The sequence below is a fragment of the Haliotis cracherodii genome, unplaced genomic scaffold (genome assembly GCF_022045235.1).
Source record: "Haliotis cracherodii isolate W230 unplaced genomic scaffold, xgHalCrac1.p SCAF_3, whole genome shotgun sequence".
Taxonomy (NCBI): domain Eukaryota; kingdom Metazoa; phylum Mollusca; class Gastropoda; order Lepetellida; family Haliotidae; genus Haliotis; species Haliotis cracherodii.
In genome coordinates this window covers 75,479,306-75,551,394 of record NW_027266286.1, presented here as the reverse complement: position 1 = coordinate 75,551,394, position 72,089 = coordinate 75,479,306, and the positions used below count along the sequence as shown (strand labels likewise).

At 40.3% G+C, this 72,089-nt stretch overlaps 3 protein-coding genes across 3 annotated transcripts; 1 reads left to right on the top strand and 2 right to left on the bottom strand.

Moving 5' to 3' along the window:
* Positions 1-20,994: 20,994 nt before the first annotated feature.
* LOC139475014 (carbohydrate sulfotransferase 15-like) lies at positions 20,995-28,150 on the bottom strand. The gene is made up of 7 exons (XM_071258230.1): positions 27,909-28,150; positions 27,035-27,317; positions 26,721-26,813; positions 23,317-23,473; positions 22,758-22,929; positions 22,426-22,573; positions 20,995-21,476 (listed from the first exon to the last, which is right to left on the bottom strand). Exons 1-7 carry the CDS (start codon positions 28,122-28,124, stop codon positions 21,280-21,282), a joined length of 1,266 nt encoding a protein of 421 aa, XP_071114331.1. The 5' UTR covers positions 28,125-28,150; the 3' UTR covers positions 20,995-21,279.
* Positions 28,151-34,531: 6,381 nt separating this feature from the next.
* LOC139475000 (ganglioside GM2 activator-like) lies at positions 34,532-42,183 on the top strand. The gene is made up of 4 exons (XM_071258205.1): positions 34,532-34,646; positions 36,336-36,534; positions 41,257-41,434; positions 41,595-42,183. Exons 1-4 carry the CDS (start codon positions 34,556-34,558, stop codon positions 41,682-41,684), a joined length of 558 nt encoding a protein of 185 aa, XP_071114306.1. The 5' UTR covers positions 34,532-34,555; the 3' UTR covers positions 41,685-42,183.
* Positions 42,184-44,868: 2,685 nt separating this feature from the next.
* Positions 44,869-65,107, bottom strand: LOC139474949 (ganglioside GM2 activator-like). The gene is made up of 4 exons (XM_071258149.1): positions 64,964-65,107; positions 52,578-52,812; positions 45,317-45,485; positions 44,869-45,059 (listed from the first exon to the last, which is right to left on the bottom strand). The coding sequence occupies exons 1-4, from the start codon at positions 65,052-65,054 to the stop codon at positions 44,970-44,972; spliced, it is 585 nt and encodes a 194-aa protein (XP_071114250.1). The 5' UTR covers positions 65,055-65,107; the 3' UTR covers positions 44,869-44,969.
* Positions 65,108-72,089: the final 6,982 nt, after the last annotated feature.

The window sequence follows — 72,089 nt, the reverse complement described above, 5'->3', positions numbered from 1 at the left end:
TTAATTCCAAGCTTCCGTGTTTTCATTTTTCCAATCCGAGCAGAATTGTGATTCACAGGTATAACTGAATAAGTAGGTGGAGACGAACACATTTCCAAATCACTGGTTACGGGATGAGAACTTTCTATTCCACGTGTCTTACAACACACACTGAAACAATATAACATTCAATAAATACAGGGTCATACAACATACTTGGGGCTTCAAAACAGTCCATTACACAAATTAGATGAAATGTATATGACAAATAATATGACAATTAACACAAGGGACGATAACTCCTTGATTGACTATGCATTCAAATCAAATAGATGTGGTACAGACACAGACGCCTTAATGTGCAGGTCAAATCAGAGACCATCTATCATATGGTCTCTGGTCAAATGCAGTAGATGTGATACTCAGTAACCCATAAACATATACCAGAATACAGAGTCAGTCCTACCCGGTGTAACGCACTGGGGTGCAGGTGTTAGCGCCGCCAGGCCATATGTACCAAGCGTACCTACAATCTGTGTAAATACGATACAACAGTAATTCTACACTAACTACAAATCAATATATCTATTGTCATTACAAACGCGTTGGAACACATCAAAACTGCTTAGGCTAAAACCACATTTGTACTTAGATTCACATTCACTCACAGGGAAAATAGATATGATAAAGAATTTATTGAGTTATTTGATAGTTCTATAAATTCTATTCTTTGAAATTCACTAAAACCCGACTAAAGTATTATTTACACTTAGGTTAGATTTGCTATTGTTAAGGTTGAAGTTACTGATTATATTTATACACAAACAATACAACTATAACATGTAAAGGTTACACACTTATAAACCAGTTTTAAAGACTAAACTTACTGTGAAGTATTTACAGTTGTTGACTCTGATCTGGAACAGTCTTGCTGGTGCAAAGGGTGAATGTGAAATGCAGATTTTAATTAAGAACCAGGGCAAGCGTTTGAATGATCCAATCGGCGTTGATTAAACCAGGTCTTCAGCAACCCATGCTTGCCATGAAAGACGACTTTGCTTGTCGTGAGACAACAATGATTAAACCACGCCATGTAATAATGTGGTAGCCCTACCTATCTACCCTTGATAATATTTTATAGCAACAAAGATATTAAAGTTTACTGGTCTTTAACGCACCACGACATGAAGTATTTCCTTGCTGTCATAAATGTAAGCGGCAAAACGCTTCCCGTAATCAAACGAAATTCTCTTCCAAATGCAGATTTCTTTGTACGAGTCCGATCAATAGCATGTGTCGATTAATCACTATGAAATAGTGATGACACATGGTGTTCGCGAAAGGGTGAGCGTAACTATCCTCCACAACCGGTGTCAGAATTGCTGTTGGTTCTATTCTGAGATAGTAAAACAATCCTTTGATTTGATACGCTTCTAGTTAGTGATGGAATATGGAAGATGGAATATTTTATGGAGCTTCAACGTACTGGTCACATTGTTCCGTTTTGCTACACGGATGTGCAACCTGACATTAGGTCATATAACCCAACTCACGATGCAAGCTGTTTCCAACAACCCACGTGTAAGATAACAAGAGTAGTTTGCTAGTTCATACAGCAGGTAACAGTTAAACGATATGAGAAAATACACGGGCTCACATGGTGTTCACATCCAAGTGTGTGAGCAGAAGTTCCTATGTCATATCTACACATCACCTCTCTGGGATTGGTTTGGGCCCAGGATTTGCAAATCATTTTGTTAGACACTCAGAATGCGTACGTTCATCTCATAAGTCGATCATTTCTGAAACAGGGACATTCTTCCAAAATCCCCTCTGAACATACATCAAGTAGGCTACCCAAACAATAGCGGCCAAACAAAGAAGGACCACTTGTGTTCTCCATACTCTCACATTCGTCATCCTCATACTCTCACACTGGTGTTCTCAATGCACTCACACTGGTGTTCTCAATGCACTCACACTGGTGTTCTCCTTGCACTCACACTGGTGTTCTCAATGCAGTCACACTGGTGTTCTCCTTGCACTCACACTGGTGTTCTCCATACTCTCAAACTGGTGTTCTCAATACTCTCACACTGGTGTTCTCCTTGCAATCACACATGTGTTCTTCATACTCTCACACTTGTGTTCTCCATACTCTCACACTGGTGTTCTCAATGCACTCACACTGGTGTTCTCCTTGCACTCACACTGGTGTTCTCCTTACTCTCACACTGGTGTTCTCCATACTCTCACACTTGTGTTATCCATACTCTCACACTGGTGTTAACCATACTCTCACACTCGTGTTCTTCATACTCTCACAATCGTATTCTTCATACTCTCACACTTGTGTTCTCCATACTCTCACACTGGTGTTCTTCATACTCTCACACTGGTGTTCTTCATACTCTCACACTGTAGTTCTTCATACTCTCACACTCGTGTTCTTCATACTCTCACACTCGTGTTCTTCATACTCTCACACTGGTGTTCTTCATGCATTACACTGGTGTTCTCCATACTCTCACACTCATGTTCTCCATACTCACACTGGTGTTCTCCATACTCTTACACTCATGTTCTTCATACTCTCACACTCGTGTTCTTCATACTCTCACACGTGTGTTCTTCATACTCTCACACTGGTGTTCTTCATACTCTCACACTGGTGTTTTTCATACTCTCACACTTGTGTTCTTCATACTCTCACACAGGTGTTCTCCATGCACTCCCACTCCTCTTCTCCATACTCTCACACTTGTGTTCTCCATACGCTCACACTGGTGTTCTTCATACTCTGACACTCGTGTTCTTCATACTCTCACACTCGTGTTCTTCATACTCTCACACTCGTGTCCTTCATACTCTCACACTCGTGCTCTCCATACTCTCACACAGGTGTTCTCCATACTCTCACACTCGTGTTATTCATACTCTCACACTGGTGTTAACCATACTCTCATACTTGTGTTTTCCATACTCTCGCATTCGTGTTCCTCATACTCTCACACTGGTGTTCTCAATGCACTCACACTGGTGTTCTCAATGCACTCACACTGGTGTTCTCCTTGCACTCACACTGGTGTTCTCCATACTCTCACACTGGTGTTTTCCATACTCTCAGACTGGTGTTCTCCTTGCACTCACACTTGTGTTCTTCATACTCTCACACTTGTGTTCTTCATACTCTCACACTGGTGTTCTCAATGCACTCACACTGGTGTTCTCAATGCACTCACACTGGTGTTCTCCATACTCTCACACTGGTGTTAACCATACTCTCACACTGGTGTTCTCAATGCACTCACACTGGTGTTCTCCTTGCACTCACACTGGTGTTCTCCATACTCTCAAACTGGTGTTCTCCATACTCTCACACTGGTGTTAAGCATACTCTCACACTAGTGTTCACCATACTCTCAGACTTGTGTTCTCCATACTCTCACACTGGTGTTCTTCATACTCTCACACTCGTGTTTTCATACTCTCACACTCGTGATCTTCATACTCTCACACTGGTGTTCTTCATGCACTCACACTGGTGTTCTCCATACTCTCACACTCGTGTTCTTCATACTCTCACACTCGTGTTCTCCATACTTTCACCCTCGTGCTCTCCATACTCTCACACAGGTGTTCTTCATACTCTTACTCTTGTGTTTCCATGCACTCACGCTGGTGTTCTCCATACTCTCACACTCGTGTTCTTCATACTCTGACACTCGTGTTCTTCATACTCTGACACTCGTGTTCTTCATACTCTGACACTCGTGTTCTTCATACTCTCACACTCGTGTTCTTCATACTCTCACACTCATGTTCTTCATGCACTCACACTGGTGTTCTCCATGCCGTCACACTGGTGTTCTCCATGCACTCACACTGGTGTTCTCCTTGCACTCACACTGGTGTTCTCCATGCTCTCATACTGGTGTTAACCATGCACTCACGCTGGTGTTTTCCATACTCTCACACTCGTGTTGTTCTCCATGCACTCACACTGGTGTTCTCCATACTCTCTCACTGGTGTTCTCCATGCATACACAGTGGTGTTGTCCTTGCACTCACGCTTGAGTTCTTCATACTCTCACACTTGTGTTCTTCATACTCTTACACAGGTGTTCTCCATGCACTCACACTGGTGTTCTCCTTGCACTCACACTGGTGTTCTCCATACTCTCACACTGGTGTTCTCCATGCACTCACACTGGTGTTCTCCTTGCACTCACACTTGTGTTCTTCATACTCTCACACTGGTGTTCTACATGCACTCACACTGGTGTTCTCCTTGCACTCACACTTGTGTTCTTCATACTCTTACACTCGTGCTCTCCATACTCTCACACTCATGTTCTCTATACTCTCACACTGTTCTTCTCCATACTCTCACACTTGTGTTCTTCATACTCTCACACAGGTGTTCTCCATACTCTCACACTGGTGTTCTCCATACTCTCACACTGGTGTTCTCCATACTCTCACACTGATGTTCTCCATACTCTCACACTTGTGATCTTCATACTCTTACACTTGTCCTCGTTCCCGGGTATACAATGTGATGTACCCTCCGTGTGGCCGTGTACCCCGATTATACCATGTGATGTATCTTCTGTGTGGACGTGTACCCCGAGTATACGATGTGATATATCCTCTGTGTGACCGTGTACGCTGAGTATACGATGTGATGTACCCTCTGTGTGGCCGTGTACCCCGAGTATACAATGTGATGTATTCTCTGTGTGGCCGTGTACCCCGAGTATACGATGTGATGTATCTTCTGTGTGACCGTGTACCCCGAGTATACCATGTGATGTACCCTCTGTTTGGCCATGTAACACGAATGCACGACACTCCTTTTCTGGACTAATGATGACGAATTAGACAGAAAGAGATATTTTGAGTAAGCCAAAAGCACGCAAAATTGGAATTGTTCTGTGGGAATTCAAATAAATCTGATCTAGCAGGAACCTTACGATGCCAGTTCATCCTGACTGACCGAGTTCCGATTAAAACATTTTGCTGTTCCGCAAACAGAAGGGAAGTCTTACGTTGTATAACCGTGTCTTAGCGTCCGTGATTCAGAATAAACGTCAATCAATCGTAATTAGAATATCCTCTGATTTGATGTTGTGTGGCAACAACTGTTCAGCAAATGTCTAAACAAAACACTTGTCCTGGCTACAAATGCTGTTGCTTGTGACCATCATGAGAACACAAATGGATATCTTTATCAGTAGATCGGTCAATAAAGTTGCAGATGTCGTGGCGATGAGCCCATGACCTCATGCAAATGTGTGCTTTAAGCTTTTACTGTTTTCATGTACTTCTTGTGGAAACTACACATTAATGCTGAACAGGCCTACACTTTAATGTTAGCTCACTGGTAAAACAAAGTTATAAATTGTTATAACCCTGATCAAACAACCTTTGAGCAAGAGCCGCATGACGATATTAGTTATCTTCGTAGAAAGATCACGATCGTTTGTACCTCAAACCTTGTGACATGTCGACACCGTAGGCTGGAGCTGCTGGAATATTGCTCGACAGGAAGGACAACTTGAATTTTGGAAAGTTTAAGTTATCCCTCTTCTCATACTCTTCTGGGCACGTTATTGAGACTCTGAATGTGGCATGCACATATCTAAATATGAAACAGATGAGGCGGTGTCACTGGCTTCTTTAATTCAGGTTAAGTTTGTGAAAGATGATGGGCTGTTTCACAATTATTTACTATTGGATGGCTAAAGTCACCCATTCATAATCTTGATAATCAATAGATATACACACAGTTGACTGACTTCATTCCTCTTGTCATGCAGTGTTGCGGGTTTCGTCACCCCGAATCTTTATGTATTCAGTCGAAATATGAACTGACGTGCTGTCAGTCGTCCGTCCCATGCGTGGCTTATCAGCGCAAATGTATCAACTTGAAAAACAACAGATTTGACAGCTAGGATTAAGTCATACGTGACTGTCCTTAAGTTTTAGTACTTGAACGGAATCGCACTATATATCTTTGTTTTTGTCGCGATTATTTCATTTATTCGATTTTTTAGGCTGGGAAATAGATTGCATGGCGTCGAGTCAAAAGAAGATCACTCAAAGACAAACAAATAATACGAGGGGTCGTGAAGGCAGGTGTTGTAACCTGCGGTGAAAATTTGTATACCTTTCGACACGAGCTTGTCAGTCAACTGAAGCCACGGATGTGTGTGCCTGCCATTAGGATGCCCCGGGGTCTCTACCAAGTGAAAGTTATATCATCCTCTACAAGGAAACAAATATATCCACTATATACATCCAGTCTATAGTGAGCAAGTCTAGACTACTGCACTTTTTGAAAATGAAAAGAGTCTCTGGACTTGATGGCCAAAAGACTCCAGCCGTCAATAAACCGTGACCAAGGCATACCCCCGGCGTAACATCAACTCATCAAAGACCCCAATCCCGTTGTTTATATTACTGGCTTAATCCTTTGTTTATGTCACTGACGTCATCGATGATTGTCATCACTACCCTTGTGTGTACAAAACAGGCTTCTCCAGTGTAACAATATCTACTCTACTGTATAAACATTGTCTCCTACTTGTATATATACTTGCCAACCACACTCTGTATATCACTTGCTTGATAACGGTGTTAGAACCTACACCGAAACGTCGCTCTTTATTTCAAAAATAGTTGTTCATCCATAAATTCTTATCCTTACTTAATTGCTAATTGACGATTCGATGTCTTTTCGAAAACACCGAATTCATACCAGCTTCCAACACTATTCCAGATTAAAGAACGGAGACAGACCGGTTTTAAGACAGTGACAAAATTCTGAACGTTCGAAAATTTTGATTCCTCTTGCTGATTTTGAATTGCTGAAATTGAAGAACAATAAGAAGGTAATTGAACCGAAAGAGCTGAAAATGAAATTTCAAGACAAACAGAATTGGAAATCACATAGTAACACAAGTTTTTCAAGGGGTTGCCGTTATCGCGATGAAACCTTATCAGCAGCACACTGGTTAATTAATGTACTGTTTCAGCTGTTTGCGATTTATTCTGTTATATAGTTACATAGAGGTTACCGTTATTGAGATCACAAAACATAATCCAGAGAAACGAACCATGACCCAGAGGTAATAAACAATGAGATCCTAACTATTTATGTTGACCAAATGTTTTAATTGTTCTCACAACATCAATACAGGTTAATGTTTTCACCGTCCTTCGCTCATGGCCTGATACAGGTAATGGGTGAAAGTTACAGAGAACCCATACATGAGATCATCACGCGTGACTTCCGTGTCACTTACTGACTTGACCGCGACTTTATTGCATATGCTGAAAACTACGTTGAGACATAATTGATAAGCTATAATAAAAAAGCAATGCATCAATGTTTACCTACTGGCGATCTGTCTCATACTTCCAACAAAGGTCAAGTTCAGTAAAAAAACACGACAGTCATCCATTGCTGCTTTCTCTCAAGATATACTCGTATACGCCAAAGGTTAATCGTGTTTATCATTAAAATAAGTCATTGGAGCAAATCAGGTCATGACAATATATCATTTATCTAAATCTGTGTAAACATTCTTAACAATGATAGCAGCGACCACTGCCCAACCCTACCTTCCGAGTGATAGCGAAATATAAAGTGTTGAATTCAGATCAAAATGAAGTTTAAAACTGACTTCACTTTATTAATTTGGTATCTTTTATTTGTTACTTACATATACTGCTATATTGCTATATTGCATTGCTATTGCATTGCATTTATACATTGATATATATAAAATATAAAAAAACCTATACAAAATATACAAAACTATTTGCAACACACAGTGGATGACAAAACGTCTTTCTTTCTCAAACGAATTATATGTTAAACTAACCTAAAAGGTATACCCTTCAAACGGCAGTCTTGAACAGATCTTACGATTGTACCAAGCCAGTTCTTTATGTGGTCGCATTGCCGGCAGACGAACTGACAGCTATTCCGATAAAAAAAGATGCATTGACATTTTATGTCCTCCTCCCCAAACAATCGCGTCATTGTTCGTCATCATGTGTCAATGTTCGTCATGAACATGAACGACATGGCCTCCTTGGACGACGAAGGACCAGTCATGTATGGCGTTATGGGGGAGGTCCTATAAAAGACCACGTCAACCAAGAGATCGGAGCAAGGTTACACAGTTATACGGAGGAGCAACAATGTCTTTCCAACAGTTATTTGTAAGTAGGAACAATGTTTTTCCTACAGATGTTTGTAAGTGGCAACAATGTCTTTCCTACAGATGTTTGTAAGTAGGAACAATGTCTTTCCTACAGTTATTTGTAAGTAGGAAGAATGTCTTTCCTACAGATGTTTGTAAGTGGCAACAATGTCTTTCCTACAGATGTTTGTAAGTGGCAACAATGTCTTTCCTACAGATGTTTGTAAGTGGCAACAATGTCTTTCCTATTGTAGTTTGTAAGCAGCAATATTGTCTGTTCAGCAGTTTATTGCCAGTAGCAGCATTGTCTTTTCAACGGTAGCATGTAGAATACGTTTCACTTTGGTTGTTGAAAACAAAACTAAACGTCGATAGAGGTGAGGCTGATCATAACCAACAGCTGGTTTTAATGTTTAAGCATAATTTAGAGTCAGTAAATTCTTAAGTCAACTTTATAAATCATTTGAAAAGATTGTTTAGGTGCACCTTTAGCATGGAAGATGTGCAAATAACATCACGTTACCTTTCGTAGTGTAACGTTATTGTTTTATATTTACCGGTTATCTTTGGGCGACGTCGGGCGGTGTGACCTGCAATTTGATACTTCAATTCCACCTTTTTCGTTGGAGTTGATTAGCTGTAGCAGAAGTTGTGGCTATTGTCAAACACAGACATCAGTTGTTTTATGATATGTCTATATGTAAGAAGGATCGGTTGGGTGGTCTAGTGGTTCAAGCGTTCGGGATGTTTCTAGGTTTGTCAGCACCATACCCGTGCTCGTGGGTTTCACCGAAGTGGTAAACGTCTGAGACCTGCATCACTTTGGGCTTTCCTCCCACATTAAGCTTACACGCCGTGATAAAACTGGAATAATGTTAAAAGCGGCGTTAAACCCAACTCACTCACTCACTCACTCAAGCGTTCGGATATGTACAACGTTGTATTTCCATGTCCGGTGTTCCCCTATTTATAGCCAGAATAATACTTGAATACAACATTAGTACCATGAAAACTCAACTCCATTCCTGGGTGTATCGAGTCATCGTTATATTCCGTACAGTGGCTGTACCTCTATGTGAGTTTGACCTGAAGCTTGTTTACATTTAAGATAAAGGATGAACATGAACACTTCTCATGTAACACTTGAAGGGAGGCAGGACAGGAAACTACCCATGTTATTTCATCATCAATCCACAAATAGAAAACTGGTTTTCCTTGATGCCGTACACAATGTATATAAACCCCTTGATTCACTCGTTGTACAATGTTCCCCTGTCGTTTTTTTCTTAAAAACTATAATGTAATAGACAATGTGATAAATTCTATACTGTAATGGACAATGGCACTTATATTCACAGAATATGGGGGAATTTTCTAAATTCTAGAATGGCATGTAAATCTTGTCCTTTACACTTTAAAGAAATGATGGTGTTATACAATTATTGGATCATGTAAAGAAATACCGATCGACAGCATTTTGGTAGATTTTCTTGTCACCGACAAATCAAAAGTTAAGATAAGAGTTTCATATCCTACACCCAAACACCTGTTGACAGTGACATGGAAGGGTGTGATTGTTTCGTGAGGGTGGCAAGCAGTATTGTGATATACACTCAGGTCGACAATCGAAGTTCTGTAATAAAAATTAGTTTTTAAAGTTAAATTATTAGCATTGCATGCTTATGTAAATTAAGTTAATCTATTAATAGAAATAGTGCTATGATAAATATTCTGGAAAAAACTCATTAGATAACATTGTCATTCTCCTGACTTGCAGATACTTGCCTCTGTGTGGGCGACAAGTTATGGGATGCTTGTTAAGATGGTTCCCCACCACTGGTGGATGACCCACCCAGCTGACCACATGGTTACATACGGACAGCCGCTGTTTGTTGCACACACAGCGGCACACGTACATCCAGTCGCAGTTGCAGCAGCACCAGCATCGGCGTCACAACCAGCAGCGGCTGCAGTACCGTCAGCAGCACACACTCAGATACAGCCACTGCCACAAGATGCAGCACTAGGCACAGTTCACGGACAAGCACATCCGATACCACTAGATCAAACATCAGGAATAGGACAAGCACATCCACTACCACTAGATCAAACACCCGGAATAGGACAAGCACATCCGCTACCACTAGATCAAACACCAGGAATAGGACAAGGAAATGCACTACCAGTAGACCCAGCACTAGGAATAGGACAAGGAAGTGTTCTGTCAGTAGATCCAGCAGCAGGAATAGGACAAGGAAATGCACTACCAGTAGACCCAGCACTAGCATTAGGACAAGGAAGTGTTCTGTCAGTAGATCCAGCAGCAGGAATAGGACAAGGAAATGCACTACCAGTAGATCCAGCACTAGGAATAGGACAAGGAAGTGCACTATCAGTAGATCCAGCACTAGGAATAGGACAAGTAAGTGCACTATCAGTAGACCCAGCACCAGGAATTGGACAAGGAAATGCACTATCAGTAGACCCAGCACCAGGAATAGGACAAGGAAGTGCACTATCAGTAGACCCAGCACCAGGAATAGGACAAGGAAGTGGACTACCAGTAGACCCAGCTCCAGGAATAGGACAAAGATTAGCACATCCACTGCCTCCTGCTCCAACACAAGGTACAGGACAAAGGCCAGCACAGCCGGATCCCTGTGCGGTATGTGTTACATAAATACAAATTCAATCTTATAAGATATGAAAACATTGACTTATTTTTTCCTCTAGTTTTCAGTTGGTGTACCAAAGTGCCTCATTTCGTAAATGTAACACGTTGATATATTAATTCATTTGGAGTTTCGTCGGCTCGGTAACTTGTGTAACGATAGGCATTATAGTATTTATATTTATATGCCCCCCGGAAGACGCCGTGTTGTCATTTACATGTCATATCAGTATTTACGAAAGAAACAAGTAGGATTTTGACACAATTTCATTTCGCCATGTATCAACATATATGTATAAGCGAAGGCAACATCTATTCAATTCGACAGATGGCCTGGATGCATCTGATGACATTGTGTGTATGTTTTATTGTGTCATAGGCTATTTTAAATTTGAAGATTTGACATTAACAATACCTGATGTAAGTGGTTTTACGTGTCGCTTTTGTCATGGATGTCATCTTGGAATATGTTTTCAACCTCGTGGCAGTCGTTGAGTTCCCAGTATCTCCACTGAACATTTTCCTTGCAGGATGTGCGATGCCCACGCGGCCAACTGTGTCGTAGCATTAGATGCCCGACACCCCAGTACTGCACCCCCCAGGCCGAGTGTGTCCTCAAAGGTATTTCAACTGATTACAGAAGTATAATATTCTCCGCAAAATATACAAAGATATGTGTCTGTTGTTTCCAGTAAAATACTACCTGTTTTCTCCGTTATGCCAGCGATGATCGTTTCTCGGAATCGCCTAACATCAAATTAACGTATTATAAAATAGCCACGTGCATGTTACAGCTGGCAGCTTGAATGTTGTTTATAACCACCACAGCAGCCACTTTGGCAGACAACTCCTCTATTGGAGCAAACTATGTCATTCAATTTGTGAATTCAAAGGATTCACTCGATATAACGTTCTGTAGTCGTTGGATGGCATGTTGAATTTTAATCAACCGTTGGTAAACTTGACCGGAGAGCGGAAGGCCCGGGGTTTGTTCCCCGGGCGCGTCATACCAAAAGACGTTAAAAGATGGCACTTGTTGTTACCCTGTCTGGCGCTCGGCATTAAGGGGCTAAAACAAGGACTGGTCGGCTCGGAGTCAGTATACTGTGTCTGAGAATGGTATCGCAGTGAGTTAGCACTATACATCGGCATCACTCCGGACTAGTACACGTATTCAACAAGGCATAATAGACTTAACCGGTCAGCAATACGCTCCATTTCTGTTGTAGCAATGACACGACCTACTAATATGTAAACTGTTCACGTCACTGTCAGTACTCAGTGTCTGCAATTATATTCCATCTCTTTCAGTGAGACGAGGCTTCTGCCCAGCCGCTGTGTATCACTATCACAGGGGCCGTGTGTTGTGTGGCCAACCTCCGGAATGTACCTTCGACTATCAGTGCCCGGGAAATCGCAAATGTTGCGGTGCTTGCAAAGTCTGCGAACACCCAATTATCACTTACACGAAGTACGCGTTTGCGGGCTGACCATCTCATCCCGACATCCAGCAAGGATGGTTCAGCAGTCTCAGCACCTTGTCTGTATGGCGGACTCTTGGTGTAGCGATAGTTGGTAGGTAGTGATGTCAGACGGTCTGCAGTGATAAAGTTGTTCTCAAGACTTTCTCATGTATATAAACCGTTTCTATCATTTCACATTGTTAGAGATTGAGAATCTTGAAAGTCCATTGGTTAATCCGTACCACGGGACGAAACATTACATTTCAATGAAGACCCCCAAATCGTGTGACTGACGCTGGCCTCGAATATTGACTCGTAACATGATCGGTTTTGACCTGTCACGTGATGAACATGGACCCGTCAACGAGAAAACAAGATGGCGTCAGGTACACTAACATTTTCGGTTCGCAGCTAAGTAACTGGAATGACCTCATCCAGAGTAATTATTTGTATTTGTGTTAGTACACTAGCAGTTATTCATTGGAACACAAATTTATCAATAATTGGTATATTTTCATAAATACGAAAAACATATTAACACACAAGTAAGGGATGATTAAAGTCTTGATACAAGATCAGATGTATGTCCTATGTGGTGTCTAATTAGTGTAATATTCACAACCAAATAAAAGTGAATTTGTCAACAAACGAAGACTTCGTCTGTCCATTTGCACCTGACACCTACAGACACTCAGACAGTGACATAACCATCTGTACCTGACACCTACAGACACTCAGACAGTGACATAACCATCTGCACCTGACACCTACAGACACTCAGACAGTGACATAACCATCTGTACCTGACACCTACAGACACTCAGACAATGACATATCCATCTGTACCTGACGCCTACAGACACTCAGACAATGACATAACCATCTGTACCTGACACCTACAGACACTCAGACAGTGACATATTCATCTGTACCTGACACCTACAGACACTCAGACAATGACATAACCATCTGTACCTGACACCTACAGACACTCAGACAATGACATAACCATCTGTACCTGACACCTACAGACACTCAGACAATGACATATCCATCTGTACCTGACGCCTACAGACACTCAGACAGTGACATAACCATCTGTACCTGACACCTACAGACACTCAGACAATGACATATCCATCTGTACCTGAAACCTACAGACACTCAGACAGTGACATAACCATATGTACCTGACACCTACAGACACTCAGACAGTGACATATCCATCTGTACCTGAAACCTACATACACTCAGACAGTGACATAACCATATGTACCTGACACCTACAGACACTCAGACAATGACATATCCATCTGTACCTGAAACCTACAGACACTCAGACAGTGACATAACCATCTGTACCTGACACCTACAGACACTCAGACAGTGACATAACCATATGTACCTGAAACCTACAGACAATCAGACAGTGACATAACCATCTGTACCTGACACCTACAGACACTCAGACAGTGACATAACCATCTGTACCTGACACCTACAGACACTCAGACAATGACATATCCATCTGTACCTGAAACCTACAGACACTCAGACAGTGACATAACCATCTGTACCTGACACCTACAGACACTCAGACAGTGACATAACCATCTGTACCTGACGCCTACAGACACTCAGATAATGACATATCCATCTGTACCTGACGCCTACAGACACTCAGACAATGACATACACTACTGCCTAAAGGTTCATTCCCCTAACACGCGTTGAGAACGCGTGTAACACGCATATGACACGAGTGCTCAACGAGTTGCACACGGGTTGAGCACCCGTTGAACACGCGCGTGCAACGGGTGTGCAGCGCGTGTGCAACCCGTTGAGCACGCGTGAGTCATGCATGTAACAGGGGACCGGGTTTCAGTTGAAGTAGGAAAATATATCAAATGGATAGTGAGATAGTGGATAGTGAGATAAATCAAAACAGTGAGTTAATGAGCGGCCATTGACCTGTGTTCACCAGACCATGAACACAAGGTCGGCCCGTCTTAATTAGTGTATCTAAGAGTACATGACACCTACAAACATTCAGACAATGATATATCCATCTGCACCTGACACCTACAGACACTCAGACAATGATATATCCATCTGCACCTGACACCTACAGACACTCAGACAATGACATATCCATCTGCACCTGACACCTACAGACACTCAGACAATGATATATCCATGTGCACCTGAAATCTACAGACACTCACACAATGATATATCCATCTGCACCTGGCACCTACAGACACTCACACAATGACATATCCATCTGCACCTGAAACCTACAGACACTCAGACAATGACATATCCATCTGCACCTGACACCTATATGTACCCGGACAAAGATATATCAAACTCACATTAGTACCTGACACCTACACATGCCCAAACAAAGATATATAGAGAATCTCACCCTCGTGTCTTTTGATATCAAATATCAACCAAAAACACGAAACTTCCCGAGGAGTTTTTTCCACTTTCAGTATGTAGACAGTAATAAGCAGTGTCTTAAGAGTAAAAAGTACTGCTAACAGCTTCAGTAACAGAGTCATTAGTGATGTCATTTGATTGTGACGTCATGGACCAAAATACATCACAATGGTTTGCAATTGAAAGCATTGTTATGCAATTTCATTGCAGCGATTTCTACAATATATCTCCCTCTAGAAGTCAGTTTTGGATGATAAATGAACTTCACATAAGTACTTGACACCTGCACATATCCTTACAGAGAGAGAGGTTACTCAGTATTGAAGGCCTCGTGGCCAAGAGTACAAATATTTTTCATATAACATGCGTACTATCTTTAATACAGATTAACACTTCTGTTGAATGATAAACTGGCAAATTTATCTTTAGATAAAGAGCAAACCCCCTTATAACATTAACATTTTTGGGGGACATCAGGTAGGCAAATTTCTGTTTTTATGGACAGTGATGAAGATAACGGGGAATTAAACTTTCTCTGCTTTTCTCGTAATATGTACAAACTAGTGCAAAATGATATTCATTTTCTAATTATTATAAATCACACTTTTCACAGAATACAAATTCCGGTTGCATAAACTGCTTGCTAAAGCGCTGTTTTTGTTCTTTTAAACCATGTGCTTAACATCGAAATTTCGCTTAAACTCTTACAAGATCCTTATCAAAGCATGAGGTTATACAGAGTTTAGTTTCAAATAGTGATTTATATGACGCATAATGGTTCACGAACACAGAACTGTTAATGTTTAGAGTCCAGCTTTGTACAACCATGACAATACTTCTTCTCTTGAATAATTCCATAAAACAATGTATATGTCCACAGTCCTTTGATATCCACGCATAACCAAAACCAGATTTAAACAAAAGCATTCCCGCATGAGAAGCCCAATTTACACCGCCATTATCATCTTGTACTTTCAGCATTTTATAACAAGCATGTGGAAGTCGATTTGAATTCATGCGTATCAATCTACACCAATATCTTATACATCGGCTGAAATAAATAACACTCAGATGATAACGGCCAACTTCACCAAGAACCGCATTAGATGATGCTTCATTACTTGTTTGTAAATATCTTTAAAACACTTTGGACTTTTTCTATACTTTCTCCAAATATAAATCCTCAAATTTCACTTCCATAACAAGCAATCGAAGCTATTTTACTATCGAATATAGAAACAATTACCTTAAATGGCATGTACGGATAGAGCTTAGTCAACTTAAAAATAGGAAAACATGTTTTCTTGGCCTGTGTAGCTAGGGTGTCACAGACCTAAGACAACAGAAGACGTGATGAAAAGACAATGCCCAAGTATTTATTATATGTCACTATTTTCAGTTCTGTATTTTTATAGAACCATTTTTTCAAGTGGTGTAATAACACCACCAATTTTGAATACAATTATATTTTATTTATCCAGGTTGACTCCCAGGCCCCAGGTATCACAAAAAGATGCTCAATTACAGAGTTCTGCTACTAAGACAATGTCATCCGCAAACAGCAACAATTTGATTTCATCAATAAACTCATTCACAAAAATACCTTTTGTTGCAACAATTATCTAAATCGGTCTGAAATGCGTCAGTTCTAAAATTTCTAAATTTCCCGTACGAACACAAGCAAAAACATTTCCATACATTTTCATACAAACATATATCAAACTCACATCAGTACCTGAAACCTACACATACCCATACAAAGATATATAAAACTCACATCTCCACCTGAAACCTACATATGCCCAAACAAGGATATATCAAACTCACATCTGTACCTGACACCTACATATGCACAGAGTTATATCAAACTCACATATGTACCTGACACCTACATACGCCCAAACAAGGATATATCAAACTCACATCTGTACCTGACACCTACATATGCACAGAGTTGTATCAAACTCACATCTGTACCTGACACCTACATATGCCCAAACAAGGATATATCAAACTGACATCTGTACCTGACACCTACATTTGCCCAAACAAGGATATATCAAACTCACATCTGTACCTGACACCTACACATACCCATACAAAGATATATAAAACTCACATCTCCACCTGAAACCTACATATGCCCAAACAAGGATATATCAAACTCACATCTGTACCTGACACCTACAGTTGCCCAAACAAGGATATATCAAACTCACATCTGTACCTTACACCTACATTTGCCCAAACAAGGATATATCAAACTCACATCTGTACCTGACACCTACATTTGCCCAAACAAGGATATATCAAACTCACATCTGTACCTGACACCTACAGTTACCCAAACAAAGATATATCAAACTCACATCTGTACCTGACACCTACATATGCCCAAACAAGGATATATCAAACTCGCATCTGTACCTTACACCTACATATGCCCAAACAAGGATATATCAAACTCACATCTGTACCTGACACCTACATTTGCCCAAACAAGGATATATCAAACTCGCATCTGTACCTTACACCTACATATGCCCAAACAAAGATATATGAAACTCACATCTGTACCTGACACCTACATTTGCCCAAACAAAGATATATGAAACTCACATCTGTACCTGACACTTACACATGTCCAAGCAAAGATATATCAAACTCACATCTGTACCTGACACCCACATGTTCCCAAACTAAGATATATGAAACTCACATCTGTACCTGACACCTACATTTGCCCAAGCAAAGATATATCAAACACACATCTGTACCTGACACCCACAAATTCACAAACTAAGATATATGAAACTCACATCTGTACCTGACACCTACATTTGCCCAAGGAAAGATATATCAAACTCACATCTGTACCTGACACCAACATATGTCCAAACAAGGATATATCAAACTCACATCTGTACCTGACACCTACATATGCCCAAAGATATGACAAACTCATATCTGTATCTGACACCCACATATTCCCAAACTAAGATATAACAAACTCACATCTGTACCTGACACCTACACATGCCCAAACAAAGATATATCAAACTCACATCTGTACCTGACACCTACATAAGCCCAAATAAAGATATATCAAACTCACATCTCATATTCACGGCTGAAAACAGAGTCGATTGTACTGTTCCGACAATATCATTAGCATGTGTTTAAGAATCACTATCAAACAGCGATCACACTGGGTGTTTGTTAGTATCCCAACTCCACACATTGTTGCTCTGCTAACGGGGTCGGGTGTCAGGGTCGGTCGCTAACTTGATTGATGTATGTCATCGTGTCCCAACTGCACACATTGTTGCTCTGCTAACGGAGTCGGGTGTCAGGGTCGCTAACTTGATTGATGTATGTCATCGTGTCCCAACTTCACACATTGTTGCTCTGCTAACAGGGTCGGGTGTCAGGGTCGCTAACTTGATTGATGTACGTCATCGTGTCTCAGCTCCACACATTGTTGCTCTGCTAACGGGATCGGGTGTCAGGGTCGCTAACTTGATTGATGTATGTCATCGTGTCCCAACTGCACACATTGTTGCTCTGCTAACGGGATCGGGTGTCAGGGTCGCTAACTTGATTGATGTATGTCATCGTGTCCCAACTCCACACATTGTTGCTCTTGATGATAACCACCGTATTGTCTGCTCCAGGGTCCAGGGTCCAGGGTCCATTGAAAACAGACGACCGTCATATAACTGGAATATTCCTGGGTACGGCGTTAAAGAACAAACACACAGTTAGCGTATTCATCCCCATGACATCTTTCACAAACACGTGAAAAGGCAAGAACAGTCTTCACCTGAAAAACATAATTGTGGTTACTGGCGCGTGAAATTTGGAAATGTCCTCCACATAAAACATTTCGAAAGCTTTACTGAGGCATCGAATGATGTGAATATAAACCACACAATAACCATAATGATAAGAAATCACTTCTAAAAGCAGAAAGTCCATTGTACGATTGTAAGTGTATCATGAGCTTGTGTTTAAGAATCACTGTTTAATAGCGAGGACACCAGGTGTTCGCAAAGGGGTGTGCATACCCTTCCCCTGGGGTGACACTCGTCACAAACACATTCAAGGGCAAGTCAGCTGCTCACCTTCAACTAAATATGGGAACATGTGGTACAGGGAATGGCACCGGTCATTATAACCCTAATCAAACATTTTTAGCAACAATCACATGACGCTGAAATCTTCATTGAAAAGGCAGGCTCGATTGTACTTCAAACCTAATGAAATCACCAAAGGCTGGAGCTGCTGGAATATTGCTCGACATAAAGTTGACTTTTGAAAAGTTGAAGTTATCCCTCTTGTTCTACAGTCCTGTGGATACTTTACAAGTAACTTGACTGCACCAATCTAAACATGAACCAAATGTCACTGTTCTTTGTTATTCACGGATCGTTGAAGGTAATTGTCTATTTGACAATTATTGATCGATATCAGACCATCAATATACATGAAAATTAAGTTATTAAATTTCTTGGCCACTTCTTCCTGTGTTCCCATTATCTGCATAAGAAGCAGATCAGCAAGGAGGTGGGAACAACTGGTGCCAATGGCAATGCCAACTTCTGATGTCGGATCATCAGAGGGGGCGGTCGGATAGCCAAGTGGTTAAAGCGTTCGCTCGTCACGCCGAAAACCCGGGCTCGATTCCCGACAAGGGTACAATGTGTGAAGCCCATGTCTGGTATCTCCCGCCTCGATATTACTGGAGTATTGCTAAAAGCGGCGTTAAACCAAACTCACTCAATCACTACCGTAAAAAAAAGTTATCAAGAAGAAGAAGAAGAAGAGGGAGGATCGGTCAGTTTACTTGGGGAAAGAGTCATTGCTGATCTCGTCGAAGGTCACGTCTGTACGTACTTAGGGATTCAGGTTAAGAGTCAAACTCCAGAATACCTTCTTTGAGAAGCATTTAGAAGTTTGAGTACTGAGTAAGGATAAGACATATGGATGAAAATCTTCTTTTTTACAATTAGGAGCGACGTTTCGGTGTAGGTCCTAAGATAGTTATCAAGCAAGTGATGTACAGAGTGTGTTGGTAAGTACTCGTATATATGGGTAGGAGGCAGTGTGTATACAGAACAGTAGATTTAAGGTGTAGTACTCTGGAGTGGAGAAGCCTGTTATGTACCCAAAAGGGTGAAGCAAGTAATATAAGCAAAAGGATTATGACTGATTGGGATCTTTGATGAGTTGATGGTACGCCTGGGGTATGTAATAGCTTACATTGATGATGATTGATGATTGGAGTCTTTTGATGTCGATGGCTTCTTGTAGTCTTCGGATTTTGAAGTCTTTGAGGTTGGTGGTGAGGGTTTTGACTTTGTCCCACTGGATGATGTGGCTTGGGTTGTCGGATATGGTCTGATAACGCTGACTTAGTGTCATCTTTGGAGACTGAGCTTTGATGTTCTTTGATTCGGGTTTTGAGGGGCCTTGATGTTTCGCTAATATAAGGCTGTCTACAATTGCAGGGAATGTGGTACACTGATCCTGATGGTCCCAGCTTGTGGCTGGATGGTGGCTTTCCTGTGGCTTTTATAGCGTTCTGAATGTTGTGACTTCTCTTGAAAACGACATCACTGTCGGCCTGTTTCGACAGTATCAATATCAAGAGTTGTGATTCCGATATGATCCCGATATGTTCCCGATATATTGGGCCATATTTCAATAACTGACATGTTTATATCTTTTCAGATGTCATCAAGGCTGCTATATCACAATAGTAGTATCACCGTTTCTAATGTAAACTGTTTCGGTTATTGTAAAACACTTTATATCTAAAAGCAGTTCTTTAGTGATTCCCGAGTGCCTTATTCATGGTATGGGATCGCCACCCTCTTCCGATTTTGCAATAGCACCTGAGGCATTCAATATATGTATCATGTTTACTCCATCCCCTGTATACAAGTTGGGGATTCGGTATTTACTCGGTCCGTGTATCTAGTAGACTCAAACATGCCCCACCCTTTTCCCATGATGTTGCAACGGGATTCAATGCATGCAGGCGTTTTCCTAGTATGCATGGACACGTGGTGGATTCAGTCGATACCACGGACTCCTTCAGTATTGCATTTGCATCAAGGAAATCAATACCTTCTATATTTGGTAAGTGTTCAAGCATGTAGATAGTATAAAAAATGAAAAGGCGTCAGATATAAGAATGATTCATACCAGGCACTTTTATCATAGCTGATCTTGAAATACTAGAAATATTGCGATTTAACGCCCACAAAGACGTATTGCAATCTGATACAAACATAAACTATTGGCAATATTGTTTTGAGTTGAGAAGAGGCACATTTGACATGACAGTATTCAGTAGATAATTAAAGTGTTTTGGAATCCCCGGTACCACCATTTAGTTGGCATTTGTAAAGCGCAATTGTTTACGAGAATCAATATTTCATTCACACGAATGTAAATTAATTTCTCGTGATTTCTATGAGAGTGTTTAACCTAAAGTCTTTCAGTTCACAGTTTTACGCCATAGGTAACGCTCGTTCTGTAGTAGAGCAGACAACTGTTCATTATATGGCTTGTAGAACCTATCGAGAACCTCCCTTGTCGATGTCCACATGTCACCAAACTTTCTACTGGATGCTTGACGTTTATTTTGGATTGCGGAATTAGCTATTGATGTAATCTTCTTCTGGGAAAGTGGCACTGAAACATAAGATGGCCAGGTTACGAGCTCTGTGAATTGAATCGTTACGTTGGTGCATGTAACATCTTTGTACATACGCACGTGGTTTTCATCTTATATGAACGATTGAATTGTTATATCTATATATGTGATATACAAGGCATATGAGTGGCAAAATGTTCGGAGACATATATAATTTAGTAACACTGAATCAGTTGTTCAGAGCAGGATATTGTCAAACGATTTTGGAACACCTGGTTTCCTGACTGAAAGCTGATGAGGATCAGGTTCCGTCATGTTGTCCTAAGGTTTGTTTGTGTATGCTACAGGAAGTGACATTTCTTCATTTCCTTCGGTGAGATACTCATGATCACCCAACTCTCGTCTTGTAGCAAGTGGACCCGTGCAGATCCGGGGTAGAATAGGTTTTCAGCAACCCATGCTTGCCATAAAAGGCGACTATGCCGATAGAGGGCACTAACGGGGTCGGCTGGTCAGACTCGCTGACTTGGTTGATGCATGTCATCGCATCCGAGATGCGTGGATCGATGCTCACGATGTCAATCGCTGGATTGTCTGGTTCAGACTCGATTATTTACACACTGCCATCATATAGCTGGAATATTGCTGAGTGCGGCGTTGAACAATAAACAAACAAACTAGTGAGTGAGTGGGTGAGTTGGGTTTAAAGACGCTTAATCATCACATCTTAGCTACGGGACTGCTCAGGTAATGTGGCGCCGTGTCCGACCCGTGTGACTGCAAGCGCCATTAGATTAATATATAGAAAATACACACTTCACAGTTTATGAAAGATGAACAAAATATTTTTAAACTTTGAATATATTTGTGCGTGTGTATGAAATATGAACAATGTCATGCGCTTGGTTCACGGCTACCGTTAGGATTGTTTCCTAAATGCATTGCTATTCAACACGTTTTGGCAGATTCAAATGAACAAGTTCTCACTGAGGTCGAGGAAAGAGAAAACCTGCTGGAGGTGTTCTTCTACTTTGTTTCTGTAGTCTTCGAACCTGAGGATGAGCATCTGCTCCGAGGGGTATACTTTCATCCAGTCTGTGACAAATATCGAATATAACCCTCTTCTGAGGTCGATCTGTAACATGCCATGATACTCTGAAAGATGAAGCTGAGAAAGCAGATAAGCGTATTAAAAGACCAAAAACTTGAATGTTGAGTATTGGGTGCATCTGTTCCTAGGCAAAAACTCTTAACTTACAATAGTATAATTATTTGAAGCATATGAAGATGACGAAATCATCCCCAAAGTGTCTAAGTACCTTTTTCGTAGGTACAGATGAAGACGTGTAGTTGTAAGCGCATCTCCGGGGCGTGTTGGTTTTGAGACAGTCCTGGTACTCTGCCACCTCCCGCATCACCAGCTGGTGGAACTCACCCTTATACGCCCTTTCTTGACGTATTCGCTCCACGTGGAAGTAGTAGGAGTAAAGTCTGCAACCGTAACAACAGACACGCATCAGGAAGTGCATGATTTGCATTCACGGTTGTATGTAGAAATGCTTCAAAGGAATTATCAAAAACACTTCTTCTCTCTAAACTAAATCACGGAGATGAGAATGAGTTTAACAATGCTCAGGGCGGCGTGTCAATAATATTAGGACGTGCATATCTGCTAAGTGAGTTCAGACGTTTGGTTCTGTTACGAAACATACGAGCACGAGTTTGAATGAATAGATAGGGGATTGGGACAAATATGTGATTAGAACGCCAGCACATCGTGGAACAGCTCAAGGAGAGACCCATCCCGACAGAGTCGTGCCCGTGGGTCAGCTTGGTTATAACGCTGTCTGTTACACGATCCGCTCCACAACCAGTCACCTGTCAGTGGGATTGCGGAGAATTATGATGATCTTCGTGTTTGGATTCAGGTGGTGGATAATGTCAGCATTAGTGACACATGGCTCCCAGCACCCCTCGTTGCCTGGCAACAGGTCCCACAATCGATTTATCGACAAATAGCTTGGAGTAGCTTCCCCTGAAAAATAATTAGTCCGTGTTCAATAAAAACATATACATAATTAATAAAGCGATTTCAACACCCCACCCGTCTCCAACTGGTAGGAATGACATGCGTCCAATGCGGACGATTCCTGATATTGTCTTGCCGTGACTGTGGCAACAGTTTGCTACATAATATAGCTCAGGACCTAATCCCTCGACTGCAACTGATTCAGAACACTTCAGCTTTGACAGCTTCACTCCAGCACATCAGTGTCGGTCAGTGAGAGCAGGAGAGGACTTACAGATGCTGTCCTTGACGTGTGCACGGCTCTGTTTCTGGCTACTTCTGTGATCTACTTACTGAATCCTGACCCACCAGGGTCTTGCTTTCAGGACCTAAGCATCTTCTTGAAGTCCCCGGATTGACACTTTAATCACGTGGCCTTCGATCTTTCAGTCTAGCAGCAGTCAGGAAGAGGAACAATCTTCCAGACTATCCTCGGATAATGCAAACCCATTCTGCTTTCAAGCGCAACTTACGACTTATCTTTTTAACGTCTCTTTAAACTAACATCGTATGCGACATCAGAATATTATCGATGTTGAGTTAGGCGCTTTTTAAATGGACATTTTTTATTGGTTAGATAAACCTAGGTTACGTTAACTTTTTGCATATATTTCGGAATTCGAAATTGCAAATACATAGCTCGCTTATGAGACCACTACCCTTTACAAAGGTGTTTGTGCGAAATAAACACAACGGCATGTACTTCACATGGATACGATCAGGGGTCAATCCAAGATATCATCCAAAACTGGCTCCCACAGGAGGTATCGCTTGGGTGAGGTCAAGCGATATCTACACTGTAGATATCGCTGCAATGAAATTACATCACAATGCTTTGCAGACTATTGTGACGTCTCTGGTTACCATGACGTCACAATCAAATGACATCACTAATGGCTCTGCTACTGAAGCTGTTTGCAGTACTTTTTACACTGAAGACACTGCTAAGTACTGTCTACAAATTGAAAAAGTTGAAAGAATGATGTTGGATGATAATAAAATCTCACCTTCGTGTTTTTTATATCAAATATATCAACACTCGTTGATAAAAGTGGCAGAAATAGAGAATCTAACCCGAGTCTTATTTGATATCAAATATATCAACACTCGTCGATAAAAGTGGAAAAAAACTCGTGTTGATATATTTGATATCAAATAAGACTCGGGTTAGATTCTCTATTTCTTACACACCTGTGGGTGAGAAACCCATTTGAGATAACTGGTATCAAATTATTGTGTGAGATCGAATTCCAGGCCCGTGATTGGCTACTCCATGGTGTTGAACTGAGGTCAGATGATAACGGACTACTTTCCTGAGTGTAAGTCATTCATAAGATGCTTGTTCTTCAGTCGAATGTTCACCTGCGTCTGCATTGAACCACAGGACCGTGTAAAAATAAACAAACTCGTCCTCGTCAGCGAGTTTGTTATTATGATCACTTACATAATCTGTTGTTATGTCAACATTATCGTTTTTTCAGAGTGAAAACCCCCTGGATGCCACAGCGACACATATGTCCCTCCTCTTCAACCCTCACTTCGAAGTCGAATAAGATTCAAAATACATCACGCAAACTAATACACTTCACAGTGTATTCTCCCTTCTGTTTGTCATTTAATGTCATTGTAGGCAAATAAAAATTACTGAAAGTGACTTCTGAAAATTAGGTACATTAATTTGTAAATCTCGCAAAATCACAATTCACGGCGTTACTTACTGTGTGTTTAGAAATCTAATTTACTCGATATTTACTCGAATAATTAGAGTAGGAAAATAGCATATTAGTAATTACGGGTATCAAATCACTAATGATAATTCTGAAACGTCGCTGATAAGCCTAGAATCGTGTAGAATGCGAAGTGTACCGCCATATTGGATTGTGTTTACACAATGCCGGTTATGAGGCTCCTTTTTCATCAGGTATATTTCAAACTCAGCTGCTATACATGCATCCCTGAATTCCTCATACATTTTAGAAACAAGTGACAAATGGTCTTTGTCACCAATGCAAATAATCTAGATGAAATCATGCGAAATAAATTAGGCATGGAAACGAAAACTGTACTTGCTGAAATATAAACAAAGCAAAATTCAGATTTTACACTGTGTAGCATTTTTAGAGGCACTTTCGTTTAATTGTTGCATACATTGGCTCGATCATGCGTTTGGGATTATTCACGGGAAGAATAATGTTGCCCTAATTATGGAATTACACATATATACATTACAATGATGTGGTAAATTCAACAGAAGCCGTAAAAGTTTCCGTCCTGTGTGACGCTATAACTGATGCTAAATCACGCTCAACGAAGACGGTAGTTATTTGCATTTCTGACCAATTCTCTTTGTTACATTGGAAAACATGGTAACAAATAACAGTAGGCAGATTGTCAGAATGTTTTTGATTACCTACGTCACACATTTATGTGTATACGATCCCTCAATCAACGAAAACCCTCCTCTAGAAACTCCGCGTACTGTTGTCAGTGAAGAAGACATTTTGTAAAAGTCGGTCACCGGTATGGATGTCATACGGAAGTGGGGACACGGGTGGCCCAGTCGTCTAAGGCGCCGCGATTCGCTGTGCAGAGTTGCGTCCCCTGGACACGCCAGAAACCTATGATTGTGGGTTCGAATCCCGGTTCACCCCGATTATGTTTCTAGGTTTGTCAGCACCATACCCGTGCTCGTGGGTTTCACCGAAGTGGTTAACGTCTGAGACCTGCATCACTTTGGGCTTTCCTCCCGCATTAAGCTGACACGCCGTGATATAAATGGAATAATGTTAAAAGCGGCGTTAAACCCAACTCACTCACTCACTCACTCATACGGAAGTAAACATTGTTTAAACTCGGCACCCAGCGCGTTCTTTTTTTGTATAGTTTGGCATTATCATCAATGCCTTGATAATCCGCAGATATGGCGGTCACCTTTTTGTGTAGGGTCACATTATTAATGAGTAGTAAGCAGTACATAGGATGACGTCGCTTATGATAGTGGTGTTATATATTAATGCGCTACTGCGATCATGAGAATAGACAAAATGGATCGATTCGATGCTAAAAAGGTGCGAGAAACAGATTACTGCAGTCGTGCCTGTCAGATACCATTGATCTTACAACTCGTATCTGACAGACACTCGTGTAGTAATCTCAATATCTAAAACAGAACTATGAAAAATTATGATCAAACATCATAGACAAAGTGGTTTACCTATTATAGCTTTATCCTGCAATCCTTGTCTGATACTATTGGCACTCTTTTGAAAGTAGTTCACGTACGTGTTTACGGGAGAACAAAACTGGTCTGAAACAATCAAATATATTTATTAATTACAGCAGCCAACACAGCTCAGCTCTAGAGCTTTCATATGAAGTTGTTTGTCGATTCATCATTTACTCATGTAAGAGATGGGGGTAGGGATATATATATACGTTGATGGTTATACGTTGATGGTTATACGTTGATGGTTATACGTTGAGCAAATGTTGACAGCTCGTAGATATAGATCAGCTACAGAAACGTACTTGTTCGCACGCGGCTAACCCACTGCGTCTCCTTCAGCATGGTCGGTACAGCGTGTGGGTGCATGAGAAGTTTACTGAAGAGATCAGTTGTTCCACATTTGGCCTGACCCACTATCTGGAAATACGGTAGGCATCGCAGGATCCTCTTGTCGGCCCTGAGGTCTCTGTGCGCTTGTTGCAGTGGTTTCCGTGCGTCTTCCATCAGATCAACACAGTTGCTGTCATCAAGTGATGTTTCCCACCAGCATGGATTTTTGAATGCTTGGTTGAATGTAAACATCGACTGCAATGAAACATTCAATGCCAGAAAGCAAGGAGTCATCATCATCATATACCATCATCATAATTATAAGTAAAAGCATAAATGCAGAAAAGAAGGTTCGGATGATCCTGGCACAGACAGGCTGGTTAGGCTCATTATCAGCTCAGGGGCCTTGCCCCCTCTACACGCAGCCCAGACAGCGAATGGTACTTCTCCCAGGAAGCGCTGACTGGTCGAACAGCTTTTCGGAGAGTACCCGGGTACTCTCTCAATGTCAGTCAACAGATTGGGAGGTATTAAACTTAAGGCACCGAGACCATTGGGGAGTTGGGAAACTTGGCACTTGGGAAGCAATCGTGACACTTCGTAAGCGAGGCCCGCATGGATGCCATGTTTTCCCCGAATCTTGTTAAAGTAGTCCGCCTAGTGTATATACTGTCATTACGTACTTCCAGCGTAACCTAAGGGTACATCTGTACATGCATCCATCAGTTGTTAAAGTAGTCCGCCAGGACACCGTCCTTGCTAACTCAAAATATATATTCTTTCACTTTGACTTGACAGTATGATATTGTGGGTAGTGAAAATGTCTGTGTAACTACTATATCTCACCGTGTTCATGATGTCAAGTGCTTTTCGTTTCTGCTGATCGTACAAGTCAGGCAGCATAGGCTTTGATACAGCATGGCCAGGACTGGACCTCTGTCCCGAAAGCGTGGAAAACGATATGTTATGGATGATACTGTCGTTCAAGAGTGCAACGACCAACAAAGACACGAGGACGAGAAGGCCCAGACATGTTAGGTTCAGATGCACTCTTCCCAGCATGGCGCGATACAGTAAGGCACTGAACAGTCGGACCTGCACTCTGTCAGTGTGTGGATTTCTCGAGCTAATCCAACAGACGTTGTAAAGGGATCGATAACGTCAATCAATATGAAACATAGTGTTTTTACTTCAATGTACAGGTGATGCAGTTATTCTTAAGAAATAAGAGAAGAAACAGTTGTATTGAAATCGATTGTATTTGCCGTAAACTGTTTGTATTGCCGTAACCTGTTTGTATTGCCGTAAACTGTTTGTATTGCCGTAAACTGTTTGTATTGCCGTAAACTGTTTGTATTGCCGTAACCTGTTTTGTCAGGCAACACACATACTTTGTACCGCATGTTTTGTGGGAGGCGGGTGCTGTCCTGTAGGTCAGGACACACTTGCCCATTCGCGCGGGCACCTGGTTTCATCACTGATTTTCAATTATCAATTTGGAGATAAGCAAACTGTGTTTTCAAAGTAGAGCTAGGTTACCTGTAGATTTAACCGCGCTAAAATGAATTTGGAACCGAACACCGAATCCAGTATTTTGAGTGTATTGTCGACATGAAATAGGGAAGTATCACCGACAAGAACCGTTAACAAAATTTGGCGCTCTCTTTATATTTACTCAAGTAGTTTGTTTACAAAGTAATACTTCACTCGAACATATGACAGGCAAAGCAAATAAGCACGGCAACTTGGTCAGCGAACATGAGGTGGACACCCCTAAAGAAAACTAAGCAAGCCTTGAAATGCTTTTGTTCTACACCGCACGTCACCATCATGACGTCATAATGCCGTTCATTGTAAGGCACGCGATATGACGTCACAGTCGTATATAGAAAAGCGCCAAATTGTAAGTTCTCTTATCCCCTCAAAACATTAGATACATTCTCTCTGTCGATTGCTATCTTATTTCTTCTTCTTTTTGCACGAAAAGTATTGACAAACATCCATTGAATATTGTAATAACCGCATTTTTGCATTTTGTAGCCTATAATTACAAATATAATTATTTAAATATGCTTATCGACAATGACTAAGGATAAGTACTTTTTCCATGAGTATTAGCTATGCTGGGATGTCTAATTGGCTATTTCAATCAGAGGGTGTTTATTGTGATTTTACCACCTCTGATTGACCAGTCAGAATCGAGTAATTTCCAAATTCATGGTAGAATTTATATTACGCCAAGTGGAATCTGTTTCGTCGGATAATCGAGACAAGTTGTTCTCTGACGATGACTATATATATTATGTATGTCAGTGAAAATGTTTTTCAAGAGTAATGTTACATGCTTTTATGTTTCATGTTTATTAATTGTATATAATTACAACCTTGTTGAAACCTAATGCATGTACTTTCACCTTCAATGTATGATTGTGATAGCATCAAATCAAAGGACATATTACGGAGCCAACTATTTGATATGGCGGGGAGGGGTCGGGAGGATGCTGGGATTTTGTACCGAGATTATATATTTTTCAGCTTCAGGGGCAAAACTGTGTATTTATTTATTTAAAAATATAAGCCTGCATTTTTATAAATACAAATCACCTTGCAACGGTGATGAACATGAACATGAACACAGAGCCCCAGTGCAACCTGCAGCCAGACTGAACACCCAAAAAGATACAATGAAATATAAGCGACAAAATTCGCTTCACAACGACGGGAAATCTCTACTAAAAGTACATTGTACAAAAGCACTTTTTACATAATAACAAATACACTATGTACATTCTCACGCAGACAGTTACATCATGCCATATGCAAAGCGGCAAAACCTAAATTTATCTTATTTTATGCAATATTCTGATCCTAAAATATATACCTGCAGATGTCTGTCTGTTGTATCGCCCACGTTATGTCCATAGGACACGATCAATGCTCCACACTCCCAATACCACTGAGTACATACAATGTGCTTGTTAAAAACGTCAGCATATATTTTGTCATCGCGTCTAATTAAATAAGTGATTAACAGCAATTCATTCTTACAGCAATAGATATATTAAATATGTTGTTGGTATAAATAAAGAAAAACATTTTCATAATAACACGAGCATGTGTTTATGAATCACCATCAGTGATGATGCCAGGTCTCCGCGCAAAGGTGAGCATATCCTGCCACACCGAAGGCACACGTCACACACACATGCAAAGGCAAGTCAATTGTTCGTCTGAAAACAACGCGGGGACATATAGTAGAAGTCAACATATGGAATTGCATCGGACATGTAAGTTATACTGAGGCCTTGAATGTTATAACCGTATACGGTATAGTATAACTTCTGAAGATAGATATGTGTGTCTGTTTATTGTTTAACGCCGCACTAGGCAATATTCCAGCTATATGACTGCGGTTTGTAAATAATCGAGTCTGGACCAAACAATCCAGTGAATGACATCATGAGCATCAAGACATGCCCGCCCCTTTATTAACAGGTTGTTTTTTCGTGCAAATTGTTTTCCTGTATACAAAAGAAAAACGCACAATGACCATTTGATTGAATTTGGTATGAGGTTTGTAAATGTATGTTCCCTGTTCTGAAACATTTTGAACTGATCATATATATTAAAGTAAGGGGAAATTACTTATTATGGGTACATCTGAAAGTGGCATGCTTTCGCTAAGGTATGACACCTCTCATTGATGTATGCAGTAGCAGACAGGCCACGTGTACAGCCCGAGAGGCACTTGGCAAAGTGCTAGTTTGTACTGTATCGAGTACCACTAACTCCTGGTATCGCCACTGCAAGTAGTCACGTTCAAACCATTTCATCATTTGTTGTTTCCCTTAGGTTGTGATAACTTCAGTTCCCTCTGTTGTGGTAGAAATATGACATGTTACTAGATATGTATAATTTGTATACAATAACCTCAACGTTGAATTAGCGTAGCGTACATCCTTTATTCACAACATTAACGTTCCCATCTTCAACCACAACACGCGTACAGATTGGCATGACCAAGCAGCCGAGTGTCAAAACAACACATGGATTATCTGTCAACCGGAAACAGAAAACAGGCATACATAACCCAGAACACCATACCGACTATTGTGGCTCTGTAGATGTGCTGCGTGTCCGACACACTTCTTCCATGAGTAGTAAACCTATGTGTTTACGTACATAGCGAATGCATGCCATATTGATGATGTACAATACTCCGAGTCTCACAAACACCTGGTGACATCACTGAAAGTGCAATCATGGATATACAAATAATCGTTTCTATTACTGAAATTTATGTATCGCATGCTACTGTAAATGGATGATTTGCATTTAGTTTGATCGATATTCTATAACAGCATTGTACACAATTCATTCACAAAAGTATTGTTCCCAACTTAAACCACACAGTCTCCCATCACTCGGCGTTAGAGTATTTAAAGGTTACAACAAATAAATTATATGTCTCAAGGAGATGTAAAAGTGACAAGTATATCTGAAAAATATTTTCCCTCATGGAATGAAAGAATATTGTGGTTATGTTAAGACGTAATTGATTATTATTTTTTGTTTCAAATAAAAACAGTAAATGCCTTTTGTGCCAGTTGATAAGAAAATTCCTTCTCATTTACCGAAGACCTGGTACCATTACATTCATGAAGTCATCACCAGTAATTTGAACATGAAATAGCATTAAATTGATCTGTAGTTAAATGTATTGAGGGAAAAGGAACCTTCAGGGGTACCCAAACAACACATCATGACTGAAACTGTAAAGAAAAGAAAATACCCCCTTGACAATCCGGTCAAGCAGAGAAATGCTCATGATATCAACGATTGGTTTGTCTGGTTCGCACACGATTATGTACATACCGCGGTCATATGGCTGTTATATATTAACACATTAATGTAAATACCAAATATGTACATCAATGTTCACGTATAACTTAATTGGGGAGACCCTCTAGCACAACTGGTGTGTTCACTGGCAGATGTAGGCGGGATTATCAGAAGCGAATATTCGTTCATTACGTAATCGTATGTACATAATGTGTAACGTGTGTAGTCTTACTGAGTTATGTAAGTAATCGTATGTACATGCTGAGTAATGTAAGTAATCGTATTTACTTACTGAGTAATGTTAGTAATCGCATTTACTTACTGAGTAATGTTAGTAATCGCATGTGCATACTGAGTAATGTTAGTAATCGTCTGTACAGACTGAGTAATGTAAGTAATCGTCTGTACATACTGAGTAATGTAAGTAATCGTATGTACATACTGAGTAATGTGAGTAATCGTATGTACATACTGAGTAATGTAAGTAATCGTATGTACATACTGAGTAATGTGAGTAATCGTCTGTACATACTGAGTAATGTAAGTAATCGTCTGTACATACTGAGTAATGTAAGTAATCGTCTGTACATACTGAGTAATGTGAGTAATCGTCTGTACATACTGAATAATGTTAGTAATCGTCTGTACATACTGAGTAATGTAAGTAATCGTATGTACATACTCAGTAATGTAAGTAATCGTCTGTACATACTGAATAATGTTAGTAATCGTATGTACACACTTAGCAATGTAAGTAATCGTATGTACATACTGAGTAATGTAAGTAATCATATGTACATACTGAGTAATGTTAGTAATCGTATGTACATACTGAGTAATGTTAGTAATCAGTCTCAATCCAAACATGAGCGTGTTTCAATATGTTTGTATGACGTCTATTCTAACCGTGAGATTACTATGATAGGACGGATCATAAATACCGTCTCCGCTGCACGTGGTATCACGTCTCTCATGGCGTCATCTCACGATTTCTGTATTTTGTATCCTAATCATTATAATCTGCCCCAGACAATGTGCTGAACAACTTGGAGGAGTGGCTCTCTGGAAGTGATATAACACGTTAGTGTGTAACACCAGGCGTTTTCTCTCTCGACTTGTTCCCACCAGCAGGTTTCACACCACAGAGTTTGACTTCACACTTGATGTATTCACGTTGATATCATTTTGACCAGGTGTGTTTGTGACATATAATAAATTTATGATAATATATAATAAATAATAAATGAAAACGACATGGAAATTTCTGCCCTAATCAGAAACGATAGTACGATTCCAAATATTTCATGAGCCTGCGTTTATGAATCACTACCAAAAGTGATAATGAGAGATTGGTCATTTAATTGCTACAGGTATGAGGAAGTCAGAGATGTATGCACCGTATGTATGTGATGTGATTAGGTGCCTCTCTTTACTGGCATACGTACGAATAGGAAACATGTTGCTGCCGACAATATCCAACATTGAGGTTCATTTTCTGCGTTCGTGTTTACGACCTTTCTGGAACTAATGTAGCATCACTGGAGACTTGTCTGACTTGATGTTTAATCAAGCGCACACCCGGGTAGCTGTGTAATTGAACTTCCCTTGTAGCTTTCCTTGGACATTGTTTAGCAAGTCGTTTATAGCACACTTACGTGACACAGTGGATAAAAAACTGCGAACAGTGCATGTCCTGAGGCTATATCGTGCAACTCACCTCCAACTAGTTGAACACGCGGCAGGTTCTACCGCCCGAATCATTAAGGGAGCCGCCAATTTGTCTTTCTAGTTTTGTTTGTGTATCAATAATTTATCTAAACATGCACACTTGGGTTTCCATGTTGTTGTTGCAGCGACAATTACTCTTGTATGATACAGTTTGGCCTAACCTATAGTAACTGGAGTAACGGAGGACAAAGTTTGAAAACGTTTGGTGATACATGGATCAGGTATTGAACTTCAGAAAGTACATTTTGGGATCCGCCTGTTTAAGAGTAATGTTTTTAAATTGAGAATAGACAAAAAGTCAGTGACTACAGATGCTGTCCGCTGTAATCTTTGGTCAAGCTGTGCCATGTGTTCCAGTGTACCATGTGTACCATGTGTCGAGCTGTACCATGTGTACCATGTGTACCATGTGTTCCAGTGTACCATGTGTACCACGTGTGCCATGTGTGTCATGTGTTCCAGTGTACCATGTGTGCGATGTGTCGAGCTATACCATGTGTACCACGTGTACCATGTGTTCCAGTGTACCATGTGTACCACGTGTGCCATGTGTGTCATGTGTTCCAGTGTACCATGTGTACAATGTGTCGAGCTGTACCATGTGTACCATGTGTTCTAGTGTACCATGTGTTCCAGTGTACCATGTGTACCACGTGTCGAGCTGTACCACGTGTACCATGTGTTCTAGTGTACCATGTGTTCCAGTGTACCATGTGTACCATGTGTAACATGTGTTCCAGTGTACCATGTGTTCCAGTTTTGTTAAGGTGAACAATTGAATAGGATATATGCTATAAAAAGATAAATGTGCCCTGACAAATTCAGGTCAGGGCACATGTCACGTGATTTAGACTTTGTTATCAGTAATTGAATAGTATTTCCCAGTCGATGAGCGTCATAACTTGGTCTGTGCAAGAGTCACCATGCTCCTGTTGGTTCTTGCTCTGACTGTTCCTGCCTTCGGGGTTCGTCCAGGATTCCAATCCACTGGCACTCTGGAGTGGAGGGACTGTGGTATGTACACAGATTCACATACTCTCGGGACATAACAAAACTGTTTTTAATGCTCAGTTGACAAATCAAATGACTTGAATTGAATTGTTTGATAGGCGTTACTTAGCAGTTGACGGATGACAAAGTGGAGATAATTTATGGATAACAGCTTCTATATTTACAGTAAAGGCAACGTTTCGGTATAGATCTTTCTACCGTTGCTAGACAAGGATGTATACCGGAACGCACCTTGATGTAAATAATGAAGTACTTATCCATAAATAATCTCCACTTTGTTATCAAATAACAGTTTTAAGATTACTTCTCACGTCGTGGGTGCAGCTGACGATAGATATAATATGTCAAGGTCGGGGCTTTAGTATACTAGTTGGTCTTATCAGACTTATCTGTAACTGTGCGCCCTACTGACCACGTGGAACAAGTCATAGTGTCTCCTCTACGACCAATATCTAATTATGTTTTAAAACCCATGTCAACACTGATGGCAAGACCTATCTGAAATACAACCCAGTGCTGACAGGCAATGTATCAATCATGTATAATGTTGTGAAACGAAAGTCAGAACTCACAGTGAACGGTACAACCCTGTCCCATGTTCTGAAATACAACACAGCACTGACAGTAAACGGTACAACCCTGTCCTATGTTCTGAAATACAACACAGCACTGACAGTAAACGGTACAACCCTGTCCTATGTTCTGAAATACAACACAGCACTGACAGTAAACGGTACAACCCTGTCCTATGTTCTGAAATACAACACAGCACTGACAGTAAACGGTACAACCCTGTCCTATGTTCTGAAATACAACACAACACTGACAGTAAACGGTACAACCCTGTCCTATGTTCTGAAATACAACACAGCACTGACAGTGAACGGTACAACCCTGTCCTATGTTCTGAAATACAACACAGCACTGACAGTGACCTAAACCGAGAGTAGTATTCATGCAAACTGTGTTGATGACGGGTGCTACCGGTAGGGCAGGACATGCTGATCCTTTTTCGCGAACACCTGATGTCATCGCTGATTTCCAGTGGTCAATTTATGTAGGTTCTACCAAATGGAATCTGTTTCGGCGGATAATCAAGACGGGTTATTCTCTTGCATTGACGTGTTATGTTTAATATGTATTTTTTAATTTTTTTTAAAAACCGTACATAATGTGTCACTAGCATGTTTAAGAAGAGTAACAATGTGATCTTCCAGGTGTGCATGGTATTGTTGTCTCTAGTTCAGTTCAAGATCACATTGCGTCCACGCCGGCGTCCGAACACATTAGGTCTTCAGCAACACTGGCCCTACGAAGCTAAAGGATGCTTGTTTCCAACTATTATAACATACATTACAAAGTGATTCGAATCCCGTAGAAACTATATCCATTCCTGTGTCAGTGGGTTCCACCAAACGTCTCTATGTGCCTCACGCCGCTACATGTCTGAGGTACTGTTGACACCCTTTTAATACAAATGTATTCACACACTATGTGATGTTCTTGAAATGGTTTGGTCGATTTATAAACATCCATAACCAATAGATCCTGCTTAAATTGACTGGTTTGTTTGCTACGGATACAGTATTTGCATTGCATCTCCAGCCATCAGATGCTGTAAGTGCATACAATGTATGAAGCCCAAAAAAATCCAAAGCACTTTCAGGAATTTTTTACCAAGTTTCATTTCAGGCGTTGGTGACTCATGGGTGTCCATACACCAACTGAATGCCAGCCCGAGTCCAATCAAACTTCCCGGTGACTTCATGGTCTCCTTGGATGGAACCATCACACACAATCTTGCAGATGAACTCACTTTGGATGTACTCCTAGAGAAGGCGATGCTTGGCCGCTATACAAAGTGGCCTTGCGTTCACGATGTTGGCACATGGTGAGTGTATCCTTGTACACCAATTTGTAACACGTCCACTCATTACCATCAATTTTAACATTTCCTTACAATGTGTTTAGCTGAACTCCCTCCAATAACCGACAGGGACACATGTGTCTCATCAAGATCAAAGTACATTTTATCAAGCAGATACCAGGTGTTCGCAAAAAGGTGATCATGACCAACCGGTGACACCCGTCAAAAACACATTCAAAGGCCAGTCAATTGTTCACTTGAAAAAACTCGCATGTCCTCCACATGTCCACCATAAAACCTTTTGAGAGCTTTACTGAGGTCATGAATGTTGTAACTGTGTTGTGTTGTGAACAACTTCTGAGCAAGAGTCGTATGACATTGTGAAATCTTCAGAGAAAGAGCATGCTCGAATGTATCTCAGAAGTTGTGAAATGTAAACGCCAAAGGCTGGAGCCGCTGGAATATTGCCCAAGTTGAAGGGAACGTTGACTACAGGAAAGTTGAAGTCATCGCTCTTGTCATACAGAGTCTTGGAGAGAGTTTGGCAGCTGAATCTTTATACATAGATATAAATATGAAACAGATAAGGCGGTCTCTATGGTCTCCTTTGTTTCTTCGTCACGATATGGCTGAAATATTGCCGATGTGACGTTAAATATTAACTCACTCACTCACTCCTTTGTTTCTTGTTCCGGTGGGTAAATCAGTGGAAGGGAATGGGCTATTTCATTGTTATTGAACGTTATCAGATCATCCATACACCTGAAGCTTAAATTAAAGTTATTGGCCAAGTTACTTTGTTTTGACTTTGCCAATCCGAGCAGAAATTCCGATTTATATACATACAGAAACAGATCGGCAAGTACGTGAGTTAAAATTCAATGTCACATCGGCAATATAACAGTTATATCGTGACGAGAGAAAGCACTACATTCAAATTTGATATATTTAGTCTGTATAAAAGTCTGTTTTCGAAGGACAGTAAATAATTAGACTTATCACAGATTTTATCTAAATCTAGTAGAACCATACAATATATCACCATACGAACAAGACATGATAAAAAACGAGTTAAAGCGGTAGATGACCATGAGGACTTACAGTACCTTTGATGATAAGTTGTTTATGTTTTGATTGCTTATTCATGTGTTCTAGTAATGTGAATTTGACTCGGCCGAAAAAGTGAAACAGTTATCTGGTAATCTTGTCGTGGATCCAATGATGGTGGCACCTGCGTCACCATCCTTGGTTCTATCTGTAAAAATAGATTTGTAAGTATCATATTTGTTTCGTAATTGATGATATTCTTGTTGATAAATACGTTGATTTGTTTCAGATTTTTACAATTTAGTTAAGGTTAGATCCACAAATGGTCCGCTGGTTTACAAACTACCAAGGTGGGGAAGTCAAAAGTTTGTTTTTTTTATTGTGGAGGTCTACGTCATACATCCTTTTACAAATACAGATTATACACAAACTTTTGTTTTACTCATCAAACATGGGCCACAGACACCCCAATACAGCAGTATTATAATGGTTCTGCCAACCGAACATTTCCAAGACCAAGTATTCTAGAGGCTCTGCACCCACAATACACATGTGATGGTAAACACAATTATACCAATGAGTATCAAAACAGCTCTTCAGCATCATCAACAATCATGGCCTGTCAACAGCGATACATGACCATAATAGAATGTGGCCTCATCGTCACGCGTCCACATCGCAAACGAAATGCCTGAAGCACATGAATATGATATAAGAAACGGAATAATAAAAAAACAACATATTTACATACCCATGAAGCAAAATCAATAAATTTACATATTGTTAATTTAGCTGCCGTGAGAGAAAGCGAGAGAGGCGAGAGAGGCGACAACATAACACCCTCCCCTTGTATAGGCCCCCTATATCAGGGCCATCTACTGGCATAATTACCTCCCTTGATTATAGAACGTACCACTCGTAGAAAGTAGTTTCCCTCTCATTCACTACTTCAAACGAGGGAAACATCATATCCCGTCCAGGTTTAGGTATTGGTACAACTATAGCATCACGCCATGAAGAAGGAAGTTTATCTGATATCCAGATATCATCAAAAATCAATATTGCATTGTAATCTTCCCAATTATCTGATGCAAAATTGATATACTCTTTTAAAAAATGAAACGCAATAGGGATATCTATGGCCATCAACACGCCGGCCATCAGCCATCGGCCAAGATCGGGATGACCAATAGTAACCCCTCCCACCCAAGATCGCCACACCCGACTACGCCACCTACGTGAAAGGACGACCACAAACACCTTAACCACATCCGAAATACCCGGACTGCGCAGAATCTCCGACCAGACTGTACGAAAAGAGCAAGACGTCATGTTCGACGCGTCATATTGAGTCGACAACATCGGCAACAATAAATGCAGGGTATGGCGTCAACTGCGATGGAGAGATGTCTGGTTCAGCAACGAAACAAGTTTTCTCCTCCGTCGAGGGGATAGAAGGGCACGGGTTTGAAGACGTCGGGGAGAACGTTACGGCGGAAATTGTGTACAGGAAGTGGACAGGTTTGGTTAGGGTAGCGTTATGATGTGGGTGGATATGTCTTATCATGGCAGGACAGGTTTGGTCCATATCCAGGGCAATCTTACGGCTCAACGATACATCAAGGAAATTCTCCCACCACACGTCCTCCTAATTGCAGCCAACGGCAACGGCGTATTCCAGCAGGACAACGCTCGACCGCAAACTGCACGGATCACAAGAGCATGTCTACACAACAACAGCAGTTGTTTTTTGCGTTGCAGGCCGAGTGGACTACCATGCCCTAGGATGTCATGGCTAGATGTCAGACTGCTATCGATTCCAACATGGGACATACGCACTATTGATGGTAGCTGACCTTCACCTTGGACTTTTCCTATGCACCGATAACTGAGATGACTACAATCACCAAGTGTTCTCTCCACAACATTTTGGCTCAATACCCTGTATAGTTCCTCGTATAAATGTATTTTCCTACCTCAAACAAATCTGTGTTTGTGTTTATTTTTGTGAAGAGAGTAGTTTTCTTTTTTTGCTGTTTTTGTTATTTTGGGAATTGAGGGACATAGTTTGAGGAAGAAGAATATTTTTGCAACCGTTTCTCCCAGTGTATATGCTTTATCTCATTAATCAGGTAATAGTTAATATTGTGGGTGCTAGATTTTGTACCCTTACGTTTTATTTTCTCCATCATGTTCCATACCTTGGACATGGGTGTTCGTGAATTTAAGTTTGAAACATAGCTTTGTTCAGATTGGCGTTTGTTATGTTTTAGCATTTAAAATTTTGAAATTGTTCAAATTATGGACGACAGGATAGCGACGGAAACTGTTCAGCCTTTCCCGTGCCTTCCTAGCTTCTTTGCAGTCATTGTTAAACTATGGTTTACCGATGTGTGGATTTGTAGAGGACTTTGGAATACATTCATCAGCTATTTTATTTAATTTGTCAGACAATATTTGTACAGGGTCGGGAACGACAATAAAGAGATCAGACTTTAAATTATTGGATGTAAGTATTTCAAACATAGGTCAGTCAGATTTATTAAAGTTTCATCCTGTTGAAGGAGAAACATCGGACGTTTTAAAATGGTAGGAATATGGTCACTTCCACAAAGTTCATCTTGGATAAATCAGTAGCAAAGTAGGTTCCTGCACCGGGGTGTAGATATGCTTCTAAACAATCATTATGAATACACAAGTCGTTGTCGGAAATAAAAGTTTCTAAAAGCTTCCCCTTGCTACTTGTCTGAGCACTACTCCAAAGTGGATTGTGCCCTTTTAAATCGCCCACTATAATACAGGGCTTGGGGAGTTGATCATAGAGAGCTTAAAGTTCAGACTGTCGGAGAGAAGGAGATGGTGGAATATATAGCGAGCACAATTTAAAAACAACGTGCAAAGTTACACAGATTGCAACAGCTTTAGGAGAGAAGTAAGATGAACGGGGCTATGGATGACGTCATGTTTTTTCTTCACATTAAAGAACCTTCAGAGGCTTTATGCATTCCGAGGTAAATGGGGATGCTTCATGGTTTCTCGGACGTTTTAATGGCTGAACATGAGTACGTTTCCACTGTACTGACAGTCCGCCCCATTGGGGTCCAGGTTAGAACGGGTCCACAGCAACCTAGGCCTGTCGGAAGAGGTGACTTAAAAGATCGGGGGATGAGGCTTGGGCACTATAAGGCTATACACAATTTCAGATTGCATCTTTTACCCTTTCTTTGTGTGAATGGAAATACTTATTCTGTCACTGGTCACGGCGAAGGCATAGAAAGTCCACGAAAATGCAATACTTCAGTAACTGATAAAGGGCCAGTGCACACGTCTTCTGAGTCACCACGACTGATGCATGCTACAACTAATACCATATCGTTTATGCATAGTCCATCAGATTACAGCACGGAGAGGTAATTTTGTCTTCTACTGTTTCATGATTTTATGTACATGTAGTTCTTAATATGGATCATTGGATATCTGGGAACCACATTTGCACATTGGCAACAAAACAGGTTACTTGTCAACCTGCCACGGATATTTGTTTGAGACTTGATATGTAACATGGCTGGTCCCTTATGGACGGTGACATGAGTGATAGGAGCCCAAAGTGACCAAGGCATTAAGCTGGAATAACCCTGCCGCCATACCTAGCCAGGGCATCTGTTGAACATCCGTTCACGCTGTTACGTTTCTCCTCAGCCACTACACTGATCCCTGCCACTTCCTGAACCGCTACCTGAACCGGGCATATTGTCCTCCACAACTGACTGCCAACGGTATCCCATGTACATGTCCCTTCAACCCTGACAGACTCCACATGCCGCCCACTAGGTTCACCGCCTCCAGTATCAGTGACAACTGGAAGTTTATGGCCTCTGTGAGTAAACCATGGACCCAAACTATCCAATTAATGTGTTAACTGAAGGCAAGAGATATTAATAATTGTATATTGACCGACTTGGTAATGGTTGTAACGTTACGATAAATCAAACATCGGAGTCCACCAGTCTGTCTTATTTAAGGCCGTCCTGTTTCAGGGTGACTACCACGTGAAGATTACCCTAAACGACAAGCACACCAAGCAGCTCCGCGGATGTGTCGAGGCCTATCTGATTATCGAAGTATAGAGATACCATGCGGAGCAGGACTGACTCATGACATGATTTATAAGATATTTATCTCAGCATATATGAAATGCAGATTCCCAATACCCTACCCCAGAAAGATACCTGAATTAGTAGACCTACGTCACCCACACTCAAAATGTAAACCACCACGGACACATAGTAATATAGTCTGACTCAAGAGGGATGCATTTCCTCAGTCCTGACTAACACAGATTGACTGCCTACAGATGTCCTGACTAACACAGATTGACTGTGTCCTGACTAACACAGATTGACTGCCTACAGATGTCCTGACTAACACAGATTGACTGCCTACAGATGTCCTGACTAACACAGCAGATTGACTGCCTACAGATGTCCTGACTAACACAGATTGACTGCCTACGGATGTCCTGACTAATTTAGAATTACCATGTATCCTCTTTCATGCCTGTCTGTCGGATGCCTGGACGAAACACTGGTCAATCTATAAACAGCTGATTTAGGATGAACAATAAAATACTGCAAACATTTACTTGTCCGCATCATTTTTTTCAACTGGGGATATTTTATTCACAATAAACAAAAGTGACAGGACCATTTCCATAACCCTACGACACCTCTGCTGGCAGCAGAGTCCAGTGTGTGTCCACATCATAAGGATGTTATTTGTGTGAATCACTGTCACTTAGTGACAATACCAGGTCTCTGCAAAAAAGAGAGAGTGTGTCCTACCCGCCCAGTGGCACCCGTCACAAACTTGCACAGGCAAGGTAAAATGTTCACCTGATCAAACACGGGCACATATTGTTCAAGTCCAAATATTAACTGTAGCGGATAATCTCGCAGAGATGAACACTACCAAGCTAACTGTCGTCCATTTCCTGACGAACGTCAGCTTGCCACGTGATTACGTTGTCAATCGAGCGGAGAGATACTTTATGGGAATTCCTCAATGTCTAAAACTAACGTCAAATAGGGACGGTATCATCGTGCGAGTCAGGCTATTGATGATGCAGTATTTAAACCCAGACAGATCATGATATGTCGGTGTCACCGACATTAAGCGTTCATTCGAAGTTTCAACAGAGAATGCTCAACTTACCAAAAGAAATCACTAAGCTCCATACTGTCGATGGCCACCATGCAAACCTCGCCGCCTCAATCGGTAATCCCTTCGCGTAACATGGAATTTGTTCAAGTCAGGCACTGTACGTCTTCCTCAGCTCAAGAACGTCAACAAATACAACTTCAATCCTTAAATATAGAATTGCTTCATTTTGGTCACAGGCCAAATGTCGAAAAACATTATGAACGCCCACTAAAGCACTGCAGTAGTGTGTGACGCTTCTTGACCTCTTCGCAGAAAGACCATTCTGATTTGTACTGCAAAGTACATTGATTTGCTTGTTGAGGCATTCTGTATGCTGAGAGTTACTCTGTAAGCAACAGAATCACTGTACTGATATCGTTTTAAGTTCCAAACCAATCAGTGAATGCGCTGTCGTAAAACTGAAATGTCTGGTCAATCACTGGATTATGTGGTTAAAACTCGATTGTTGACAGGCTTTCGTTGTATGGCTGCGCGGCGTTAGGCAACAAACAAACACTGTTTTATTCAAATTGTGTGGGTGCCGGATGCTACCGGAAGAGCAGGACATGCTTACCATTTTCGCGAACACCTGGTGCTATCACTCTTTTTCACCGATCCGTTCAAATAATATTCACCTCTATTTTGCCTATTATGTCCAATGGAATCTATTTCGGCAGATAATCGAGACTGATCATTCTCTGGCATTAACTTTTTATATCTATTGACGTTAGTTAGGTTATAGTAATACATTTAATTCGTAAGATTGGGGTATGGTTTAATACGTATCATAGTCGGTGTGTACTGTTTTTCCACTACTAACATTCTTGTTCAAACAATCGACAGCAACCTCTGAAAGAACGTGCACGATTACGTCAATTGAAGTATGTATAGTTGTTATATGGTACTCGCAACCAGACAACGCCTCATTTGATATTACCGTATGCTTTAGTTGTTGTTGTTCTGATTTGGGTGTATGACGTCAGTGATGTGATCAGGTTTATATGTGATATGGCTATGTGTCCTTTTTGAGACTGGAGGGTGTATATCACACTCGTTTGTGTGAATTATAGTCTTTTGAACTGGGCAAGTTTTAGCACATCGGCATACACGTATGTGATAACAATACAAAATCTTAAATACTTTTTATTTTATAGGATACCCGAACGGCCGTTTAAAAGTTCTACAAGATTTTTATAAAGGTATTTTTATAGTTGTTAGCTCTGCGTGTATCTGATCTCACACAACCATGCCCTACCCAGTTGTTGATCACCTGCTTCTTAAGGCTTTCAGCATCTGTACCGACAGTCAAACCTTTCTTTATCGTGTGTGTCTGTGCGTATATGTGAGTGATTAAGGTTTTTCGCCGCTTTTAGCAATATTCCGGTGGGGGACACCAGAAATGGGCTTCACGCATTGTACCCATGTGGGGAATCGAACCCGGGCCTTCTGCGTGACGAGCAAACGCTTTAACCACTAAGCTACCTGACCGCCCCGCCTGTAAATGTGTATGTGTGTATGTACACTTGCGTGTGTTTGTGAGTGTGTATGTGTAAATGTCTGTCTGTATTTATGTGTATATGTGTGTATGTGCGTATGTGTGTGTGTGTGTGTGTCTGTTATTGTTGTATGTCTATGCGCGTGTGCGTCTCATTGTGTTTGTGTCTGTGTCTGTGTCTGTGTATGTGTGTGTTTGTGTTCATATCAGTACATGTGTGTGTGGCATTTATGTGTGTATATGTGTGTGTTTGTGTATGTGTGTGTTTTCGTGTTTGTGTGTTTGTGTGTTTGTTTATGTGTGTGTTTGTATATGTGGGTGTAATTTTCACACAATATCACGCTGACACAAATGAAATTTTTCAACAGAAAGCATTTCATAAATAGTATTAGTATGATCGGTTGGCATGCCATCGGTTGAGCAGGATGCGCTCACTTTTTCCTGAACACCGTATATCATTACCAGTCGATAGTGATTCATAAGTACATGCTTATGACATAGTCGGTATTGTATAATAAACTTGAACATTCAAAGTTGCTAAAACATCTAAAAAGCCAATATGCATTCGTTTTTCTCCCTTCAACTAAATGGGAAGAGTTTTAATCATTAGACAAGGATTATTCTAAATAGGTAGACAAAAAGTCATTTTTATAATTTTGTTGTCTTACTTTCAACCATGAAATAGACACGTAACTTCACTCAGGTCACGACCTGGTATTTACACATCGATATTCAGGTAGGTCTCAAAACAGCCGCGAAGCTGTTTAGTGTGCTTGTCGTCCATGGTGATCTTTATGTGGAGCTCGCCCTGGAAATACACGTGATGATGAAAAATGTAAGTTTAGGAATATATCAAATACATTGTGAATATATGTGGCGGGTGATAGTTCATAAAAGGTCACCAATCGGTTATTCGCTTTGTTTAATCAATCTTTGGGTCTAAAAGAGAGTAAGAAGAAGATTCGGTATAATTTCATAAGTGTCGGTTTCTTCTCCTGCACCGCGTGTTTAGGCGAAATATCGATGACAATCAATCACATTATTTGGTAAATAGACTTCACTGACGTCGATCAAAAATCTCCAGGCATTAGTAACGGTGAACTTGGAAGGGGGCAGGTGGAGCTTGTTGGGGCTGAAGGGGCAGGTGCAGGGGAGGCCGTTGGCAGTCAGCTGGGGCGGACAGGTGCCCTGTTGTTTGAAGGTGTTCAGGAAGTGGCAGGGGTCGGTGTAGTGGCTGTGGGCAAACCAAGAAATCTGAGGTCGTTGTTTTTATCACAGTGTAAAATGTACACCTTTTTATTACTTTATTTATTTTTATTATGTATTGTTATAAGGGTTTCGCGCACACTTTAATCAAACATGTATCTGTATTGCCTTAAATTAGTCCTAAGTTATATACATCCCCTAGTATACACTGTCATTGTAACACACCCCCTAGTATACACTGTCATTGTAACACCTCCCCCAGTATACACTGTCATTGTAACACATCCCCCAGTATACACTGTCATTGTAACGCATCCCCCAGTATACATTGTCATTGTAACGCATCCCCTAGTATACACTGTCATTGTAACGCATCCCCTAGTATACATTGTCATTGTAACACATCCCCCAGTATACACTGTCATTGTAACGCATCCCCTAGTATATACTGTCATTGTAACACATCCCCCAGTATACACTGTCATTGTAACGCATCCCCCAGTATATACTGTCATTGTAACGCATCCCCTAGTAAACACTGTCATTGTAACTCATCCCCTAGTATACACTGTCATTGTAACACATCCCCTAGTATACACTGTCATTGTAACGCATCCCCTAGTATACACTGTCATTGTAACGCATCCCCCAGTATACACTGGCATTGTAACGCACTCCCTAGTATACACTGTCATTGTAACACATCCCCTAGTATACACTGTCATTGTAACGCATCCCCTAGTATACACTGTCATTGTAACGCATCCCCTAGTATACACTGTCATAGTAACGCATCCCCCAGTATACATTGTCATTGTAACGCATCCCCCAGTATACACTGTCATTGTAACGCATCCCCTAGTATACATTGTCATTGTAACACATCCCCCAGTATACACTGTCATTGTAACGCATCCCCCAGTATACACTGTCATTGTAACGCATCCCCTAGTATACACTGTCATTGTAACGCATCCCCTAGTATACACTGTCATAGTAACGCATCCCCCAGTATACATTGTCATTGTAACGCATCCCCCAGTATACACTGTCATTGTAACGCATCCCCTAGTATACATTGTCATTGTAACACATCCCCCAGTATACACTGTCATTGTAACGCATCCCCCAGTATATACTGTCATTGTAACGCATCCCCTAGTAAACACTGTCATTGTAACTCATCCCCTAGTATACACTGTCATTGTAACACATCCCCTAGTATACACTGTCATTGTAACGCATCCCCTAGTATACACTGTCATTGTAACGCATCCCCCAGTATACACTGGCATTGTAACGCACTCCCTAGTATACACTGTCATTGTAACACATCCCCTAGTATACACTGTCATTGTAACGCATCCCCTAGTATACACTGTCATTGTAACGCATCCCCTAGTATACACTGGCATTGTAACACATCCCCTAGTATACACTGTCATTGTAACGCATCCCCTAGTATACACTATCATTGTAACGCATCCCCTAGTATACACTATCATTGTAACGCATCCCCTAGTATACACTATCATTGTAACGCATCCCCCAGTATACACTGTCATTGTAACGCATCCCCCAGTATACACTGTCATTGTAACACATCCCCTAGTATACACTGTCATTGTAACACATCCCCTAGTATACACTATCATTGCAACACATCCCCTAGTATACACTGTCATTGTAACGCATCCCCTAGTATACACTGGCATTGTAACGCATCCCCTAGTATACACTGTCATTGTAACGCATCCCCTAGTATACACTGGCATTGTAACGCACTCCCTTGTATACACTGGCATTGTAAAACATGACCCAGTATGCACTGTCATTGTAACCCATCCCCTGGTATACATTATCTTTGTACTTTGTAACGCATCCCATAGTATACACTGTCATTGTAACCCATCCCCTGGTATACATTATCTTTGTAACGCATCCCCTAGTATACACTGTCATTGTAACGCATCCCGTAGTATACACTGGCATTGTAACGCACTCCCTTGTATACACTGGCATTGTAAAACATGACCCAGTATACACTGTCATTGTAACCCATCCCCTGGTATACATTATCTTTGTAACGCATCCCCTAGTATACACTGTCATTGTAAAACATCCCGTAGTATACACTATCATTGTAAAACAACCCGTAGTATACACTGTCATTGTAAAACATCCCATAGTATACACTGTCATTGTAAAACATCCCGTAGTATACACTGTCATTGTAAGGCATCCCATAGTATACACTGTCATTGTAAAACATCCCATAGTATACACTGTCATTGTAAAACATCCCGTAGTATACACTGTCATTGTAAGGCATACCCTAGTATACACTGTCATTGTAACGCATCCCCTAGTTAACACTATCATTGTAGCGCATCCCCTTGCATTCACTTCTACTGTAACGCATCCCCTGGAATACGCTTTCAATGTAATGCATCACCTTGGATACACTGTCATTGTAACGCATCCCCTAGTATACACTTTCATTGTAACGCATCCCCTAGTAAACACTATCATTGCAACGCATCCCCTTGTATTCACTTCTATTGTAACGCTTCACCTTGTATACACTGTCATTGTAACGCTTCACTTTCAATACACTGTCATTGTAACCCATCCCCTTGTATACACTATCATTGTAACGCATCCCCTAGTATACGTTAACATTGTAACGCATCCCCTTGTATACATTGTCATTGTAACGCATCCCCTAGTATACATTAACATTGTAACGCATCCCCTAGTATACATTGTCGTTGTAACGCATCCTCTAGTATATATTGTTATTGTAACGCATCCCCTAGTATACATTGTCATTGTAACGCATTCCCTAGTATACACTATCATTGTAAAACATCACCCAGTATGCACTGTCATTGTAACGCATCCCCTAGTATACATTGTCATTGTAACGCATTCCCTAGTATACACTGTCATTGTAAAACATCACCCAGTATGCACTGTCATTGTAACGCATCCCCTAGTATACACTATCATTGTAACGCATCCCTAGTATACACTGTCATTGTAGCGCATCCCCTAGTATACACTGTCATTGTAACACCTCCCCTAGTATACATTGTCATTGTAACGCATCCCCTAGTATACACTGTCATTTTAACGCATCCCTTTCTATACACTGTCATTGTAACGCATCCTTATCTATACACTGTCATTGTAACAAATCCCATAGTATACACTGTCTTTGTAGCGCATCACCTGGTATACACTGTCATTGCAACGCATCCCATAGTATACACTGTCATTTTAACGCATCCCTTAGTATACACTGTCATTGTAACGCATCCCCTAGTTGACACTGTCACTGTAACGCATCCCCTAGTATACACTATCATTGTAACACATCCCCCAGTATACATTGTCATTGTAACGCATCCCCCAGTATACACTGTCATTGTAACACATCCCCTAGTATACATTGTCATTGTAACACATCCCCTAGTATACACTGTCATTGTAACACATCCCCTAGTATACACTGTCATTGTAACGCATCCCCCAGTATACACTGTCATTGTAACACATCCCCTAGTATACATTGTCATTGTAACACATCCCCTAGTATACACTGTCATTGTAACACATCCCCTAGTATACACTATCATTGTAACACATCCCCCAGTATACACTGTCATTGTAACGCATCCCCTAGTATACACTGTCATTGTAACGCATCCCCCAGTATACACTGTCATTGTAACGCATCCCCCAGTATATACTGTCATTGTAACGCATCCCCCAGTATACACTGTCATTGTAACACATCCCCTAGTATACATTGTCATTGTAACACATCCCCTAGTATACACTGTCATTGTAACACATCCCCTAGTATACACTATCATTGTAACACATCCCCCAGTATACACTGTCATTGTAACGCATCCCCTAGTATACACTATCATTGTAACACATCCCCCAGTATACACTGTCATTGTAACACATCCCCTAGTATACACTGTCATTGTAACGCATCCCCCAGTATACACTGTCATTGTAACACATCCCCTAGTATACATTGTCATTGTAACACATCCCCTAGTATACACTGTCATTGTAACACATCCCCTAGTATACACTATCATTGTAACACATCCCCCAGTATACACTGTCATTGTAACGCATCCCCTAGTATACACTGTCATTGTAACGCATCCCCCAGTATACACTGTCATTGTAACGCATCCCCCAGTATACACTGTCATTGTAACGCACTCCCTTGTATACACTGTCATTGTAACGCATCCCCTAGTATACACTGTCATTGTAACACACCCCCTAGTATACACTGTCATTGTAACGCATCACTTAGTATATACTGTCTTTGTAGCGCCTCACCTTGTATACACTGTCATGGTAACGCATCCCCTTGCAGACACTGTCATTGTAACGCATCCCCTTGCATACGCTATATCTTTGTAACGCATCCCCTAGTAAACACTGTCATTGTAACTCATCCCCTAGTATACACTGTCATGGTAATGCATCCCCTAGTATAGACTGTCATTGTAACGCATCCCCTAGTAAACACTGTCATTGTAACTCATCCCCTAGTATACACTGTCATGGTAACGCATCCCCTAGTATACACTGTCATTGTAACTCATCCCCTAGTATACACTGTCATGGTAACGCATCCCCTAGTATACACTGTCATGGTAACGCATCCCCTAGTATAGACTGTCATTGTAACACATCACTTAGTATATACTGTCTTTGTAGCGCCTCACCTTGTATACACTGTCATTGTAACGCATCCCCTTGCATACACAGTCATTGTAACGCATCCCCTAGTAAACACTGCCATTGTAACGCTTCCCCTTGTATACGCTTTAAATGTAACGCATCACTAAGTATACACTGTCATTGTAACGCATACCCTAGTTTACTCTGTCATTATAACGCATCCCCAAGGATCCATTTCAATTTTAACAGTGAAAACTCCATTTATCCACTTTTAATCTGACATGGTAACTTTTCTCAATTTACTTAAACCTCGCCTGGAAACTCGGCTCAGCTCATGGGTACGTGAATTGGTAAAGTCGCTCACCACATGTTAATCTGAAATGGTTACTCCGCTAACCTATTGTTGGTCCGAGACAGATACTCAGCTCAACTCATGTATGTCTGAATTTGAAAGTACATTAACCTCATGTATGACTGAGTTGGAAATTGTGCTCACCTTTTGTTAATCTGCCCTGGAAACTCCGTTCACCACATGTTAATCTGATCTAGAAACTCGGCTCACATCATGTTAATCGTACCTGGGAACTCCGCTCGCAACACGTTAATCTGATCTTGAATCACCACTCGCCATATCTTAATCTAATCTAGAATACAGAATTTGAAAGAACGTTCACCCTCAAGTGCCTCAAATTCGCCCACCACCTCACATCAATCTGATATTGAAAATACTCTCATTCCGTGTTAATTTGAAATGGAAACTCTGCGCACCCCATGTTAGTCTTACATGAATTCTCCTCTTGCCTCATGTTAATATAAGATGGTAACTGCGCTCCCTACATCTTGTATATGCGAGTTTCAAACTCAAACTTACTCAACCCTTACCACGTGCTGACATCAAACTTACTCAACCCTTACCACATGCAGACATCAAACTTACTCAACCCTTACCACGTGCAGACATCAAACTTACTCAACCCTTACCACGTGCTGACATCAAACTTACTCAACCCTTACCACATGCAGACATCAAACTTACTCAACCCTTACCACGTGCTGACATCAAACTTACTCAACCCTTATCACGTGCTGACATCAAACTTACTCAACACTTACCACATGTAGACATCAAACTTACTCAACCCATACCACGTGCTGACATCAAACTTACTCAACCCTTACCACGTGCTGACATCAAACTTACTCAACACTTACCACATGCAGACATCAAACTTACTCAACACTTACCACATGCAGACATCAAACTTACTCAACCCTTACCACGTGCTGACATCAAACTTACTCAACCCTTACCACGTGCTGACATCAAACTTACTCAACCCTTACCACATGTAGACATCAAACTTACTCAACACTTACCACATGCAGACATCAAACTTACTCAACCCTTACCACGTGCTGACATCAAACTTACTCAACACTTACCACATGCAGACATCAAACTTACTCAACCCTTACCACGTGCCGACATCAAACTTACTCAACCCTTACCACGTGCTGACATCAAACTTACTCAACACTTACCACATGTAGACATCAAACTTACTCAACACTTACCACGTGCCGACATCAAACTTACTCAACCCTTACCACGTGCCGACATCAAACTTACTCAACACTTACCACATGTAGACATCAAACTTACTCAACACTTACCACGTGCCGACATCAAACTTACTCAACACTTACCACGTGCCAACATCACACTTACTCAACCCTTACCACGTGCCGACATCAAACTTACTCAACACTTACCACGTGCCGACATCACACTTACTCAACCCTTACCACATGCAGACATCTCACTTACTCAACACTTACCACGTGCCGACATCAAACTTACTCAACACTTACCACGTGCCGACATCACACTTACTCAACCCTTACCACCTGCAGACATCTCACTTACTCAACACTTACCACGTGCCGACATCAAACTCACTCAACACTTACCACGTGCCGACATCACATTTACTCAACCCTTACCACATGTAGACATCTCACTTACTCAACCCTTGCAACATGTAGACATCAAACTTACTCAACCTTTGCAACATGTAGACATCAAACTTACTCAACACTTACACGTGCCGACATCACACTTACTGAACCCTTACCACATGTAGACATCAACCTTAATCAGCCCTTACCACATGTAGACATCAAACATACTCAACACTTACACGTGCAGACATCAAACTTATTCAACACTAACTATGTGCTGACATCAAACGAACTCTGAATTTACCCTGTGCCGACATTACACTTACTCAACATTTACCCTGTGCCAGCATCAAATTTACTCAACACTTATCATGTGCAGACATCAAGCTTACTCAGCACATAACATGTGCTGACATCAAACTAACTCAGCACTTACCATATGCCGACGCTAATGAATCTTAGCAAAAGCGATGTGCTGCCGAGACTTCCTTGGCAGGGCACCTTCACGAAACGTCCGAGCAGCTTCTTCTCCATGACAACGTCCAGTGTGACCTGGTCACTGATATCGTGGCTGATAGTTCCATCAAGGGACACAGTCATATCTCCGGGAAGTTTGATGGGGCTGGGCTGGATGTCGAACTGCTTCACGGAAACCCAGGAGTCACCCACACCTGACATGAAAGTACACATGACATAAATATCTCAAAGAAAACCATAGCTTAGTCAAACATTACTAGTTGTGTGTAATTTGTACAGAGAACAAGCAGGTGGTCCAAAAAGACGCGAGACGTGCCTTACAGGAAATACACTCCGATACACTCTCACATATCAACCTAACATATCTGGGCATGCATTACAGCATTTAGGCTCAGATAAACTAAGACAGACGCGAGACGTGCCTTACAGCATAAAGACTCCGATAGACTAAAATACACTTGAGGCGTGCTTTAAAGCATACAGACTCAGAGAGACTCTGCCATGTCCACTTAACATATCGAGGCATCCATTACAGCATATGGAATACAATAGACTAAGATAGACTAAAGACGTGCCTTACGGCAAATACACTTATGTAGACTCCGACATATCCACTTAACATATCGAGGCATGCATTACAGCATATAGACTCAGATAGACTAAGATAGACACGAGACGTGCCTTGCAGCATGCAGACTCAGATAGACTCAGACATGTCCACTTAACATATCGAAGCATGCATTACAGCATATAGACTCAGACAGACTCAGACATGTCCACTTAACATAGCAAGGCATGCATTACAGAATATAGGTTCAGATAGACTAAGATAGACTCGAGACGTGCCTTACAGCATGTAGACTCTGATAGACTCAGAGATGTCCACTTAACATATCAAGGCATTCATTACAGAATATAGGCTCAGATAGACTAAGATAGACTAAAGACGTGCCTTACAGCATATAGACTCCGAAAGACTAAGATAGACTAAAGACGTGCCTTACAGCATATAGACTCCGATAGACTAATAAAGATTCGAGACGTGCCTAACAGCTTATAGACTCCAATAGACTCCGATATGTCCACTTAACATATCGAGGCATGCATTACAGCATATAGACTCAGATAGACTAAGACAGACTCGAGACGTGCCTTACAGCAAATAGACTAAGATAGACTAAGATAGACTAAAGACGTGCATTACAGTATATAGACTCAGATAGACTCAGAATTGTCTCCTTAACATATCGAGGCATGCATTCCAGCAAAGAGGCTCAGATAGACTAAGATAGACGCGAGACGTGCCTTACAGCATATAGACTCAGATAGACTAAGATAGACACGAGACGTGCCTTGCAGCATACAGACTCAGATAGACTCAGACATGTCCACTTAACATAGCAAGGCATGCATTACAGAATATAGGTTCAGATAGACTAAGATAGACTCGAGACGTGCCTTACAGCATGTACACTCAGATAGACTCAGATATGTCCACTTAACATATCGAGGCATGCATTACAGCATATAGGCTCAGATAGACTAAGATAGACGCGAGATGTGCCTTAAAGCATATAGACTTCGAAAGACTAAGATATACTAAAGACGTGCCTTACAGCATATAGACTCAGATAGACTAATATAGACTCGAGACGTGCCTAACAGCATATACTCCAATAGACTCCGACATGTCCACTTAACATATCGAGGCATGCATTACAGCATATAGACTCAGATAGACTAAGACAGACTCGAGACGTGCCTTACAGCAAATAGACTAAGATAGACTAAGATAGACTAAAGACGTGCATTACAGTATATAGACTCAGATAGACTCAGAATTGTCTCCTTAACATATTGAGGCATGCATTCCAGCATATAGGCTCAGATAGACTAAGATAGACGCGAGACGTGCCTTACAGCATATAGACTCAGATAGACTAAGATAGACGCGAGACCTGTCTTACAGCATATCAACTCAGATACACTAAAACATGTCCAATCAACATATCGAAACATGCATTACAGCAAAAAGACTCAGACAGACTCAGATAGACTAAAATAGACTCGGGACCTGCCTTACAGCATGTAGACAGGGATAGATTAAGATAGACGCAAGACGTGCCTTACAGCAAATAGACTCCGATAGACTAAGACATGTCCACTTAACATATCGAAGGATGCATTACAGCATATAGACTCAGATAGACTAAGAAAGACTCGAGACGTGCCTTACAGCATATAGACTCAGATAGACTCAGACATGTCCACTTAACATATCGAGGCATGCATTACAGCATAAAGACTACGATAGACTAAGAAGGACGCGAGACGTGCCTTAAAGCATAAAGACTACGATAGACTAAGAAGGACGCGAGACGTGCCTTAAAGCATAAAGACTCAGATAGACTAAGATAGACGCGAGACTTGCCTTACAGCATATAGACTCAGATAGACTAAGATAGACGCGAGACTTGCCTTATATCATATAGACTCAGATAGACTAAGATACACACGGGACATGCCTTACAGCAAATACACTCCTATAGACTCAGAGATGTCCACTTAACATATACGCAGGTAGCAACTGATATGTTTACTCAAAACTGGAGGTCGTCACTAGATAACAGTGCACGCTACGACTTCTATAAAACCTTTAAATATTGTCTAACGCCAGAGATTTACCTGCACACTATAACAGACAGAAAAATTAGAGACACATTTATTAAACTTAGGCTAAGGTTAAATGATTTGATGTGCAACAGGGGTCGCTTCTCCTCTATTCCTAAGGATATGCGTTTTTGTCCATTCTGCGAAAACCATATTGAAAACGAATTACACTTTTTGTTTATATGTCCAATTTACGACAACCTTAGATTGAAATATATTGCTGATATCACTAAGAACCACTATTCCATGAACAAAATATTATCCTTTAATGGTATCCCTAGTCAAAAATGAACTAAGATATTACAATACATCTATCAAAGTCTACGAGTGCGTAGTAAATCACTTAGTAAATCCGATATGTCCAGAAATAATTAGTTGTTTTGAAACTTTCGCATCTAGATCAGTAGTATCTACATTTCAATTTTTGTTTGTTTGTTTCTACTAGAAATGCATATACATTTAAATCTAAATTATCTTGACATGATGAGTTTATTACTGATATATCCTTTTGTATTGAACGTCGTGCTATGGCTGAAAGCCTTCGCGACGTAAAACTTCATGTTTCCATTCCATTCCTTTTGTATTCCTTTTGTATTCCTTTTGTATTTTTTACTACTACTGCTGCCACTGTGGTTATTACCACTGTTATTACAATACCTCTGTTACATGTCAAGCATCATATTAGATATCCAATAATTATATAATGCGCTGTACAGGTGTAAATGATGTTGTTTATCTGTATGTGTATATGGGCCAATGGCCTTTCATACAATAAAGATTGATTGATTGATTGATTGATATCGAGGCATGCATTACAGCATATAAACTCAGATAGACTAAGACAGACTCGCGATTTTCCTTACAGCATGTAGACTCAGATAGACAAAGATAGACGCGAGACATGCCTTACAGCATATAGACTCAGATAGACTAATTTGGACGCGAGACTTGCCTTACAGCATATAGACTCCGATAGACTCAGACATGAGAGCGTTTATTGCAGTAAAGGAGCCACCGGTCCATTATACAATACATATTTCATTGTTTTTTTCAATTGAGCGCCTTACAATATTATAACTTGCACAATCTAAGTGACAATTAATTGATATTGAGTTGTTTACATCTTGTTTTCATTGACAGGAGAATATAATTCGCTAACACATTTACAGTGTAAGCATTTTGTGATGACAGTAGTTGTTGGAATTTAAAAAGAGTTGGGTATTGTACATAGTATTTCGGTAATAGACTTCTTATATCATTATAGAATGGACATATCACACAAAAATGGTATTCAGTTTCGACACAAGGTACGATACACAATGGACAAAAGCTTTCATTCGCGCTAAATTTAATCAAAGCATTTCTATAAGGATGTACAATGACAAGTGATAGATATTCTTCAAATTTAAAGACAGTCTTAACAGACTGGTACATTTTCAGTTTAGAATATATTGACAAATCCTCAAACCACATTTGGTAGTCAATCTCTTTACAACGCTCTTTAAACTCTGACAAAAAAGAAGTGATACAATTAACATTTTGGTTTTTCCAAACAAATCCCAAACCGTACTTAAATAAAAGCATTTTAACATTATATGCCCAGCAACTCTTGTCTAATTCAGCTAATCTATATTGAAAAGAATAAGCCTGCTGTAGAATCACATTATCTTGTTGATAAATTAATCTCAGCCAATGCTTAATTATTTTGATGTACATCTTGGCTTTTAATGAACAATATCCAACTTCCCATCTAAGCAACAACATTTGGTGTGCTTCTACCAAGACACAGTGATTGCTTAAAGTGAGTATCGTAAACACGGGTTGCGTCTGGCGATGGATGAAAACCCCAAATTTCCGATCAATAAGCCAACACTGGAAACAATTTAACATAAAAAAATATACAGCAATACTGACAACGGTAAATTTCTAAAATTATTACATTGGGAACGCATTGTATTCAAAACCTTAGACATTTGAAATGACAGAGTTTTCTGTGTTTTTTACCAGGAGCCACTACTAGAGAACTGAACACCTAAATATTTATAAGAAGGAACTATTTCGAATAGTCTATTGTCAAGATAAAACTTTTCATAGTTCCTAAGTCTACCACCTTTTCTTAAAACAACTACTTTAGTTTTCTGAACATTAACACAGAGGCCCCTCTTTTTACAATAAACAGATAATTTGTCAAGTCTTTTTTGTGGCCATGGACCCTTTACTATACTATCGAAAAGTGCTATGTCATCTGCAAACAGTAACATGAAAATATTACAAATACCCAGTTCTATACATCTGTCCTCATCTACATTCAGAAAATCTATAACATCATTAATATACAATGAAAAAAGTAGTGGAGATAATTGACATCCCTGATTTCACTCCGTTTAAGCAGTTGAAAAAATCAGTAAAACCACCCAGCAGTGAAATACATGACTGAACATTGGAGAACATATTTCTAATGAGGCGAAAAACACTTCCTTTTATGTTGTATAACCAAATCTTATATAACATACTTTTTCTATTAATTGAACCAAATGCAGCTTTAAGGCCAATAAAAGAACAATATAATCGACCTTTATACAAAGCAAAATATTTAGCGATCAATGTATCTAGAACAAAGATGTTGTCCAATGTTTGAAATCCATGTCTAAAACCAGCTTGTTCAGGGATAAGAATATCATTAGTTTCAACAAATTTAGTCAGTCTTTCACATATAATTTTAGCAAATAATTTACCAGAAACTTCCAATAAAGTTATGAGTCGATAATTTTTAGGATTGTTAACATTTCCTTTTTTATGAATTGGTAGTATTGCGGCAAGTGACCACTGTTTTGGATAGATACCAGTTCTCAATACTACATTGTATAAAATCAGTAATAGGTTAACACACGCAAATGGAGCATTTTTGAAAAAGTCAATTGGTATACCACTATATCCTGGAGCTTTGCCCTTTTTCATATCTGAAATAGCAGCAGTAATTTCATCATAACTAATGTCTCTATCTAAATCATTCATATTTACAGTTGTATCTATCAGATCATCGGTGATTGAGCCAATAAATAGAGGTTATCACGCGAGTGTGTTTGGGGATGGTAAATATCCTGCATTAGGAATAAACATTGTATTTAGCGAGCCTTGGCGAGCTAAATACATAGTGTTTATTCTTAATACAGGATATTTACCATCCCCAAACACACAAGCGTGATAACCTCTTTATCATATAATGTTTTTCTTCTTCTGTGCTTAAAAATCGCTTTCCCTCTCTCACAAACATAACCGAAACATTGCGAATTTTCCTGCAATGCGCGCATTAATATTTATGACGTCAGAGGGTAAGTGACGTGTCAGTCGGACAGTGACAGAAGCCAATATAGTTCCAACTGAAATCTATTTCTTATACAGTGGCGAAGTAACATAAACGCAACACAACAATTGTTTTTAATGGCCTTTTGCGGCAATCAATCGGTCTGTTAACTAGAGTAACTGCCCTTTGTCAAAGGGAAGCTACTCTAACCCTAGTCTCTGAGACGTCACGGCCAGTCAGACCTTGTTGACAGTCGGTCTGTCCTGTCATAACGTTAAGAAGTGTAGTCAGATGTACACACAGCGACAAAACGCAACAAGGTAACAATTCACATATATTTCGGCCAAATCCAACTATTTTAATTTGTGGAGAAGGTTTCAAGCCGCAGAGGTCTACAAGCACAGATATGGCTACTGATCCCGCTTGGCTAGGCCTCGTGCCCTCGCAAAATTGTTTCGAAATTTATATCTCCAAAGTTGCCAAAACTTCTAAAATGCCTTATCTACGTCACAGTTAGACACTGCTTTTCAGTGTATTAGACTGTTCTTTTGATAATGATAGCAATTATCCCTGTAGTTTATCCAGATTCCCGATGGTTAATTCTGACTCGATCGCCAAATGACGAGGGCGACGCCATGTTTGTTTATAAACAGTGAAAGTAGTCCCTACTTGACCTTTGATATTTGCATCTCTATCCGCATATGACCCCAACGGATATCGTTTTTATCCGCTGGCTTTTTCCTGCCGAGAAACCTACCCATTATATGATAAAGTCTATTATGTTTTCAATAAAGGATCGTTCTTCAGGTGAAGTGCTTATACTATTAAAGTGGCTTCCAAAATGTCTTATCCACTCAGCAGGTGTAATTACTGGATTTGTGAATTGTCGTTTTTCCTTTAGAGTGGACCAGAATTGTTTGTTGTCCCTATCAAGAAGGCTCTCCTGAAGTTTTTCCGTTTTCATATTGAGAGCGCGTGTACATTTCAGGTGACACAAATGTTTGTATGATTTCCATGTCTCGATGTAGGTGAGGCGGTCGCGTGTACAGTTAGTTGCATGAAATGCACGTAGTTTACGGCGTGCGTCACAAGTGGCTTGGTAGCATTCCGCGTCCCACAAGTTATGTCCCTTGATAACTGTGGATACTGATGATTTCTTGAAGTCCTTTGAACATGACAGTAGCAAGTCGTGGAATTTTTCAGCCACTTCGTCGACACCCCCACATGCTGCTATTGTTGTTTTTTCTTGGATAGAATGTTCCGATATTAAATTCCAATTTTCCGTGTATTTTACCATTTTCTTCTCGTTCCAGACATATCTTGACTTTTTAGATAATGTATCGTTGGTCAACTTAGGTGATCTATATCCCTTGAACAAGACAGAGTATTTGATAGGAAAGTGTGTGGAATCAACTTCGTTACAAATATCGAACCTGGTAAACTGGTGGAATATGTTATTTGAGCACAAAACATAATATACAACGCTTTGGCCCTCATTTACAACACAAGTTATTGTCCCAGTGTCTTTATCTTGAAACAAACGACCATTGCAGATACGGAGTTCATTTTTCTTGCAAAAGTCTAACAATGACTTTCCCCTTTTGTTTACATTGTTGTCTTGAGATATTCTTGGGGTGGGTTCATCCATTATATAGTTTATATTTTCGTCAATTGGCAAATAGGTGGTATCATCATTTTCTAAATAGTCTGCTAAATTCCTAGTCCTGGTGTTAAAGTCACCATGTAGAATAAATTCACAATTTGGAAAAGTACTTCGAAACGTATCAATATCCTCTTCTAGAATATCAAACAATTGTTCCTTTGAGTGTGAGCTGGTTGATCCTTCTGGAGAGTAATACACAGTGCCTATCATTACAGTAATGTTTAACTGAAGTTTTATCCACTGGACATTATCTGTTTTAGTACAGCCATGTAATTCACAGACGTTAGATGAAATGTCTTGATTCACGAATGTGAGTATCCCGCCTGAGTTTCTGATAGCACCACTTGCTTTAGTTCTGGTTTTGCTGTATGTATTATATCCATTAATGTCTACTTCATCTTCCTTATTCAACCAAGATTCCACGACACATGCTATATGATGTTTATTGATAAAATCTAAGGAAAGACTCTTTTGTAGTAATCTCTTGAAACCTTCACAGTTCCACACTGACAGTTTTAGGCTGATATCTGCACATAATGGACGTTGGCCACACCCCTAATCATCATCATTCGTATCTGTTGCTTCCGCTGATTCCCTCACTGCTGCCGCGTTGTTTATACCACCCCCAGTGACTGGTGAGAATGTCTTTATGTGTATTAGATTTTCATTTATGTGATCAAATCTGTACAGTTTGTTATCAATTTGAATCTTATCGTATCTCAGTGCTGCATACTTCATTTCATCTCTTGCCTTATCTAGAAACGGTTTCAACTTACGTCGAGTTTGTCGTACTTTTTCTGGAAAATCCTGAGAGACACCATACTTCATTCCTTTCAGTTTACTTGATCCTTTCAATATCGATTTTCTGTCAAGCGAATTTCTAATAGTCACGAGTACAGGTCTGGGTCCCAGTGATTTGGTAGGAAGTTGTCTGATACAATATCCAAAGTCATATACAAAGTCTGTGGGTCTCAGTTCCATTTTGGTGATAACTTCTTTAAGTTTATTTTCGATTTCACTTGTGGTTTCGCCAGATGATTCTTCAATATTATAGAATATCAGATTATCTCTCTTGCTAAGTCCCTCCAGATATTCCACTTTATTTGATAGATTATTCACAGTGTCTTTCAGTTCTTTGTTTTCCTCCATCACCAATTGCATATCCCTTTCAACAGGTTCAATTTTGCGGTTCAGTTTATCAAAGTTCACATTTATTTCCTGACGCATTTCTTTCAGTTCTTTTAAGACTTCAGAAGCAGAAAACTCTCCCTCAATCGTCTGTTGGCGGGTTTTTGGCGGGCCTGGGTTTGACTCAGCATCGTTGCTAAGTGTCAACGTCAACACAGACACAAACAAACAGAGACGCAAAAGTACCCTGGTGTTCTTCGGCACGTGCAGCACGTGCGGCCTCATGGCTGCTCGCCTAGCTCTTTTAAACATGAAGTTGATAAAGATTGAGCGAAAACAGCCGATTCTGGCTGTATAATCTGCATTTTCACAGCTCATCTTCTAGACGTGGTTGATAAGAGGAACTTCTCAAAATGTTACCTTCGGTTGTAAGTTGGTTTTGATGTTGTTTCATTTTTTTCTCATAGCTACATTTCTATGCTGCTCCACTACACACCGCTAGGTGGCGACCGATAGACTCAGACATGTCATCTTAACATATCGTGGCATGCATTACAGAATATACACTCCGACAGACTAGGATAGACTCGAGACGTGTCTTACAACAAATAGACTCCGATAGACTCACACATGTCCACTTAACATATCGAGGCATGCATTACAGCATATAGACTCAGATAGACTAAGGCAGACTCGAGATGTGCCTTACAGCATACAGACTCAGATAGACAAAGATAGACGCGAGACGTGCCTTACAGTATATAGACTCAGATAAACGAAGACAGACTCGAGACGTGCCTTACAGCAAGTAGATTCCGATAGACTCAGACATGTCCACTTAACATTTCGAGGCATGCATTACAGCATATAGACTCAGATAGACTAAGATAGACCCGAGACGTGCATTACAGCATATAGACTCCGATAGACTCACACATGTCCACTCAACATATCGAGGCATGCATTACAGCATATAGACTCAGATAGACTAAGATAGACGCGAGACGTGCCTTACAGCATATAGACTCAGATAGACTAAGACATATCCACTTAACATATCGAAGCATGCATTACAGCATATAGACTCAGATAGACTAAGAAAGATGCGATACGTGCCTTTGAGCATATCGACTCAGATAGACTAAGATAGACGCGAGACGTGTCTAACAGCGAATAGACTCAGATGGACTTAGATAGAATAGAGACGTGCATTCCAGCATATAGACTCCGATAGACTCAGACATGTGAACTAAACATATCGAGGCATGCATTCCAGCAAATAGACTCAGATAGACTATGGTGGGTGGAGACATGCCTTACAGCATATAGACTCAGATAGACTCAGACACTTAACATATCGAAGCATGCATTACGGCATATAGACTCAGATAGACTTGCCTTACAACACGTGACGTGCCTTACAACATTGTTAGGCGAATCCAGAAATTCCATCCATAGTGCTGGCAATTTTACATGTTCGTGAAATGATGCAATCGTTATCTCTCATATGGGTGATTTCAGTAGTTTTGAATTATATGGTTTAAACATATTTTTATTTCAAAAGAAATCTGGATCGGTAAACAAGTAAACCTTGCTTATGTATATACCTCTCTAGGTAATAAATTAACAACAGCTGGTTATATATCAGATTATATGTAAGATAGTGCTAGACATAAACATACTAAATGCACAAATGGAATAAATGGAGCCAATACATTGAAGCATGTGATGTCTGTGAAATAAGATAATGCACTTTTCCATTACTACATGCATAAAATTAAGCTACTTACATCTTTTACTTTTGACAATCAAACTTATTTAAGAATAGTCATGTTTGTAGAGCAGCTGACTGAACTACTGCCATGTAATATCGTTTTTAAATCATACCCATGTTTGTAGAAATACATAGCTTTTCTGCTATTATCGTATTTTTGACAGGAATCGAAAAAGTGAATTGCATCCTCAGAGTGATATCAACAAGTGCAGTCTGGTATGTCTGATACATGTCGTCTAAACTTATCAGCGTTTAAGTCACTGCAGCCGAGCCTAAGTCGACAGTGGACAATTTGGCATAATCTATGCCCGAGTCAAAATTATTAATAATTGTATCAGAACGATTAATTAAGGAATTGATTTCTTTTAATGAGTGAGTGAGTGAGTATGGTTAAACGCCGCGTTTAACAGTATTCCAGTTATATCGCGGCGTGTCAGCTTAATGTGGGGGGGAAAGCCCGAAGTGATGCAGGTCTCAGACGTTTACCACTTCGGTGAAACCCACGAGCACGGGTATGGTGCTGACAAATCTAGAAACATAATCGGGGCAAACCGGGATTCGAACCTACAATCATAGGTGTCTGGCGTGCCCAAGGGATGTAACTCTGCACAGCGAATCGCGGCGCCTTTGACGACTGGGCCACCCGCGCCCCCGATTTCGTTTAATGAGCGAGCATTAGTTATTTCATCGGGTAGAGTGTTCCACCGGTTAATCGTATCCGGAAGAAAATTATTTAGCAAAGGTCTGGGTTCTACATTTGATTGTTTGTATGTTACATCTAATTCTAAGGTTATTATTGCTATTATCAGAGACATGACTTGGAATGAGATCGTTTAGATTTACACGTGAATTACCGTTTTTCATTTTGTAAAATGTAATCAATTAGAAGCGGTATCGTCGTTCTTCTAAAGATTGAAAATTTGTTTCGTTATAAATTTTAACATAACCAGTACTACGAACCGCCCCACAAATAGTTCCCAATGCGTCCAAATGTAAATTCTCGAGTAACAATGATTGTTCGTTTGTACAGTTGTCCCTAATATGACAACAGTAGTCGAAGTTAGGTAGGATAAAAGATGTGTACATAATTTCAAGCTAATTTTTGTTAGTCTGTATTTAAAACTCCTTAGGCAGTTGATCATTGGACTAACTTTTCTAATGATTTCTTTTATATGTATTTTCCATGAACAATCAGATTGAAGTGTAATTCCTAAATGTTTATGACTTTGTACTTCATAAATAAGAGTACTCTCCAATGTATAAAATTGGTCTGAAACCAGAATCGACTTTGCGAATGAATGTTATACCCAGTTTGATTTTTTTGCCAAATCATTATTGATACAATTTGCTGCAGATCTATATGATACAGATATAATGAATTGTTCATGATTTGAAACAGTAAAACACAATCATTTAAGGGGTTTTATACATATGTTCGTTGATGAAGTTCTTGGTCATTGTTGGGAACCATCCAAATGATAATATGTTGGATTTTGTTTTCAAAATATGTGATCAGCGTCCACGATATTTCTGAGTGTGAGAGTGAAATGGGTTTAACGCCCCTTGGAACACTATTTCAGTTATATGACGCCGTGTCATCTTGACGTGGAGGAAAGCCCGAAGGACTACATGTTTTAAAGTTTGGACTTGAGAGAACACATTACATGGATATGGTGCAGACAAACCTAGAATCGTATTCATGGCGAATCTGGGAATCGAACCTCCGACTATGTAGGATGTGTTCTCGTCGCTGTAGTGCTGATATTGCCAAGTTAAAATATCAATTCACTCAATCAATTTACATACCACAGTCCCTCCACTCTAGACTGCCGGTGGAGTGGAATCCTGGGCGGACCCCCAGGGCAGGAACGATGAGAGCTACGACCAACAGCAACATGATAAACCTTAGCTGACCGAGTAGAACCAGACACTGACTGGCAACCTGTATATATAGTCCGATAACGAGGGAGAGTCCACGTGACTATAGGGAAGGTACCGAGGTTCGCCGAATCGGGTGGCCCGAGTTGACACGTTCTGAATACATTACTGACATCTAAATCATATCTGGTTTACAGATACCTCGGTTGTCAAGATGCAGATAGTATACTCTTTGAGAAGCATTCATCACAAAGTTGTAATACCTTCGTTGCAAATCTGAGACGCCAGTCGGCCACTCCGGGACTCAGCATATGGACGATTACATATTGTCGCCTGCACTATGTCGCCTGTTATACTTTTAAATACTAGTAATACCTGTGCATGGCTGACTATCATGGGAAATCATAAATAAACGCAAACAAAGAACGATTTCGCAATAGAACAATATATTGATGTCCATGAAACACGAATTAATCATGACTGCGTCAATACATGTCCAATGTAAACGAGGTCTGTCGTACGTGGCTGGACCAACGTCACTGGGCATTGCCTAAAAGTCGGGCCGGGCCGGGCCAAGAGGGGCCAAAGAGTTATTGGCTAATTACTTCATTATCGGCGATCCTACCTACATATAATTGATGCAACATACATACATGACCACAATTAAGTATTTTGGAGTAAATCACTTGAAAACCAGAAAATGGAGCTGTGTGTCAGCTTCGCTGATCTATGTAACATGTAAAAATGCAATCGTTAAACGAAATAAGATTTGAAACGTATCAAATACTTCTAGCTATCGTGATACAAATTTCTATCTGTCGACATAGCGTTTATATTTATAGGATAGTAATATATCTAAGTAAATACCACTTTATAATGTCACTGTTCATCGCATTTAAAGCAGACACGTTGGTTAAAGTAGACCTCTTCTCCCTATACTCTCAACAGTCTCACAAGTGTTCGGTCCGACTTGCCCCGCGCTGTCAAAATCAACTTAAACCTCACAGATGTAACATGAAATGGATTCACATCTATAGATTAAAATTATATCTACCTATATACCTACAAAGTGTCTCAGATCCCGGTATTTAAAGAAAACAAGGTGCTCAAAGTGAAGCCCTTTTCCCTCTACATTGTCAACATAGTCTTTATCAAAAGTGTTTGGCTTTTGATGGGTCGGACTTGGCCCGGGCTGTCAAAATCAACTTTAAACACACAGATGTATCTTCAAATGTGTTTACGGCTATAGACTAGCATTATATCAACCTACATGTATATGTCACTTCATAATGTCACAGTAAAATTGGCCAAATTGGTGTCACATTTACACAGACGGGTCCTTTCACCCGGGCTCAAAACGCACAGGATTCGGCATCCATATCATCAAACCCCAAAAAGAAACACAATCCTATAGGCTCCCAAATAATCAATCAATTTTCACAGCCGAATCAATGGGGATAGTAGCTGCCCTGCACAGCGATCAAATAAATAGACACCAAAAAACACTTATCCTTTCAGAGTCATTAAATGGGCTCCAGGTCATAAAAACAAAAACACAAAAAGCGCCCAACACTAATACAGATAATTAAAAGCGCCAACAAGCTACGTAAACTAGGTAAAGACATAAAAAATAGTTTGGATCCCTGCCCACGTTGGAGTGTCTGGCAACGAACACGCAGACAAAGCACCCAAATCAGCACTAAAATTAGAAGAAGTAAGCATCAACCTACCAATATCAAAAAACGAAATTAAAAGTATCACAAGGGAGAAAAACATAAACATACTAAATGCACAAATGAAATAAATGGAGCCAATACATTGAAGCAAGTGATGTCTGTGAAATAAGATAATGCACTTTTCCATTACTACATGCATAAAATTAAGCTACTTACATCTTTTACTTTTGACAATCAAACTTATTTAAGAATAGTCATGTTTGTAGAGCAGCTGACTGAACTACTGCCATGTAATATCGTTTTTAAATCATACCCATGTTTGTAGAAATACATAGCTTTTCTGCTATTATCGTATTTTTGACAGGAATCGAAAAAGTGAATTGCATCCTCAGAGTGATATCAACAAGTGCAGTCTGGTATGTCTGATACATGTCGTCTAAACTTATCAGCGTTTAAGTCACTGCAGCCGAGCCTAAGTCGACAGTGGACAATTTGGCATAATCTATGCCCGAGTCAAAATTATTAATAATTGTATCAGAACGATTAATTAAGGAATTGATTTCTTTTAATGAGTGAGTGAGTGAGTATGGTTAAACGCCGCGTTTAACAGTATTCCAGTTATATCGCGGCGTGTCAGCTTAATGTGGGGGGGAAAGCCCGAAGTGATGCAGGTCTCAGACATTTACCACTTCGGTGAAACCCACGAGCACGGGTATGGTGCTGACAAATCTAGAAACATAATCGGGGCAAACCGGGATTCGAACCTACAATCATAGGTGTCTGGCGTGCCCAAGGGATGTAACTCTGCACAGCGAATCGCGGCGCCTTTGACGACTGGGCCACCCGCGCCCCCGATTTCGTTTAATGAGCGAGCATTAGTTATTTCATCGGGTAGAGTGTTCCACCGGTTAATCGTATCCGGAAGAAAATTATTTAGCAAAGGTCTGGGTTCTACATTTGATTGTTTGTATGTTATATCTAATTCTAAGGTTATTATTGCTATTATCAGAGACATGACTTGGAATGAGATCGTTTAGATTTACACGTGAATTACCGTTTTTCATTTTGTAAAATGTAATCAATTAGAAGCGGTATCGTCGTTCTTCCAAAGATTGAAAATTTGTTTCGTTATAAATTTTAACATAACCAGTACTACGAACCGCCCCACAAATAGTTCCCAATGCGTCCAAATGTAAATTCTCGAGTAACAATGATTGTTCGTTTGTACAGTTGTCCCTAATATGACAACAGTAGTCGAAGTTAGGTAGGATAAAAGATGTGTACATAATTTCAAGCTAATTTTTGTTAGTCTGTATTTAAAACTCCTTAGGCAGTTGATCATTGGACTAACTTTTCTAATGATTTCTTTTATATGTATTTTCCATGAACAATCAGATTGAAGTGTAATTCCTAAATGTTTATGACTTTGTACTTCATAAATAAGAGTACTCTCCAATGTATAAAATTGGTCTGAAACCAGAATCGACTTTGCGAATGAATGTTATACCCAGTTTGATTTTTTTGCCAAATCATTATTGATACAATTTGCTGCAGATCTATATGATACAGATATAATGAATTGTTCATGATTTGAAACAGTAAAACACAATCATTTAAGGGGTTTTATACATATGTTCGTTGATGAAGTTCTTGGTCATTGTTGGGAACCATCCAAATGATAATATGTTGGATTTTGTTTTCAAAATATGTGATCAGCGTCCACGATATTTCTGAGTGTGAGAGTGAAATGGGTTTAACGCCCCTTGGAACACTATTTCAGTTATATGACGCCGTGTCATCTTGACGTGGAGGAAAGCCCGAAGGACTACATGTTTTAAAGTTTGGACTTGAGAGAACACATTACATGGATATGGTGCAGACAAACCTAGAATCGTATTCATGGCGAATCTGGGAATCGAACCTCCGACTATGTAGGATGTGTTCTCGTCGCTGTAGTGCTGATATTGCCAAGTTAAAATATTAATTCACTCAATCAATTTAGATACCACAGTCCCTCCACTCTAGACTGCCGGTGGAGTGGAATCCTGGGCGGACCCCCAGGGCAGGAACGATGAGAGCTACGACCAACAGCAACATGATAAACCTTAGCTGACCGAGTAGAACCAGACACTGACTGGCAACCTGTATATATAGTCCGATAACGAGGGAGAGTCCACGTGACTATAGGGAAGGTACCGAGGTTCGCCGAATCGGGTGGCCCGAGTTGACACGTTCTGAATACATTACTGACATCTAAATCATATCTGGTTTACAGATACCCCGGTTGTCAAGATGCAGATAGTATACTCTTTGAGAAGCATTCATCACAAAGTTGTAATACCTTCGTTGCAAATCTGAGACGCCAGTCGGCCACTCCGGGACTCAGCATATGGACGATTACATATTGTCGCCTGCACTATGTCGCCTGTTATACTTTTAAATACTAGTAATACCTGTGCATGGCTGACTATCATGGGAAATCATAAATAAACGCAAACAAAGAACGATTTCGCAATAGAACAATATATTGATGTCCATGAAACACGAATTAATCATGACTGCGTCAATACATGTCCAATGTAAACGAGGTCTGTCGTACGTGGCTGGACCAACGTCACTGGGCATTGCCTAAAAGTCGGGCCGGGCCGGGCCAAGAGGGGCCAAAGTGTTATTGGCTAATTACTTCATTATCGGCGATCCTACCTACATATAATTGATGCAACATACATACATGACCACAATTAAGTATTTTGGAGTAAATCACTTGAAAACCAGAAAATGGAGCTGTGTGTCAGCTTCGCTGATCTATGTAACATGTAAAAATGCAATCGTTAAACGAAATAAGATTTGAAACGTATCAAATACTTCTAGCTATCGTGATACAAATTTCTATCTGTCGACATAGCGTTTATATTTATAGGATAGTAATATATCTAAGTAAATACCACTTTATAATGTCACTGTTCATCGCATTTAAAGCAGACACGTTGGTTAAAGTAGACCTCTTCTCCCTATACTCTCAACAGTCTCACAAGTGTTCGGTCCGACTTGGCCCGCGCTGTCAAAATCAACTTAAACCTCACAGATGTAACATGAAATGGATTCACATCTATAGATTAAAATTATATCTACCTATATACCTACAAAGTGTCTCAGATCCCGGTATTTAAAGAAAACAAGGTGCTCAAAGTGAAGCCCTTTTCCCTCTACATTGTCAACATAGTCTCTATCAAAAGTGTTTGGCTTTTGATGGGTCGGACTTGGCCCGGGCTGTCAAAATCAACTTTAAACACACAGATGTATCTTCAAATGTGTTTACGGCTATAGACTAGCATTATATCAACCTACATGTATATGTCACTTCATAATGTCACAGTAAAATTGGCCAAATTGGTGTCACATTTACACAGACGGGTCCTTTCACCCGGGCTCAAAACGCACAGGATTCGGCATCCATATCATCAAACCCCAAAAAGAAACACAATCCTATAGGCTCCCAAATAATCAATCAATTTTCACAGCCGAATCAATGGGGATAGTAGCTGCCCTGCACAGCGATCAAATAAATAGACACCAAAAAACACTTATCCTTTCAGAGTCATTAAATGGGCTCCAGGTCATAAAAACAAAAACACAAAAAGCGCCCAACACTAATACAGATAATTAAAAGCGCCAACAAGCTACGTAAACTAGGTAAAGACATAAAAAATAGTTTGGATCCCTGCCCACGTTGGAGTGTCTGGCAACGAACACGCAGACAAAGCACCCAAATCAGCACTAAAATTAGAAGAAGTAAGCATCAACCTACCAATATCAAAAAACGAAATTAAAAGTATCACAAGGGAGAAAAACATAAACATACTAAATGCACAAATGAAATAAATGGAGCCAATACATTGAAGCAAGTGATGTCTGTGAAATAAGATAATGCACTTTTCCATTACTACATGCATAAAATTAAGCTACTTACATCTTTTACTTTTGACAATCAAACTTATTTAAGAATAGTCATGTTTGTAGAGCAGCTGACTGAACTACTGCCATGTAATATCGTTTTTAAATCATACCCATGTTTGTAGAAATACATAGCTTTTCTGCTATTATCGTTTTTTTGACAGGAATCGAAAAAGTGAATTGCATCCTCAAAGTGATATCAACAAGTGCAGTCTGGTATGTCTGATACATGTCGTCTAAACTTATCAGCGTTTAAGTCACTGCAGCCGAGCCTAAGTCGACAGTGGACAATTTGGCATAATCTATGCCCGAGTCAAAATTATTAATAATTGTATCAGAACGATTAATTAAGGAATTGATTTCTTTTAATGAGTGAGTGAGTGAGTATGGTTAAACGCCGCGTTTAACAGTATTCCAGTTATATCGCGGCGTGTCAGCTTAATGTGGGGGGAAAGCCCGAAGTGATGCAGGTCTCAGACGTTTACCACTTCGGTGAAACCCACGAGCACGGGTATGGTGCTGACAAATCTAGAAACATAATCGGGGCAAACCGGGATTCGAACCTACAATCATAGGTGTCTGGCGTGCCCAAGGGATGTAACTCTGCACAGCGAATCGCGGCGCCTTTGACGACTGGGCCACCCGCGCCCCCGATTTCGTTTAATGAGCGAGCATTAGTTATTTCATCGGGTAGAGTGTTCCACCGGTTAATCGTATCCGGAAGAAAATTATTTAGCAAAGGTCTGGGTTCTACATTTGATTGTTTGTATGTTACATCTAATTCTAAGGTTATTATTGCTATTATCAGAGACATGACTTGGAATGAGATCGTTTAGATTTACACGTGAATTACCGTTTTTCATTTTGTAAAATGTAATCAATTAGAAGCGGTATCGTCGTTCTTCCAAAGATTGAAAATTTGTTTCGTTATAAATTTTAACATAACCAGTACTACGAACCGCCCCACAAATAGTTCCCAATGCGTCCAAATGTAAATTCTCGAGTAACAATGATTGTTCGTTTGTACAGTTGTCCCTAATATGACAACAGTAGTCGAAGTTAGGTAGGATAAAAGATGTGTACATAATTTCAAGCTAATTTTTGTTAGTCTGTATTTAAAACTCCTTAGGCAGTTGATCATTGGACTAACTTTTCTAATGATTTCTTTTATATGTATTTTCCATGAACAATCAGATTAAAGTGTAATTCCTAAATGTTTATGACTTTGTACTTCATAAATAAGAGTACTCTCCAATGTATAAAATTGGTCTGAAACCAGAATCGACTTTGCGAATGAATGTTATACCCAGTTTGATTTTTTTGCCAAATCATTATTGATACAATTTGCTGCAGATCTATATGATACAGATATAATGAATTGTTCATGATTTGAAACAGTAAAACACAATCATTTAAGGGGTTTT

What these genes read in the sequence shown, in the direction of transcription:
- LOC139475014 (XM_071258230.1), bottom strand. Translation starts at nt 28,124, where the DNA reads ATGCTGGGAAGAGTGCATCTGAACCTAACATGTCTGGGCCTTCTCGTC. An exon ending in GCAGGATAAAGCTATAATAG is followed by an intron (nt 23,474 to 26,720) that starts GTAAACCACTTT and finishes ATTATTTTTCAG; the next exon opens with GGGAAGCTACTCCAAGCTAT. An exon ending in CATCTGTACCTACGAAAAAG is followed by an intron (nt 22,574 to 22,757) that starts GTACTTAGACAC and finishes GGCATGTTACAG; the next exon opens with ATCGACCTCAGAAGAGGGTT.
- LOC139475000 (XM_071258205.1), top strand. Translation starts at nt 34,556, where the DNA reads ATGCTCCTGTTGGTTCTTGCTCTGACTGTTCCTGCCTTCGGGGTTCGT. An exon ending in GTTCACGATGTTGGCACATG is followed by an intron (nt 36,535 to 41,256) that starts GTGAGTGTATCC and finishes GTTTCTCCTCAG; the next exon opens with CCACTACACTGATCCCTGCC. An exon ending in ACTGGAAGTTTATGGCCTCT is followed by an intron (nt 41,435 to 41,594) that starts GTGAGTAAACCA and finishes GTCCTGTTTCAG; the next exon opens with GGTGACTACCACGTGAAGAT.
- LOC139474949 (XM_071258149.1), bottom strand. Translation starts at nt 65,054, where the DNA reads ATGTTGCTGTTGGTCGTAGCTCTCATCGTTCCTGCCCTGGGGGTCCGC. An exon ending in TTCATTAGCGTCGGCATATG is followed by an intron (nt 45,486 to 52,577) that starts GTAAGTGCTGAG and finishes GTTTGCCCACAG; the next exon opens with CCACTACACCGACCCCTGCC. An exon ending in CCTGGAGATTTTTGATCGAC is followed by an intron (nt 45,060 to 45,316) that starts GTCAGTGAAGTC and finishes GTGTATTTCCAG; the next exon opens with GGCGAGCTCCACATAAAGAT.